Below are 70,866 nucleotides of genomic sequence, written 5' to 3'. Positions count from 1 at the left end.
CGTGGACAGGAGCATGGATTTGAGCAGCACAGTACAATTTCAAGGTGGGGGTGTTGGTGGCGCAGTTCATCTACGGACTGTGATTTCCCAGGCAAAACCAAGTGGAAGCCCCCAGCTTCACGATGTCTCCATTCAGTACCCAATCCAGCTAACAAAAATTGGTAGGAAAAAAACCACCTCCTCGTCGGGCTTCCCAACTTGCAAAGATTGGAGCTGGCGTCTCAGTAGGCTCTTTGATTAGCAGCTTATTTAGGTGTCATTGCATAGTCCAAAGCTGCGCTGCTTTATTACTTCAAAAGATAGTTTGACCTGATGTGATTTTCATGTGTGGGCAGAGGTGACCCCACTTCCACAGGGAGTGAAGGAGAGGAGAAAAGGCTGATGCAAATGCAGAAAACAAACTTTGCTAAATAACTCTGGATTTCTGCAAGGCTGTGGGACAGTGGGGGTTTTCCACTAAAACGAGCCATAAATCCTTGTGACCTAGGATGTCAGCAGTCTGGAGAGGACTAAAAATCCAAACAAATGCTTGTTAATACTGGCAGCAGCTCAGGAAAAAGAAGTCAAGAAAAAGATCAGCAAAAAATTTCAGAATAGGGGTAATCAGTAAATCTCTTCCCCTGAGTGCTTGCTGGCACACCATGAGCTGCCCCTTGCAACTGAGTTCATTCCTAAGTGTGCGTCATGAAGGCTGTTTCCTTTGAGGAGGAAAATGAGAAAATGGGAAGCCACTGTGCCCAGAGTCCAGGTTGTGTCCTTCTGTGTCGTGGCTCTGCTCCAGGTGTTTCCCTCGCCCTTGCTGCCCACCCCGGAAAGGCTCCAGCCTGGGGGTTCGTGCCACGATCAGCACCATACCGAGAGCTCGCTGGGTCCCTCTCCGGCCACGCCGGCAGTCAACAGCAACTCTGTTCTAATGGTACAGGGCCTCTGTGTAGGGTAGCAGAGGGTGCTATGTGAGCTGCGCTGTTCTTCTGGTTGGAAACCGTAAGCTGAATATACTGCGTAAAAAATAATTGGAGCTAAAGACTCCCCCGGCACAAACTGTAGTGCCACATAATAATAATGAGGATGATGGTGATAGCAGTAAATTAACAGTAAATTACTAATAATAATGAGTTGGGATCTATGTCAAGCCTTGACCTTAAATCATTGAATTTCCCAAGACTTGAATTTGAGCTCTGTGCCTGGGAAATGATTCAGCATTTCCCAAAGTGTTAACTGCTAAAGTAATTTGGACCCTGATGGAGTTTTAACAAGCTTTGATTTGTGAGCAGAACATAGATGTACAGGAGCAGCCAGCAGCCATCTGAGCCAGAGCGGAGCTCCTGGCGTGTCCCATCTGCCGCAGCAGGCAGGGGTGGGTGCTGGGGGGGGCACACGGAGCAGCGCCTGCACAGCATCTCCTGCCCGTGGCCTCCAGCAGTAACTGGTGCCACCTCCTTTTAGCTCAGTGTTTCTTGTAGAAAGTGGTGGGTTTTTCTACAAGAAAGTTTCTGACAGGAAGTTTTTTAATAGGTGTTTCTTACAGAAAGTGCTTGGTCATTTAGTGATAAAAAGAAGAGATGGAGGGGGAGGTTTTGGTACCACTTGCCATAAGTGACTGAGGCTGCATTTCAAGGCAGAACTGGGAGCTGGGGTTTGCTGGTATTTCCTGCTGCAGATACAAACATATGCAAACCAGCAGTGGCAAACTGATAAACGCTGGCCAAGCATTCAAGCTGGCCAAATGTGAGTGAGTGTGGCAGCTATTGCATTGACAGCCTTACTCCGATGCTTAACTCCTTCAATGTTTATTAGTTCAAGATGAAAAAGCACACCCTGACATGCCAATATTGCCAACAGTTCTCACGCTGCTGATATGCAGCCCCTGGGTGAAAACACTGGAGCTGATTTTATCTTTCTTCTAATTTGGCTGTGAGACCTTTTTAGGTGGATGAGGGCATAGGGACGCGCTGCAGATGATGGCTCAGTGCGCTCCGCAGAGGGACCACAGGGGCTCGCCCAGGCTGCAGCCCCCAGCAGCACATGCCCAGCTACCTGCTTCCCTCCCGGGCATCGCCAGCCCCCCGCGCCCAGCTTTCAGAGCATTACCGGGGCAAAGTTCTACCAGCCATTAAAAGCTAAACTTTTAACCAGCTTAATCTTTCTCTCATTAATAATTCTTTTATGTATAGTGTCATTTCAACGGTTTTCAAAGATAAATGACATTCATCATAGTTTTGAGGAAGAAGCAAAACCTTTCTGATTGTCATTCATCAAAATAAAAGACCATGAAAGTCACCTTTGGTTATAGGAAAGGGAGAGGTACTTTCTTTGTTTAGAAACAACCAAAAAAAAGAACAGTCAATGCTTTGTTTAGAATAATAGGAGAGAGGGCTGAGTCTGTGCTTGAACAAACAGGAAGGAAGGGATTTGGCAGAATTAATCTAAACACAGTGTCGTATTGGGAAATGCAGGCTAGGAAAATAGTCCTGCAAAAATTACGAAAGTCCCAAACGCTTACAGAGAATCCTGGTTGCTATGATATTCTTTTTTAACGGAAATGTAAGAAAAAGGAGCTATTTTCAACCTTTTTTAGGATTTGAATGGGGCATCTTGACTAGAGTAGCCAGAGTGAACCGCAGGGATTTTTCCTCCCTGTCTCCCCAGTAAGAGTGCTAGGGGAAGAGGTAGGTGTGTAGCTGCAGCAGTGACTCACTGCCGCTGGGCAGCTCTGGTGCTTGGGCCCCCTTTGCTCACCCCCACGACTGGCCCGAGCCCTGGGGCACGAGGACTCCGACCTGATGCCTCTTGGCAGCCACTGCCATCCCACTCAGCTGTAGCAGCACCTTAGGTTTAGCTTCACACTTTGCCCTGGGTCACAGACCACCAGTTTAGCTGAAAGCCAGCCAGATCATGCACACCCACACCCCCTTCTCTGCTTCCCAAATGAATTTTCATCTTCATTGTGTTTTAAAAGCAATAGCATTACTAATCCTGGTCATGACCTGGCAGCCAACGCATGGAGAAGGAAAGCTTTCAGTGATGTCAGACTATAACTGCTCTCTGTACCACCCGGCTGCTACCACTAACATGATGCATCAAAGCTCTCCAAGCTGCCGGGAGCCAGCAGGAAGAATCACAATTAAAACAAAAAACCACAGTCTTCCAACCAGTTTGCCTAGAAATAAGTATCACAGTTTGTATCAGCATGATACATATCAATAGTATAAACTTAACAAGGGTATTTGAAGATCCCCACATTGTGGCCTTATAACTGAAGCCAAATTCTTCCTTTATTTAAAGCCTAATTCCTCTGCCCTTATGCAGTGCAAGCCAGCCAAAACTTGCCTGAGAGTTCTTCATACACAAGTGTACTGGTCTCCCAGAAAGTCACTTAAAAAAAGTGTTGTTAGAACAAGGATTGGAAACTATGAGTCACTTTATTTATTTACAATAACTATGTAATTATAATCATTATATAAATGAATATAATTATGCAAATAAATCTATAGCGATATATTAAATGATACATGTACATAAACAATTCTAAATATAAATTCTAAAAAGATGTTGTTACAATAACAAATTTCTATCGTTAATTATTTGGTGGTGGTAGAGCAGGACTCTGGCATGATAATGTCTGTTTAAACAAGGCTAGACCACCCCGATCCTCGTGCCTTGTTCATATTTCCTTCTCCGCCAGGCAAGGACTGCTCTGGACATGCAGCAGCCCTGGTCACTAGCACCAGTTTCATTTAGCAGCTCTGCGAAAAGTCCAGTCTGGTTAGTCCCTGCTATCAGAACCTTCCCCCCTCCACCATGCCATTTCACTAGCATTTCTTTCTGCACAAGCCACAGCCCGCACTACAGCCCCACATTTCAACATAAACAGATGGGACAATAATTGCTCCCAGGTATTTGAAAACACCCAACAAGTTACACTGAAGTTGCAACAAGCTGAGCTGAAGTTGCATTGTCTTGGGATGCTGTAGTCACCCTGGGACCATTTTGAAAAAGAGATTACGTAGACTGTGAGTGGGTTTGAAGGGTCTGAATGCCTCCCTGAGCTTGTGTCTGCCACTGTAGGGATGCAGACAGCACGTAGAGCGTTGAAGCTGTGCTTCTGACTGGGTTTTTTGGGCCTAAAGTGATAAGCTTCATGATGTTTATATCAGGAGATACTGCTGTGTTTCCCACACTCCCATCCTTTCGACCATGTTTTTCACACCCCTGATGTTTCTGAACTCTCAGCCACCTTCTCTGGGAGCTCCCCTCAATAAAGCTAAGAATTTTATTACCTACTAAAATGAGTACACAGTTAAACCAGCAGGACTTTTGCTCAGCAAAGACTGACGCATACCTGGCTTGGTGGGCTCATCTCATTTTCATGCTGTACTTACAAACTCAGTGTGCAAGTAGCTACATGGGTGCTTCCACAAACAGATCTGTAGCCCGATGAGCAGAGATCAGCAAAAACAGGCCCTGAGGAAGGTGGGAATTGATTCCAATGCCTTATAAAAGTATGGGAGTTTCAGAGTTGCTTTGAATAGGCACGGGACGCTTGTCCCAGCCAGCCGCCCACATCATTTGTGTGCAGCATCCATGCTCACGTCTGTACTCCCACAGCATCCCATGGCAGAGCCCTGTATCCAGACAAGCTCGAGGTCTCAAATCAGGCCATCTGAATCACCCTTAAAATCATTCATTGATTTTTTCTAAGTTATTTATTAGACCAGAGAGCTGCTTCCATCTTCTCTGTTACCTCAGGTGATGTTGCTCAGGAGCTCTCCTGCAGAGCTGTGCTCATGCCAGATGTGTGTAGCACTCCCCACCTCACCCACACAGGGACTTAGCAGGAGTTCTGGGAGTGAGCAAGAGTTAATTCACTTCTAACTCATTCCAGAATTATTATTTTTTTAATGGGAGTACACTTTGCCACATTGTGCCATGGTAGTTTTTATGCAAACTGTTATAATCTGACCAGTTCTTTCTGAAATTTACAGGCTAGAAGGAAAATGATGAAAATGTTGCCTTTTTTCCAAAGTGGTCCTATTGGAATACGCAATGAATCAGAGAGTTGCATTGGTGCAAACAGACAGCTTGAAAACCCTTCGACATCAGTAGCTCAGCAAGTCCCTGCCTGTCCTGAACCTTCTGGAGACGAGATCTCCTGGTCCAGGGACCAGGAGAAGATGAGTGAAAGGCCAGAGGCAGCCTGCAGACCCTCACGTGCATCTTCCATCACGAGCAACGGGAGCTGCACCTCTGCTGGAGACAGCCCTGAAAAGGGGAAGAAAGGAATAAAGGGAATCCTTACGACTGCTCTTAAGAAGATGAAAAAGGTCAAGCCACCCAGTGGTAAGTGTTCCTCCATCCTCCTTGCACCACCTCATAGGCCATAGTTATCTCTAGAGGGGCTGCACAAGGTGGAGAATTGTCCCCTTGAGAAACAAGGGCACCAACAGATTCAAGTGACTTGCCCAAAGAGCCTGGGGAAACATGGACTGAGGGGGACATGACCTCAGGTCCTAGTCCTTTGGTACTAAGGGCACACTCCGTGAGGAACTGACAGTTTGCAGGTTTTCTGTCCAAAATGAAACTTATTTCTACCTCCCATGGGAACACAGAGATCTGTGGGTGGCAATAAACCAAGGCATACCTCTCTGCTCTGTTGCTCCATGAAACAACTCCCCTGTGAAATCTCCTTTTTCCCCAGGGACAGCAGTGAGCAGCACATGTAGGTCTTTCCCGGGGCTGATATATGAACGTATAGCTCCTCCAGACGCGGGCACCATCCCTGCAGGGTGCTTAGAGAGGTAGAAAAATACCTGCTCAGAGAAACCCTGAACCAGAGAGGAAAGTGCCCCTTGGCACTTCCAAGGCTCACCTGCCACCTCAGATGATGTATCTCATTACCTGGTTCATAAACTTAGCAAGCTGTACTTTAAAGTAAGTTAATTTTTTAGTCCTACCTCCTTTACTGGGAGGCTCTTCCAAATTCTCACTGTTTTAGTACAAATTATCTCATTTCCAGGCAAGCCTTTACCTGTCTAATTGGCTTCTCTTTCTCCATGTGTCAGATGTTTTCTCTAACTGGTGGTTTTCCTTCTCAGCCTTGAATTTGCTCAGCTAAATGAACCGAGCCTTTGTTCTTACTGCTGCATTGCCCCATTCCCAGTGTCTTTTTTTCTTAAATAAAGCAACCAGAATTGCAGCAAATATTCCAGATGAGATACCACCAATGCCTGGTACAGTATATTGCCATTTTCCTATCTCACTTGGGCATTCCTCACTGGATACATCCTGGGGTCATATCTGACTTTTTCGCCATCATCTCACAGTAATGATTTACTAATTCTCCAGGCAACTCTCTTCCTCCTCCATCTCAAGCTGGTTCACATCCATCTTGCAGCAGAAAATCCTATTTGTTGCTAAGTAACTTTTGTTCTATTGAATTTGTATTTTATACTTTGTGCGATTAAATTTCAGCCCATTTACTATACAAGTTATCCCATTGTTCCTGCATAATACACCAAGCCCTCAGTTTCGATAATGTCTCTGAACTTTGTGTAATTAGCAGATGCCAATAGGGCACTCCCAACTTTTGTGCTGCAGTCTCTAAGGAGAATATGAAGTAAGATGAGTTTCGTGAGCAATGCAAGCTTTCTCCACACAGGGCTTTCCATACAAACCTTACACACCTAACAAAACTTATTTTCAGATATAACTTCTCTAATTTAACTAATAATTTCCCAGATTGGACCATATCGAGTAGCTGACTGTAGTTCAGAAAAGATAGTTCAATCGTATTTATCTTCCCCGCTAAATGCGTCCTCCAAAAAATTTTGCTGATCAGATTGTGCCAGCTTATTTCTGGAAAACCCATGTGGTATTGCCTCTAGGACATCTTATTTAGCTGCATCTTTCCGTCTACATTTTTTTCTAAAGCCATGCTTCTTACTTGAGGTCATACTAATGGGAGGGGGGATAATAAATAAATAAATTAATAACCCCCCAGAAATCTAAATTTTGGAAAAAATTACGGGTAGCTCATGAATACCTGTCCATATGTAATACACTGGTGATGGGTATTCAAATTTCCATTGCCCCAGTTAGAGGTAGGCTAGGAATAATCTTAATTTTAAATAAACAGAAAGATTTTCTATATGATGAAGGAGCCTAAGATCTAGCATTATAGAAATATAAACATTTTTTAAAAGTTTTCCAGAGCCATCATTTTATATAAAATAGAAATTTAAATCTTTGCTATTGGGTAAAGAAAGGCCGTTCTTTTTTCACCAGTCAAACAAGTCATGGATCTCCTTGAAGAGCACAAGCTTTGCGATGCTGTTCAGCATCTGATTGTCCTGGAGAAGAGCCTGTCTAGCAAAAGTGAGGAGGGACTGAACACCAGTCAGCAAGACGTTGAGTCTGTCTATGAAGTTCTGAAGCATAAAGTCTTCAGTGTCTTGAAAGACTCTGTCCTTCTAGCGAAAACAAACCCAGAACTGCTGCAGCAGGCAGTGGAAGCACTGAAAGAGCAGGAGAAAGAAGATCAGAACTACATGTCAGAGAATTCACCTGACCAAAACATGCAATTTAGACCTAGAAAATGGAAAGAGCTTTGGATGACTACGGTAAAGGAGTCGGTAGAGACTCGAATGAAAGACACAAGTCATACTCCTAGAACTGAGAACCTCTCTACAGTTGGCCAGAACCTCCTGCACATGGGAAAGACAATGAAAGAAGATTTGACAGTAGTTGTAAAGTACATTAAACAGCTTTATCCTCCTGAGTTTAACGTGTTCAGTGCATATGCAGAACTCTACCACAATTATTTTGCCTCCCAGGCAAAGAAAAATGCTGAGTCTCATCTGGAAGACAAGGATATTTACCTTCTCCTCTCATGGGTGCACAACATTTATCCAAAGTAAGTGAGGCTTTTACATATGTTTATCCCTGGTGATCAACACACGTTCACTGGCTGCAAAACCGGACATTTGCTTGATTTATGAATTAATATCACTGCGATGCAGTCTGGTCTGTGGCTAGGTCTTGGTGTCACTGGCATCGTGCTCATGTACACCAGCTGGCCAGGAGTGTTGGAAGGGACACGCTCAAGGCTGCTAGTCTGTAAACCAAGGGCTGACCCCACTATTCAGGCTTCTGGGCAACAGACATGCACACAGATGTTTAGGGCTTCACTTGTGGGGTAAATTGGGCAGGTTCATTGCCCTGATCTCTAATCCAGTTGCAGAGCTGAATTCATTCTTGGAAAATTTGGAACTTTCAGCCCTCTGGACTCTGGGCAGCCAATAAATAGAACAACCTGAGATGCAGTTATCCTGGGCACGGAGGATATTGCTTAGGTATCACCCACAGTCTGTGCTCTCCTCCACATTAGAAGACCAAAGGGTGAGCCCCTGTGAGAGGACATCATCAGCCAAGGGTCACCCTTCATCCTCTCAAGACCTGTATGTTATAGAACTGAAAATATTCCTTGTTGTGGCTTATAGAACTGGACGGAGAATTGAGGCCTCTCGTTTCTTAGGTAAAAACCAGTAAATGCACCAGCAGTGTTTCTTCCACTGTTCTAAAGCCATTCAACCTTCACCTCCACTTTTTCCTTCTCTTGTTTCACTGAGTGTAGTGAGTTAGTGTTGATTCTGGAAGTTTTCCAGAGCCGGTGCTGTGCTCTAGGTCAGAATATTCAGGCCTGAACCAGCATGTGTTTGGAAATCAGTAGCTGTGAGGAGCAGGGCTCAGCCAGAGCAGCGTAGCCCAGCGCTGGGGACGGTGTTGGCCAGGGCAGTGGCTGCTGTGCGGGGTGTTTCCAGAGGCCAGGTCCAGGTGTCTGCTCAGGGACCACCTCTCTCCACGGCCAGCAGTGAAGGGAGCAGTGAGGAGGAGGAGGGTTGCACAACAGCCTGGCCCCAGCTTCCAGCATCATATCAAAAATAGACCGTGTGCAGGAAGCATGGCAGGGTACCCCCGTGGAGCTGGGTCATGTGCAAACATGGGAATCAGGCAATGCTCAGGGTTATTCTCTGCAGCTCCAGAGGGAGAGGCTGCTTTCAAATCAGCCCCCCGACAAGTGCTGGCCTGAGCCCCCCACAGCTGACCCTTCCCTCGAAGCTGCTCAGGGGCAATCGGCTCAGCCGGCACGCAGTGGGGACATGACAGTGGGGTACAAAACTGCCCGCTCCGTTCCCAACTAGCCACAAAATGCCAGCTTTTCATCTGATCATCTTGCTATATTGATGGAGAGAGGCTGTGTCCTGGGACTAGTCCCTCCTGCTGCTCTGTGTCTCCTGTCCCCACCAGAGCACAGTGGCTGGTGCCCAGGAGCTTGGCAGAACACGACTCCATTCCCTGGGGTTGCTTGGCATCCCACCCTCACAGGTCCCACCCCTGGCACAGATTCAGCTCCTCCAAGTCCTGCCTGGACTAAGAACAATGTACATTTCCATCTGTTTTTTCACGGATAGCCTCAAAAAGTGTTAGTGATTTGCATCAACAGCTGTCTTGAATTACACTGCCCTTGGAAAATGTGGTTGTTTGGCTTTTTCATTCCAGAGATATGCGAAAAGATCATGTTTTAGCTGAGGAGTTGGAAAAAGTTAAGCTTGGAAGCCTTTTGCCATCAAGTCTGAGCAAAGAGCTTGAAAAGAAATACCTTGACAGTGAAGAGGTGAGAATCTGTTCAGTCCCTCCTCTGCCCTGTCCTTCCTTCTGTCCCTCCTGCTCCCGTATGACTCCTCAGAGGAGCTCTGACTTGCCCTGCATGCACACTTCTCGTCTGTGAGTCACGACCCTTCCAGAGAGAAGCAAAAGCAAGAATGGGTTTGTTTCTTTTTGGGGGACAGATCAGCTTTCTGCTAGATGGGACTTGCAGAGCAAAATTCTGGTTAACTCAGCCTTCTGCCCTGGGAGCCATCAGAAAAGAACTGCTCCGTTCTTGCAAACCTTGGGGCAGGCAAGTGGGAAAATATCCAACTACAAATCTTTATGGGTAACTTTCCAGTTGTCTGTTAAATCTGCAGAGGGATTTACGCTCCCTCTCGCAGATGATGGATTCAGAATTACTTCTTGTCTCTGCAGCAGTGCCAGACCTTGGATGACTGCAAAGCATGCAGGACTGGTCTTGAAAAATCTCTCTCTTTGATGGAGAGTCGCTTGGTCCACAGAAAATAACAGTTGCTCTGGTTTTTGGATCACTCTTGCCTTAATGGAAACAAGAAGCAACTTTTACAGTACTCCCATAACTTAGTGCTTTTGGCATTTTGGGCTGGAATTCCCAGAAAATGAGAAGACAAGTTCCAGGTTTAGCTGTAGTCCATGATGATTTGCAGATGGGAGAGGTGGCTGTGAGGGCTACAAAGTGCACGAACAAGGCACTTGGTGATCAGAAATGGATGCCAGCCACTGTACAGATCATTTCCAAAGCCTTGCTGCACAGTGTGCATGCAAGAGGGGTCGGAGCAGAGAAAACCTGAGAACATTTTGTTTCACTCTCCCGTGTTTTTAAGACGTCAGAAGTGCTCATGAAAAAGGATTGCAAAACCAGGCCCAGAGGGTAGCACTGAGTGTGACACACACAGGCGATGCGTGGTTGGGGGAATTTGGGCTCTGGCACACATAGCTGCCTGCAACCTTCCTACCCACCGCTCCCCTCCTCTGCCCTCGAGATCAGCACTGACGTGGTGGGGTGGCGAGCAAGGACGTAGATCTTGATCTTCATTCCTACCCTGATACACTCAACTCGCTGTTGCATAGGTGGATATTGTGAGGGCGTTGTCCTTGCTGCTGTGAAGCTGTGGACAAGGCGTCTCGTAACAAAGAGCCTTTATTTCTCAGCCAGAGATGAGGAAAAGGTCTGCTCAGCCAGACAAATGGTGGGTGGGCGAGTAAAACCTGGATAAGGCAGGAGCTGCTACCCCCACTTTGTGGTAAATGCTGTTGTTCTTTCCTTAAAGGCTACTATCAAAAATTCACTGAGCAAATGTTTAGATAAAGAAATCCAAAGATGGAAAGAAGACGAAGAACCAGAGAAACTAAATGGACATTTTCAGAGTGAATTACTAGCAATATTCGTTATCCAGGTAATACAGATATATATTAAAAATAAACAATTGCATCCTGCCTGTATTTAGGGTATGAGACTAACTATAGCCAATTCAGGAAAACGAAAGGCCAAGTCGCCTGTGTAGGGTGTGGTGGGTGGTACAGGGGAGCCCTAACGCATAGTCTGGCATGGTCCTGGTCTACCATGTGCTGGAGAAAAACTCCTCTGTAAGCAAGACAAGCAGGAAGGCTGCCTTCACAAGAGACCCTGTGAGGTCTCTTCTGCACCCCTAGCTGAAGCCAAGCCATTAGGTGCTGGGTCATGTAACAGCAGAGAGACAAGAGGCAGGTTTAGCTGAGCGCAGAAGCAGTGCGGTGCTGTTGCCCTGCTTTGCTCCTGGGGAGACTGTCATGGGCAGAGCTGCTCTGAGTGCTCACACGCTTTCCCCACGCTCAATGCTCTCCCTCCTCTGGCTGCAGAGGATTAGTAGAGTTTATTTTTAAAAAATAAACCTTTCATATATTGAGGTTGTTGTGCTTAAATTGTTTTTTTAATGCAATCATATGACATTCAGCAAAAAAAGCAAAAAACCCAAGTGTCACTTTCCCCACTTTCTCAGCTATTTTGTAGACTTTCTGTAATGCTTCTTGCTTCTTCACCTCTCTCCCTGTTTGAAAATGGAGTTCAAAATTGGCTTGAACCCAAATAACTATAGTTGCTCTGCACGGTCCCTGGCTCAGTCGCAGGGAGGGGTGCAGGAGAGCCGGGTGCAGTTACCGCAGTTAAGGATCTGTAGCCTTTTTAACCAGCAAACCTGGCCTTTTAGGAGCAAACTGCATTTTAAATCCATCTTGTTTGTTTGTTTGTTAGAGTATCTACAGTGGCCAGAAGCGAGCCAAGGACATCAGCACGGCAGTGGGCGAGGAGCTGTCGCATCGCCTGTCGAAGGAGCTGCTTGCCTTCCTGAAAAGGTGCGGTAAGGCAGCGTTGGGCCGCAGGGCTGTCAGAGCCCCCCGGGGCAGGCACTCACCCGCCTCTCCTCTTCCCATCTCCCCTCCAGCTACAAGGATGCTTTTGAAGACTTCAAGGAGAAAAGCAAGAAGCACAGATACTACAAGCCTATACTGATTGCAAATATTAACAACTGCTGGAATTTTAGGTAAGGACCCAAAAGAAAAGGCTTTGCTCCTTCCTCTGCAGGCAACAGGTAATAGTGTGATAGAGGGGAGATACTCAGGAGTGGGCAGAGGAAGGTCCATCTGCCTGCAGAGGAAGGTTTGGAGATGTCTGCGTTTCTCTCTATATATCTCTTTTGAGGACAGATTATTCTGACCTTGCTGATATTTCCTTGCAGAGACTACGCAGAGAAAAACATGGCAGAAAAGGACGACAATAAAGCCAGTATCCTCAGCACTCTCGGCGACATTGAAAACAGTGGCTTTGACGTGCTGCTTCAACAGCTGTTTGCCCAGCTGAAGGTACCGTATCCGCACCCCATACCCTCCTGCCCCATGGCTCAGCCTCTGCCGGTACATGTTCCCCTGCCGTGCTATCAGTTGCCCAAATCTCTGATTCAAATGCAGCAAAGTTCAGAAGGGCTGTGGGGCAGGTCACCTCTCGGCATCAGTCAGTAAACTCTGAATCACCTCTCCTTGAGCTGGTCCTCAAGCCTGTGCACAAAATGGGCACAGCTGCATAGGCATGACTGTGCAGAGGAACCTAAAACGTGCTGATCACATCTAAGATAACTGCTGCAGGAGGGAGAGCCTCAACCTGCAAGTGTTTATTCTCCAAACTGGAGGAAGTAACCGCAAATGACATGGACTGCAATTACACAGCTTTTGGCTTCTTCATAAAGGTGGCCTGTTTTGGTTTCTTTCTTTTTTTTTTTTCTTTTTTTTCCCCTTTTTTTTTATATATAACACAAGCTTTTTAAGTTAAGCAAGTGTGGTGGAGGGGAAGGTGTGGGAGTCAGGAATGTTCAGCCACAATCTCTCTTGCTTTTCTCTGTAGGATCTTTTGGAAGGCATCTGACAGAGCAGGGGTGCTTTTTTTATTTTCATATTTATTTACTGTGGCCAAGAAAAATTGCGATTGAAAATGTCTCGTAATGATTCATTTTTTTCCCCGATGGTTCCATAATTCTCTAATCAGACAGCATGGTGTGGACAAAACATTAAAAAAGTGGAAATAAAAAAAGTATCTCCAATATGTGGCTTTCAAGCCCTCAGTCTTCTTCATCATGAAGAACCAAGAAGGGGGCACAAACCCAATACAGCCCCCTCTTCCCCTGCACCTGTAAATCATTGTCACACATCCTGCACAGGACTGCACGCCACACTGTCGCTGTGTAGGATACTGTACATATAGCAATGCTAAATATACATGTGCATAGAATTTGTTTTGAGGGAACTAAGCAGTTTTTCCTTTTTTCAGCCAATTTATAAGAAATTTACAGAAAATAAGTGGGACTCCAGCAATGAAATTATGAACGAGATCATCAAAACCACCAGCAAACATATTTCAGACTTCCGGACCCTAAAGGACCCTTTCTACCATGTAAGTCCAAGAGAAGTATCGGAGGGATTCTGGGATGCCAAGCCTGCCTTTTCAGCTCTGATCCTCTGTGACTGAAGTTGCCTTGACCCGTGTTAAGCTGGCAAGCTGGCCTGGTGTCGGAGAGCCCTCCTGGGCAGGATTTCCATCAGCATGCAGTTGTTTACCGAGATTAGCCGTGTAAATCTTACTCTTCTCCAGCAGAAGCAGACTCACGTAGGTCTGTTGCAGTGTTTGCAGAGGAAAACACTCCGACTGTAGAGAAAGTGCTCTAGGGATCACTCAAAATATGGCTTTATTTATGTATGGGTTTGGTTTAGCAACTTTGAAACACTGATGCAATCACATGGTTCTATCTCATGGCTCCTGTGATTGCCCTAAGGACCAGAGGAGATGGATGCAACCGGGACAAATCCCAGATAACTGAGCCACGACCTCATTTTCAGTGGCACTGGAGTATATATGAAACATCACCATATAAAAAAACTTTTATTTCCTGCCTTTGTCTTTTTAGTAGCTGAAAAAAAATTACGCTGTATTGTGTATTAGAGAGGAACAGGAGGAGCAGCACGAATTCCTGTTTCTCTGGAGTACTGCTACTTCTTCTCTAACACATGTTAGATCTTTCCTATGCCTTCAACTCTTCCCAGAAGGAAACAACATTTGGAAATTCCCACACTTCATTAGTTTGAATACAAAGAAATTCTCGGCATCTAGGATGTCGCATAACCAGTCGCGGGGAGGTTGGCAACCAGCACTGTTCCTCACATGTGATCAGCAGCAGGCATTTGATGGGCCATGTCTTACAGCACCCAAGACATTTTCATCTTCCATCCACACACACGGTTTGTAAAAGGTAGATGGATGATCTCCCCTCTCCTTCCCAACAGGCTATTGTCGAGAAGATCCACACCCGTTTGGTTAAAGAGTACATCGAGAGACTGCTGAAGAGGAAAGTCAGCCTGAAAACTCCAGCGCAACAGCAAAACCTGGCCCAAAAAATCTCCAAGAACGCTGCCGACCTGGAAGCTTTCTGCACCAGCAATGTACGTGAGTGCTTGCCACATCCACAACAGCACGGGGCACGGGCACGCTGAAAAACAGGAAAATAAATTTTCCGGGGCCTCTCATTAACATGTCCAACTCACCTTAATTTCCTGGGATGAAGGACCTTAGGCAGAAAGAGGTCTCCAAGTGCCTGCGGGCAGGAAGGCTCCCCTGCCACCAGCCTACCCTCCCGCAGATGGATGGCCATGATTTCATCCTCCTTTGTCCCACAGGCAGTGGGACCTTCTTTTTGAAGGTTTATATTAATAAGGTTGGAAGATTTAGCTAAATGCTGCAGGTCTCCGGTTTCAGTACAACTTACGTGGAGTCTGGGTTTTGACTCTTCCCCCCCCGCCCTGGATTTCCCTCACTCTGCTGCTTTTAGGTCAGGCAGGGGCTGGAACGGGGAGTGTGGGGTCTCTGGTACACAAGGGTTTCCTCCACCAGAGACCCTTGCTTTTTCTGCATGGCTGAAACACCTTTCTCTGTCCTCTGAGATCACCTCCCTCCTTTCACACCTCTAAATTTGCCTGCAAAAAAGTGAAGTCAAGCCCTGTCCTCCACCACCCCATGCACATTTGACAGGAGAAAGAACAAGCCTGAGTATCACTCAGTGTGGGTGGGAGGTCAGGCAGCCGGTGCCTTGGGATATCCAACAGCCAGAAAACAGGTCCAGTTGGGGCTTTTACCTGAGTAGGCAAGGAACGGATTTTGGCAATACCTGGAGATGCTAAAGGCAGGGTTGTGTGCAGAGCTGAGAGAAAGCAGCATGTGCTAGTGTATTATCTTGTCCACCAGACCTTGTACACTTGCTGGGCAGCATAGAAACTCAAGGAAAGGAAAACATGATGGGAGGGAAGAGCAGAGAGAGTCTGTTGAGGTGGATATGGAAACCTCAGTCTTATGGCAAACCCTACACCACTTGTGTATGAGGATTAAAAACCACCACTGGCCCAGGCAAAATCTGGGCTAGAAACATCACTGAAAACAATGAGGCACCTAAAATCGCTGCCGTGTCCTTCCCCCTCACCTGGAAACAGCCTCAGGAGCTGGCTCGGTGGCACTCCTGGTGAAACACAGGTCCTGGGCTGGGCAGAGGTTTGCACCTCCACGATGCCCTGCTAACCGTTTTCTCTTCTGGCAGGGGTCTGAAGCCACGTGGCTGAATTCAGCACTCCCCAAACTGGCTGAAATAATCCGACTTCAGGATTTAGGTGCTATTAAAATCGAAGTTGCAACACTCGCCACGACATACCCAGACATCCGGTAAGAGACACTGAAACAGATTTGCAAATACTCATATGAAATTTTAATTGAGCCAGGAAAGTCAAATATGAGTACAGGTGAGATCCATATAGCCTGAGTCTATAAAAATGGGGGCTGGGGGGCTGCCTGCCAGGCTGTGGCAATCCCAGTGCCATTGGACAACAAAATAAACTATTAAAAAAAGCTTATTTATATATTCCAAATTCTGGCCTGATTTTCTCCTTTGCCTTGGACATTCCCTACCCTGTGCCAAGTCACCTGGGGCAGTGCTGGGTCCCATGTAGCATCGCCAGATGCCAAGCTGGCATCCTCTTGGGGACCTCAGCACCCGCCATGGGGTGGGAACCGCATCCTGGCGCAAGGGACCCGGCACGTGGAGATCTGCAGGAGGAGGTAACACCTGCCCATTTCTCTTCCACAGCAAAAGGCACCTGGAAGCATTCCTGTACATCAAAGCCAATTTGTCACGCAGCGAACTCAAAAGCATCCTGGGCTACTTGGCAGACAGCACAGCATCCACACTGCCCAGGGCCCCGCTCTTCTCCAACATAAACGTGTCCTAGGCCAAGCCCCCCCTTGGCACCCCCCTTGTGCCAAACTGTGGGCTAAGCTGGGGATGGAGACTGTCCCCTGGAGCGATGCACAGCACACACTGCCGCCTTTTCCTATGGAAAGTACTTTATGCTAATCCGGTTCTCAGCATCTCTGTGGGAATCACTGTCCTCCTGCACAGCCGGGAAAAGGGGGCACTCGTGGGAGGAGCAGAGCTTGCAAGTACCGGGGCTGCTTCTCGCAGCAGTCACAGACTCCCTCCAAGTTCTCCTTGGTGCCACCACGTTCTCTGCCTGGACACTGCCCTGGTGCTCTGACCTCCGTCTACCTCACAGGGTGCTGTGAAGGCCACGTCGCTGACTCCCCAGCTTGCCCAGACCAAGCAGGCACCTCCTATGTAGCTTTTTGTCTTCTAAGGATATGGAGGGAAACAAAAATTGAAGACAAAATTTAGAGATGTTGGAAAAGTCCCATGTGAGCATGCTTGCACCCCATCTGCCTTTCTCTGAGCTGGGCAGGGGTGGCTGCCTTACACTGGTGGGAGACACACCAATTTTCGGGTCAGGAGGACCTGTCGCTCAGCTGTGCTGGGACTCCTGCTGTCCCACTGTGCTGCACACCCCCAGATCTGGGGCTTGGAGTGGCCCTTACTGCATGCTCTGCCCCATGCGGCAGCGTTGCCCAGGGGCATCAGGGCTTCCGAAGGGCCCCGGAGAGCCCCAGCTGGCTCCGCAGCAACACTCCAGCCAGGTCAGCGTGTGCTTCCTTCACCTCCATGAGGTGGGAGTGCTCGGCCACCCCTGGCAGCTGCCAGCCCCTCTGCAGTCACCCCATCCAGTGACCTGCACCGGAGGGGCACCCTGCTGACAGAGGGGTAGGAGCAAACAGCCTGTTGCAGTGGATGGTGTGGGCTAAGCATCAGCATCTAGTAAAGAACTTTGGATATTGCTCAAGCCCTCCCTATCAAGGAGAGGACTTTTCCAGACCCCGTTAACATCATGGGCTTTGAATGGGTGGTGGAACTGGTCTGAAATGCTATTATAATGTATTGAGCATCCTGTATGCATCACCGTTTCCTTGCTTGCTCTTTCCCCTCTGGCTGTGAGGTAGATATGATGTGGAAATACAAATGGGTCTGTTGTGAAACTATGTTTTGATTTTACAGCCCAGTTTTTTAGGAAGAGAATCACCTGCCAAAACAGCAATGTGTTTAGTTGAAGACCTTTCCCTTCTGTTTTTCTCCATTTCAACTTTTGTATAAGCCTGTAGAAAGTCGGTCCAGAAGGAAAGGTGCATAATGACTGTGCAAACCACGTAATGTATTTATATGCATATGTAGTATACCATTGGTGTATTTTTGCATCCAATTTTATATTTTCTCAGTTAGAGATATTCATTTGCAATGTTTATATTTAAACACTATTCAAATATGCTAGAAAAGTGACTCATTTATTCTGTCTCTGGCTGTTGTTTGCTGTGTTGCCACATGTAGTCCTACGTACTCCTTCAAAGGGCCAATTCATCTACTACTCCCAGCCCGCTCCAGTCAATGTCACCCACTGGTTCCAGGTAGGGAGGGTCTTGCTGGACTACAGAGAAGCTGGAAAAGCAGAGGCACGCTCTGTTTGTGCTGTGTGTGGGTCTCTCTCTGGAGCAGGGACTGCCATATGTGCTGTGTTTATAACAAGGTCTAAAACATCAGCCTCTAAGCACTACCACAGTCTCAATGTTTAAAAATAAAAAGACACAAATTTGATATACATCTCATCCTTACCGCTCTGACATCCCCTTTCCTCCATCTCTGTTGTCTCCTCCTGTCCATAGGAGCCTTTAGGAGATGCAGCCCAGCAGAATTTGGCCCAGCTGGCCCCCTTTCACCCTCCTTGCAGTTGCTGTTAACCCTGTGGCTTTGCTGCTGCCCCAGTGAGACAGATGCTGAGCGCTCGGGGCTGCTCACTAGCAGTGGCCGGTGGCACACACTGGCAGGAGGAGTCCTCTGCCGACAGGTTACGTGACAAAATTGTACCCTGGGTGAAACAGTGCTTTGGTTTCAGTCTGCTGCCTGGCCGTGGGTGATGCAAACCGCCCTCTCCTTCCATAAGCACACTCACGCTTGCACAAAACTCATATATACACATAATTTAAAAACTTCTTATGCATTATTTAAGCACTTACCGCTGCTACAATTTAAAGCCAAATGTCAGAATTACTTCTGACAGTGCTGAGCACTCATGACAACTGTCACCTATTGTGCAACATTTTCTTTCCCAATTAGTGAAAGTTCATGTTATTGCTATAAATAATTGCATTTTGATTTAGAGATCTGTTAAGGGCCTACAGAAATTCATCATACAAGTGATTGTGCTGGTCTTTAAAAAAAACAAGATTCCAGCTAAGTAAATGCTTGAAGGAAAATAGTGAATCTATTTATATACCATAATTAGGATGGGTAGGAAAAAATGGTTTTCATACACATTTCATGAGCCATATGGAACTGTATTGTGCAATTCTCTTCATCCTGCTGTAAAACCCCAGCCTTCATCTCTAATGAGCCCAGGAAACTAATTTATCTTCCTGTATGACTCAACATTTACAATGGCATTTATTTATATGTGGCATATTACACATAGCCAGGTATTTTCAGAAGGTTGCACGAATGTCTTCTGGTAACAGAGTTAGATTAATACTGATAAATAGCACTCCTATAAACTAACTAAATAAAATTTTCTGAGGTCAGTGTGGCTGGATTTTCTTTACTGCACAACCTCTGCTGGTGTTGATGTCTGCCCCTCCTTGAAAGCAGACACTCTTGAAGGTGCTGCGGACCAAATGGGCAGGAGTCAGCATCACTGAGCGTTGGGGAGGAAGGATATTTTGGGAGCAGGCTAGAGGCTGGTAAGCCTGGGTCTGGCACTAGCAAAAACCTGCCTGCATAAAGCTTTGCTACACTGTAGATTGAAACCCATGGGAGTAATTGCTGCTTAAAAGAGGATGTGGTCACACCACCCACACTGATATCCTTGAAATATGAAATAGCTCTTCTGTAGCCACAATACTAGAGATGGCAGCTAATGTTGGGGGATTTCAGGAATTACTCATCAGTGCAGCAACCACAATTTTCCCCTTTAGCAAAGATGCAACACCACACTGCTGGGGAGGGAGGCGAATCTCACCTCCTTGGGGAAACCAGAGGAAATGCGCTGGAGCCGACGCACACATCAGGCTGTTCAGGTGCATGTTACTGAAGAAAGGTTAATTGCGTTTTTTAAAGCAATATGACGTTTTTAAGGCTACTGTGAAGTGAATATTCCTACTGCTGGACACCATTTCTCCTTGGCACCCAGGGCTTTCTCCTCCAGAAATCAGGTTTAAAAAAATCCTTTTGAACTGAGCAGCTTGGAGGCTTCCCCACAAAACCATTTTTCATCTCTTCTCTGGGTCTTGTCCCCTCGGAGGTTTTCAGTTGCTTCTTTCACCTCTCCACAAGTCTTAAATGTTCGCCCCAGCTCCCCTCCAAACACTCTCCTCCAAGTAGTGCCCTTGGACCATGTTATCCCTAATCTTCCCACCCTTTATTCAGAAGATGGGACACACCAGGGCACATCACGTACCAGCACCCAGGAAGGCCATCATTTGAGGAGGAGGAATTAATTGCTATTTATCTAAATAGTTTTCATCCAAATAGGACAGAGCACTTGAGCTGTAATAACTCTCCTAATGGACTAATAAAAGAGGGAAACTTACCGTTTAGCAGAAAAGCTGAGCTCTCAAAAGTACTCATTAATGTTGGAACGGCTGTGATGGGGAGAGATTAACTCTGAAAGGAAGGAGATAATAAAAAACTCTCGGGTAGAACATATTGGTCCTGGAGTCTTCAAGAGCTTTTGAGCCCTATCCTAAAGGCTGAAGCCCTATCCCAAAGGCTGGAGGCCAAACGCCGAGGCCCGCTGGCAAGAGCAGTGCAGCCTGAAAGCTAAACCAAGTGTACAGATTAGATAAAATGTCAGGATAAATTTAACAGTGCTATGTCCTAGTTAATGAAGGGTTGTTTCTGTTCTTTGGTACCGTTGCAGTCCTCTCTACCCTACACCATGGCCACAAGGAGTGGTGACAGCCATCTGAGCTGTGGGGCAGGGACTGTCATCTTCACGCTCCTGCACAGCAGACCGCTTGTCTTTGGCAAGGTCCCAACCCCAACTTCACACGTTGTGACACAGCCCCTCTGCAACCTGCATGGGTCTATGCAGACCCAAAAAAGGTTGGTTGAAGCTACCCCCTCCCTCTGTTTAACATGTGGAGAGTGACAGAGGTATTTCCAAAGCCCCAAGAGAGGCATTTGACCCAGCAGGTTCCTGGCAGCCACCCACTTGTGACAAGCTTGTCCAGACACTCCTGGACCACACCAGCCTTGAGGTCCCTTGGTCAGGAAGCAGATGTGAAGGGAACGTCATCTGCAGAGGCCGCACTTCATTCAGAGGTGTCATTGCTGTCCTGCCTGGGCAGAGGTGGCTTGCGGAAAGCTGCTGCGAGCAGCCCTGTGTCCCCCCCCAGGATGCTTGGGAAGGGGCATCCCATTCCACCTCTGAGGGATCACAGGGCTTGGGGTAACTCAAGAGAGGCAGGTAGGACCCACAGATCAGTCCTGTGATCTCACAGGGCAAAGAGACCCCTAAGAGTTACTGAAAAAGGGGGGTGAACTGAAGCAGGGTAACTCTTGCACAGGCTGGGCAGGCTAGACCTGCTCCTGGAGGAACCTTGGCAGCTTTCGAAGATCTCACAGGTAACACTGTTAATCCTGCAGCTGGCAAAACACAGCATGAGCAGTAATCCAGATAACCTTTGCTGTAGACCAGTAAGAGAAATATAGGAGGTGCCCTAGAGAAACAAGGCTGCAGAAGTAGAGGCTGAGAAGGTGGGAGAGCAGCCTTCAGGTACCTGCTGTACCTCTGGCTGGGCTCAAAAGTCTTTTGTCGGTCTTTGTTTAACTGTTCAGCTCAGCATCCTCTTCTGATCCATTAAAATATCACAAAGAATAAAGTATTACTGTGGAATGCATGAACTGCCCAAGCTCCCATTTTTGTTTGATTTGATTTCTCCGTGAAGCCTCTCTCAAGGAGCTCAGATTGCATTTACTTGGGGAACATTTTGTCAGATCAGCACGTACAGTATGAAATCAATAGCAGCTTTTGAAGAAAGACCAGATTCATTTGTCGTCCAGAACAACCTCTTACGCTAACTTTTCTTGGATAGAAACCACAGTTAAGAAAACAAATGGTTCCACCTTCCTTCCACCTACCTCAAAACCTCATCCTCCATGTCCCCTGTGGGCAAGAGGCAAAAGCCCATCTCTCCGTGTAACACTATTTCTGTACAAAATACTCTTTCTGTACAAAATAACACTATTTCTATCCAGGTATGATGTTCTTCTTTCCAGTGTAAGTTTCTACTGTCTCATATGAACAACTCAATACCACAAGCTTCAGTTTATTATTCAAAATTTTACTAAGTGCCCATTTTCATACATTTCAATATAGCTTGACTTGAAAAACAAATTTCTGATTTCAGTAGTACATGAGCAATGCTTCCATGTTAATGTGCAAATTATCATTAAGAGAATCAACACACAGCAGATTTCTGCAATCTGTTTACCTCTCTCTATGCACAGAAAAAATTCTTCATCGGGGTGCTTTCAAGACAGAAATGGAGGCAATAAAATCTATAGGTTTTTGAGAACTAATACCCAGAGCAGTAACGGATACTTAGATCATTTCTTAGTCTAAGACTCCTGCATCACACATGCACATGGTGCCCCCACACAGATGCTACTACCATAACAACTGTTTTTCTTACGGATGCTCTGCATCCAGCCTTTTGCCCAGTTTCAGCCCTTCAAAGAACACTGTCTTCTGGAAATTCAACATTTTTCTCCACGGAAAGTGGCCAAATCAGGGTGGGGTTTTTTGCAAACTCAAACCGTGAAGTCCGGGATCCGAAAGTTGGTTATGCCAATGTGTGAACCCCCTTCCTCTTCCCACGTCTGCCACAGCGTGTGCTTAGACGAGTCCCAGCATGGGTTTTGGTCATTATTCCTTCTGGTAACTTTCTCTTCAAGGCAAACTTCAGAAACTTCAGATCATGCAAGTTCACAATGTTGTAGGAGCTTTGACATATTATGAAAGAAATACAAGTAATGTACAGAGGTCTCCTCTGTCTTTTCCAGGTTTGTGAGCCACCAAGACCCTCAGTGCTTCAATCACACAATTCCCACCTAACGTACAAAAGAATTTAATAACCAGAAAACATGTTATGATCTTACAATCTTACTCAATTTCCAGTACTCAGGACTGACAAATTGAGAATCCTGAAATTCTGAATTCCCTGAATTCTGAAGCTTTTGGTAGACAAGGACAAATACATGCAGGTACACCCAAAAGGACAAGAGTGGGCATCAGCCCCCAGAAGCTGATGTGACTGGTCTCGGCAGCCTGTCACAAGCTACATGCAGTTGCTCTGTTTAGGTGCTTCACCTGTGTGCCACCAGCACCCACCTCAGGGCAGCCTGTGGGGTCTAGTGAAGGTGTTTCTCCCTGGGACAGGCTGAGAAGTCACCCAGGGGCCAGAGAAGCGTCACCTCTCCCGGCAGCAAAGAGCTGTTTGTCGGACACTCGCTGCAGGACGGGAATCCCTGCCTACATATGTAAGGATGGGAAACAGCTGCTGCTGTCATCAAGTGGTTGTCTGTCTCCTGGATAAGGAGGGAACAGGAAGAGTTCCCAGGAGGAAGATGGCACCTGCCTGGATGTTCTGGGATGATGTCAGAGAGGACGGTTGTGCCGTGGGAGGGGAGGGTGATCTGACACCAGCACCTGTAAGGGGGACCCAGAGCTGGTCTCTGAGCAAAGCTCTTTAAATACTGCAGCTGTCAGAGGCTCCCAATGGGCACAAGCCAGAGTGCAGGAGCAGGAAGAGGCAGGGAGCCTTGCTGGTGCAGCATTACTGCAAGCAGCAATGCTTACGCATCTTTCATGTCCTCATTTGTATCTCTCGTGAGCATTTGCAATGGTGTTCTCGGGTGGAAGAACAAATTATGAACAGCTGGCTGTGCTTGTGCTCTTACTTTAACCTGGCTTGGGTGACTGCAGCATGAGGTGACTGGGTAGCAATGGATTATCCCGACAGGCCATGGCATTCTTCCTCTAAAGACATGGAAAACCCACAACCAGGGGCTGAAGCACCATAACGCAGTGCCCCAGCTCCCCCAAATACTCCTACCCAGGGGCATGACATGTGAGGGCAGCAAAGGCATCTCCTGGGGGTCTCAAGGGCTCTCTGGTACACAGCACGAGCCAAAGGCAAGTGCCTGGACACGGGCAGAGACACGGGAGGGACGTCACAGCTGCGACTGAAAGCCAGAGAGACGCAGCCTTCAAGGTCAGACGATGACCAGCTTCGGACGTGTAGCTCTATATTTGGCAGTGATGCAATTAGCTAGAACCAAATACTCGTTTTCCACTGATCTGTAGGCAGGGCAACTGTCACCAAAGGTAACATAAGTACCCTGAGTGACAGATGATACGTTGTCGAGGTTCAGACCATCTGACTCTCCCGTGTTTCTGTGTGGTCAACAGTTATTAATGCAGTTTCGCTTCTCTTGGAAAAAAACAAGCAGAGAATGGATTATTTCCCTCCTGCTATATAGTACCAAGCATGCCAAGAAATGGTGTGGTATTTCCACAACCTGAGGCAGAGGTTTCCTTTCCCAGCCAGGTTTTCTTTGTCAATCTGCAAAGCTTCGGTGCTGTCAGCCACAGCTGTGCTGCACACAGAAGCCAATCTGAGGCCAAAATGCTTTCAAGGGTGAAGTTTCAGGCAGCAGTGTGTGCTGAGCCAAAATTTAGCTAAACAGCAGTAGGCACCTGGAGGAGGGAGTACCCTACCCTGTCCTCTGCTGCCCCTCAGCCGCAGGAACCACAGCCCTGCAGATACACCTTCACCAGTCTGTAAGCGACCGCTCCCACAAACAACAGCATTTTGTCCTAAACTCAACCCTGCCTTCAGCCACAGCTTCCAGAAAACAGAGGCCCTTCTTGAGCTGCTTGGCCAGGGCTTTCCCCTAGCCCCGATTTCAGCTGCCATCTGCCCAGATCAAGGCATTTTCTTTATGGCAGAGGAGTGTTTTGCTCAGCATGTGTCTGCTGTCCCGTCGTTGTCTGTTCTTCATCCAGCTGAATTCAAGTAATGTCATTAATGAAGGCCATCAAGCATCACTTATCATCTCTTATAGCCAGACCAAAATGTCTAAATGCTGCACATTATGCAGATCAGTTGATGGGGGAGCAGGGAAGAGGGAGATGACCACAGAGTAAGAGAGCATTCACATGCATTGCACAACGCTGGAGCCATGGGACAGAAGGGCCCCTGACTTACATCAAGGCAGAAATATGCTGAGCTGTGTCTGCTGGGGCTCCAAGGGTGCCGCTCCGGGCGGGCATTGATCCCGCTCCAGCAGCTCTGCCGGCCACTGGGCACGTGCAGCACCCGCTGATGGAGTGATCAGCCACCTCCATCCGCACCCAGCCCTGACGGATGCTGTTATCCTACTTGCCTCTGACAACAACCCGCCTAAGCCGGGAGGGAAATGAAACCTAGGGATGAGCTGTGTTTGCGCAGCGTGGGGAGCTGGCCGTGGGGAGCTCAGAGTGCATCCTGCTGAAGTCTGGGGCGACGATCCTGGCCTCGCTGCAAGATGACGACGTGTGCTTGACCTGAAGCCAGGTGTCAGGGACACACGGCATCGGTCTCAGAGGGGACCTGGTAGCTCTGGAAAGCAGATTGGTCTTTCTCGCTTATCACATGGAGGAGACAGGTAATGCATCAGCAGTGTGCAACCTTTTGAAGTCCCTGGTGTGGCTGCTCAGCTGTGAAGAGGAGGAAACCTCTGTGGCCTTAGCCCGGGTAGCAGTTGCACCTTTGGCTAAAAATTGCTCCTCCCAAGAACTACCTAGAGAGATCATCGTGGGCAAACAGAGCCCAGAGGCGCGCAGGGAGCTCACAGCGGCTGAGCATCCATCAGACAGGCAGCTGGGCAAGCGCTGGCCTCAGCCTCCCTCCGGCCTCCACCATGGGACCATAGGCACTGTGTTCGCCCTGCGCAGAAGCAAGACAGATGGCAATTTCATCAGCTCAGGAATGCACATGCCCTACGAGTCCTCGGTCGTATGTTTCCTCTGCCCTCTGCTCTCTCACTTTTCTCTCCTATCCAACATGCGCTTTAGCCTGTAGCTCTCTGGGGAGGAGGCTATCGTGTGTGAGGCTGGCTTGGTGCCTCCCCAAACCTGCTTTTCAAATATAAGTGGAGCTGTCAAGCATCTCCAGCAGCACAGCAGAGCAGCGCGCACAGATTTCACCGTGCCCCAGTCCCGCTGACACAGCCACAATGCGCGTCCACCAGGTCAGCCCACATCAAGCAAAAAATGAGGACATCAGGCATTATTTTTATTGGCTTTCCTCCACGAATTTGAATTGTGTTTGCTTTGCTTTGGGTTTGTTTGCTTTAATTTATTCCTCATTACAGGGAAGCATTGGCAAAAGGACTGAGCAATCTCAGGTCTCATTAAGTTAACAATGGCTGGGAGAAATCAAACCGAAACAGCCTGTGCAGTTCAGTCAAAAACCTGTAAGTTGAGTTAATATAATGCAGCCCATATTGCTACACCTATACTCAGTTTTAACCACACAAATGATTTTGAGTCATTTGTTTCTGCACAGATTTAAGCATGTAGATAAACTGGACAGGACTGGGCTTAATAGCCTTTCCTGCAGCATGCTGCCTGCTTTATATCTCCAGTGCAAAGCACTTGCCTGCTACCACTGAAACACGCTTCAGTTCGCAACATCAATGGAATTGAGCCAAGCCAAAAAATTCTTGAAGAAGTGGACTGTACTTTTTTTCAGACCAGATGCATAGCAATAACCCTGCAGAAATCACATTATGCTCTGACCGATTCAACCCACACTGCTGTTTCACTGGGGGAAGAAGTATTTGGCCTTGTTCCTCCTTGGAACAGCCATCTATTTAGATGGCCCCTTGTGCCCAGGATCACAGCCCAGTGCTGAGTATTTAATCTCCCTGTGTGCCAGGGAAAAGAGCTGTGCTGCATTTTACAGACCAGGAGATGAAACACAGATGTGACCAGCCCTTGGACGCGTGTGGTGAGCTTGCAGCAGGACACAGACTTGAGCCCAGACCCAAGTTCCCCCATGCACCCTTCGACCACCAGACCAGCTTAGATTTTCAATCAGGCTAAGGCAGCGAGTTTGGAAATGGAGGAGTCTCCTGCCATCCTCCCTTCTGACATCTATTATACAATACTTATGGCACTGCGATGCAAAAAGCACCAGCAAGAAGATGCAAGCTGCGGCTCGGGAGGTCCCTGTGTTGAATGCTGCTGGGGGCTGGACATGGCAGAGAGCATCGCTGCGCGCATGCCCAGGTCTCACATTCCTTCCCTGGCCACAACTAATGGCTGTTTTTTGTTTGCAGTGGTGGTTTCCTTTTTTCTTTAACCATTAGAAAACTTATGTGGCAAGAATAACAGTGTGCATGAGGAATGGACACCTTGTGAATAATATAAACCAGTTTAATCACACACTACATGGATGGTTTCAGTTGTATTGGACCATAGTCATTCCAGGACTTCTATCCGATGATGCTGTTACCATATATTGCCACCATCCCTGTTATCTCCTGTCCTCCCAGCACCTCTATCGTCATCTGTGACCAGATGCACGATGGGTCTGTGTGCAAAATAAGAGAGTCAACCTGAAAGAGCTGTCCCTGCTCCAGCATGGTCAACAACACCCCACTGCCCTTGCAGAAGGACCTAGATATATATTTTCCTTCTGCACTTTCTGCCCTACACCCCCCTGCTGCATGCCTGAGGCCTCCCAAAGAGCCAGTCTTCACCCTTTAAAACAGTCATATCCAGGGAATAACAGAAATGGTGGACACGGGAATCAGAAAGCTTGTAAAAGTCTTGCAATCTCTTGTCATTGCAATGAGTCCATAGCTCTGCCACAACAGCTTACTTCCCCTGTACTTCCCCTGTGTCTGTCACTGACTGCTTGGTGGATAATTCTGAGTTTCCCTGTTTGTTGCTCGACCCATTTCACTTTTTTCACTTCTTTATCTGAAAGTCTCTGACCTCAAGCAAAGCCAGCGAACTATTATCACAGGATTTAACAGCAAGTTTTCCATTTTCCCTGACCGTGTTTTTTCACGCTGAGCCGGGATGGCTGCGGTACCCCCATGCTGCCGGGCACAAGCTGAACCTGCAACGCCATCAACACGGGTGAATCGGCCACATGGGCCAAGTAACACTCCAGCTGTCTGCACCCGGAAAGGATGAAGGAGAGGAAGGCTGCTAGGTCTTGAAACACTGTCTTTTTCCTCAAAAGGTTAGCTCCAGCCAGCTAGTATGTTTTGGGGAGAATTTTCTTCCTGGAGCACTTTGGTGCAAGGGGTCAGTTTGGCTGACGGATGGGTATCACAGCCTGACAGGTTTTACTTCATTCGTAAAGAATGTCATTTTGCAGACTGGAACATGCAAGTTTTTAACTACCCCACGGAAAGGAAGGGACAGAGAAAAGACACTATGTCCTTGGCCAAGGAGAACGCACCAGCCAAGCCAGGCTGCGCAACACGCAGAGGGAATAACCCCAACTGCACCCCATGCACCAGGGCAGCTGCCCACCTCCACATCTGTCCAGACGCCCGGGACCCACCTGAAGAAACTCTACAGCTTTGGGATAATTTTGCTTCTGGGGGCTTCCGGAAATCTGATGTTTTAAATCGCTTTCCTGTATCCAAAGCTGACTGCATCTTGTTTCAGAGGGCCTCCCTTGAACCCGTGGGCTTTGCACTGCTGTAAACCAGCGGCCATCAGAAGCCAGTCCCACATGGGACACACCAGGAGAGGATGACTGTCACATGAACGGCATCCCCAAACATGCACGCTCCCTCCCACTCACAACTGGGAATAGAATGACTGTTTTTACCATTAAGTAACCCCAGAAAAGTACTTCAGTTTTTTCCTTAGTCACCATGTCTGTGTTTCTTCCACAGACATCCTTCCTGCCTGCTACAACATGTCCCTCCACCTTCCAATTGAAAAAAAAAGCATCTCCCAAGAGGGTCTGCAAGCTGGGGCCCCCTCTCTGTGCTTCCAGCTTTAGCTTCAAATCCTGTTTGTTTGGAACTGAGTGAACAACCTCCAGGGATATCAGGAGGAAGGAGGAAGGCCATCGTCATGGGTGCAGTGGACTCCCCCCATGGGCTGTCCTCCAGACCGTGGCTGAGACATCTCTGTTGTAAGACAGCAGCCTCACCAGCATGTCCCTAACTGCCTCTCCGTTTTTCTTATGAAACAAAACTCAAACCCTTGGGGACAAAAAGGAGGGACCCCTGCACCCTGAGATACACAGCTCAAATGTAATGTGGGGATGGAGAAAGGAGGGGTGTGACACACTCAGACGGACACATGTAAATGCCTTAGGAAACCTGGCAGATCCGTCTCTGTTTGCAGCAATGGGAAGGCTGCTCTGCATCAACCGATGCAAAACTGTTGGGTGGGCCTTGGAGAAGCACGAAGCAGCTGTAGCCCCTCTGCACCGTGGCCCCGTGCCCAAGAAGGGCTCCTCAGTGGGGCAGGGGCGGGCAGGCTCTCCCCAGCACAGGGTCTGTCTGGTGGCAGGCATGGACCCTGCGGCAAGGGCAGCTCTTGGATGTTTCCAAATAACCTGGAAGACAACCACAGAGCCTGGCCCCCTCCCGACGGGTGGCACCAGCACCTGGCAGAAGCCTTTGTCACCTTTCTCGTGGTGATGCACCCGGGAAGAGCCAGCCCTGCTCGGCAAGGAGAAATGGGACCTCACACACCAAGAACCACTGGTGTTCTTGGAGGGGCTGAGCAAGGGAGCACAGAGGAGATGCGGTTGCTGTAACCTACTGAGGTTTCCAAAAGGCATTTGACAAGCTGTTGCCAAAGGCTCTGAGAAAAAATGGGAAGCAACAGGATGAGCGAGAAGGTCCTCACAGGGACGAGTAACAGAGCAGAGACGGGAAATAAGGATCAATTCTCATATTGGAGGGGTGTCCTTCCATGCAGAGTTGTGCTGGGGGCTCTGCAGGAACCCGGGCAGGGCTGGACAGGCAGGTGACCCTATCATTTGCGAATGTTACCAAATTACTTATGGCAGTAAAAGTGACCTTATGAGGCTGAGCAAGCAGGTGTTCAAGTGGCAGAGGAGATCTGTGCAGAGGGATGCAAAATCCATGTTTTACATAGAAAACAGGGGAGCCAAATGAGACCCTGGGCAGACAGCGCTATGGAAATGTTACCTAATGCAAGGAAGTGAGCAGAAATCTCAAACTGAATGCCAGGAGTTACTAAGAGAGGAAAAAGTGAACAGATCAGGAACGAGAAGTTGTGCCATAACACAAACTCATGGCAGCCCCAGCTCAAGGACTGTGCACAGCTTGGGTCCCTCCATCTCAAAGATGTGTCAGCAGAAGTGCAGAAGGTCCAGAGCAGAGGCGTGGGGTTAGCAGAGTCACAGCAGAGCTTCTGGGTGAGCAGGACAGCATTCTCCAGGCTGGAAATGGGACAACTGAGGATGGAGGTCTGCGAAATAATGGAGGACTAGAGAGGGTGGAAAGAGGAAAACTGTCTCTTCCTACACAAGAGGTATCAGATGAAGGTAGTATAGTACGTGCGAGACCTAAAACCAGAAAACGGAAGCTTTTTTCATGCAGTGTGTAATTAGGCTGCAGCAGCTCCTACTGCAGGGTGCTGTTGTTGCTAAAAGTTAAGCAGTATGCAGAAAGCAGCTAGACAGGGATGGAGAGGGCAAGAGGAACAAAATAACATTGAAGGCTCTTAAACACGGACACCGCTCTGGCTTGGAAAATGTGTAAGCCACAAATTGCTGGTGTCTGGGAGAGTATATGGGGGTGGGTCATACTTCTCCCATCCCTTCTGCTTTCCCTGGGCATCTATTCTGGCCACTGTCAGGAGTGGACACTGCGCTGGAGAGATATTTGGCTTGACCCATGCAGCTATCCTGCACCCGCTCCCAGACTCCCCAGCTGTTTGAGGCTCGTGGATTGTGTCATTTGGCTCCATACTATCTGAATTTTGCGTTTATTTTAATAATTTTGATGTAGTGCCCAGAGCTTCAGGAGAAGCAGTGAGTGCCTCTATGAAAGGTCACCCTCAGACTCTGCCAAACCTCAGTCGCACTCATTTTCAAGCTCAAAACCAGTTTGGGAAGTCAGATTGCTAAATCAGTTCTTCCCCAAAAATACCTTCTGTGCGCTTTCTTCTTGTCACCCAGCAGAAAACAAAACAAGGCTGATACTATGTTAAATATAGAAAATGTCTTTACAAGAAAGGAACTGCACTTATAAATTCAAGTCACCTTTAGGTCACCAAAAACTCCCAAATCTTTTCACTGTGGAGTTTTGGTTTCATTGGAGCCTGGAGCCCTGCCTCCCATCCCTGTGTGCAGCTAGGACATGTGTTTATGCTCCAGTCATGTCAACAAGAACAAACATCCTGAGCAAGCGTTGCTTCTTGGTTCGATGCCTTGAGAAAGCAGAGCCTTGTGGGAAATTCCACCCTCGCCACAGGCTCTTGGGAGGCCTCGCTTCCCAGGAAGCAGTACAAAAATGTAGGTCCTCGATGCCAACAAGCTTCAGGGAAGGACCATCCAGTGGCACAAGGAAATTCCCATCCTCTCACTCTGTTCTTATCTGGTCCCTGACAGGGACTTTGGCTGTCCCATCTGGTCCCATCCCGGCATGGTGTGTGGTGAAGAAAACAGACTCCTGACTTTGAGGACATGCAAACCCCTGTAGTCTACTCTTAACTATGTTTTCCCTCTCTTCATTTGCTCTTTCTCTTAGTACAATAGGTCAATGTTTAAAAATTACAGAAGGATAAGAGTGTTCTTCACCCCGGCTCTCCACTCCATCAACCTGCCTGTTACACCATGCTTGGGAAAACAAATCTTCAAAGTCCACAGAGCCTTCACCTCCTATTTCTTTTCAGGCGGGTAAGAAGTGATGATTCATTACACATAAGCACTCAGACAAGCTATAAATAAGCTTGGCCTGGCCACAGGGCTCACAAGGTGATGGCACTGCTGGAAGGGGGCTCTGGGGACCTCCAGTCCACCTCCCCATTCAAAGCAGGACCATGGCAAATACTAGCTCAAATCAGCCCATGGTTTTGCCTAGCAAAGTCTTGAAAACCTCTAAGTGCAGAGTCCACCACCTCCCTGGGCTGCATCACCTCCTAGAGGAGAATTTTCTCCCTGATGTAGAACCTGAACTTTCCAAACCACAACCTGGGCCCATTTCCCATTGGTGTATCACCTGCTGCTACTGAGAAGAGTTTGACTCTGTCACCATTGTAATCACCCTTCTTGTAGGTTGTTATCCTCCTCTTCGCCAGGTTAAGCAAGCACAGCTTCTGCAACCTCTGTTCATCAGCCACATGGTCTAGACCCCTCAGCTGGACCTTCTCACTGACAACATGTCCATTACTGGGGCAGCTCTCTCCTGCATGTGTTTTCAGACGTGGAGGACTTCGGTGGAGACCCTTCTGGCCAACAACCGTGGTTTTCCAAAACAAGTGGCAGTCAGAGGACAGGCTGCTGCCCCTGTCTCCAAGCGCCCTGACATCGGCTCCCAGCACAGCCCTGGAGGCGATGGTGGAGGTGTCAGTCCAGGCTCAAGGACAGCCTTTGCTGTTGGTGTCTAGTTGTCAGCACGTCAGTGGCGCAGCCGTGCTGCCCTGCCTACGCTGGCAGCCTGGCAGCCCCGGGGGAACCTGGCCAGCAGAGAAACTTCTCCCCAGCCCTCACTTATGGCCAAGAGGGAGGTACCCAGCTGCATCCCATCTGAGGCGAAAGAGGAATTTCATCAATGCTGAAACCATAGCAGTCCAGCATTGTGCAAAACATTTGAGGCTAACATAAACATCTCTGCATTTATGAAAATGGAAATCAGATGGTGTCTAAGTGAAACAAGAGTGCTGTTCCTTTGGGGCAGCGCTCTGTCATTTCTCCACAGATGGAGGAGCTGCTCCTCTGGGAAGAGCACAGCTTTTCCAACCAAATGACTCAAGCCATGCTCCGCCTTCGTTGGTAGCTGCAGCCTTGCTTTGACGCAGTCCTTAAAGCATGCAGAAATATGAGCTTGTGGCATGCCTGGCAGCCTTGACCATTTCCAGAGGCTTAGGGAGACATGCGATTTCCCAGAATCACTGCTTTTCCCGTACTCTTCCAGCTGTGTCAGCCCTTGAATACAACCCCAGCACTGTACTGGGATATGAGAGGGAAAGGCCCTAAACACACACCTTAACCCCGGCAGGTTTGGCAGCTTAACCTCTGCTGAAGACCAGGACACGCGCGAGCTAGACACCAGCTTGGGTTTACCTGCACGGCCTTGCAGTGAGACAGGACAAACCCCCTACCCCTTTCTGCTGCTGGGACACTCATGACAAAACATGGCAGGACAGGCAGCAGTGCCGCAGCTTTAAAATGGAAACTGAGGCACAGTGTTGCTGACTGGCAGCTCTTCCCAGGGCCATGTGCCCACACGTTGAGGTCTCCCCGAGCATCCTGTAGCCTCTTCAGCCTGAAGCTCAGCTGCAGAAGTGATTTATCCAGAGTTCACCCACTCAGGGTAGTTCCCGTTTCCGAAATAGCCCTGTGCTGCCCCAGAGGCACCCATGTGCCCTCAGCCTCTGGGCTGTCCTCCTATTCAGACCTTTTATACCCCCAGCCTGCTATTTTGGAGAGAACCCTTTTCCCTTCCAGGTTCCTGGGGGGCTCTGCTGCCCTCCCCTCCCCTTCCAGAGAGGCTTGACCTAGCCGTACCTGTGGGCTGCCTTGGTTCGACCCCAGGGATGCCTCTCATGAGCCTGAGCCTCCACAGATGCCTTGGAAAGTGCTCCTCACCCCTGCACTGAGTATGCAGGGCTCAGCACCACTTTCCTGATCCCCTTCTTCATGGTGTGGGACAAGGGATCCGGCCCTGGGCAGAGGAAGGTAGGCAGCAGGGATGGGGAGACCAGAGAGATGCCAATTCCCAGGACAGGAGGAGCTGGAAAAATGAAGTCGGTGGGGGCAGGTTGCAGCAGACACAGAGGCGGCAGGAGAGACCCCGGGGCAGGTCAGTCTAAGGGGAAAGTGGAATTTAGAGGAGCAGGCAGCTCCTCAGGAAATAATATTTAAGGCATGAAGAAAACTCCCAGTGCAGAAGGAGGATGTGCAGCATGATGGGAATTCAGCTGAATCATAAATCCCCTGAAGTTTAAGAAGGAGCTACAGAAAGAAAACAAATTATTCAGATTCCAGGAGGTTCGTGTAAAACTGTGGCACAAGCATCTGGGGAGCAACTGGAAAGCCCAAGTGCATATGCCACTACCGAGGGATGAGAAGCACCAGGAGAACACAACTGTAAGTGCTGGGAGGTGAATCTGCTTTGGCTTAAGAAGCCTCTGCCACCCCCCATCACCGCTGCCCCCTCCCCAGCCCCCGAGCTGCACTAGCTCCAGGGGAGGGGACGTGCTGCGGGGGCTGCTTACACCAACAAAGCTGCCAAAAAAATAAATTAAATAAGACAATGCTAACAAACTGTGCGTCCAACTGCAGCCTAAATAAACTGGAGGCTTCCAGAGGTGGATTTCATCCACCTACCTTGTCCCAGCACAGCGTGTTTGGGAAATTGGTCAAAGCCATCGCGCAGCCATCCACCACGATGGCCAAGAGGGAGGTGGCTCCCTGAGCAAGGGCAAGCAGTGCTGACCTTAAAAGAGGGGGAGGAATAGGCCTTGGGGTTATTTCCTAGAAAAATATTGGTGGAATTAAAGAGCTTTAAGCATGAGAACGGTACCAAGACAATACACCAAGACTGTTATAATCAAATTTGTTCTGCATAAATCTACTTGCTTTCCCTCCATGGCAGGAGTTTCCCCTCCCTGAGAGCAGAGCAGCTGCAGATGTTGGGAAACTTGACTTTAGTAAGGATTTTAACACCGTCTCAAGTACCATTCGTGTAAATAAGCGAGGCAGAGACCGTGGTCCCTGCTGGTGCCAAGCGCTGCTCCTGACGGTGGCAGCAGGGATGGGGCAGCAGAGCAGGAGGGGTGTCACTGCTGGCCGTGGCTTGGTGCAGGTCTGGGAAGCACCGCACTTCTCTCCTTGCATATAGACCTCAGGCTGGGAGTCTGCTCTTGTAAAGCTCCTGGAAGGCAGACACAAAACTGGATGGAGATTCATGATCAGAGCAAAACTGCATGGGGTATTGAGTGTGAGTCCACAGGAGTCTGCTCTGAGCCAGGTTCATTAACGATTTGGATGCTGAAACGCAGAGGATGCTCATGAGAGGTTCAGAAACTGCAAGCATGGTGGCCAGGGATAGGGGACAGGATACGATCTTGCAGTTATCTAGAAAAAAAATAAAAATCAATAGGATGCGATTCAACCAGAACAAGAACAGCATACAGCAATGACACAGAAGTAAACAACTGCATGAATACAGGGAGGAAATTGCCCATTCAGTAATAACTCTGCAAAAACCCAAACACTCTGGAGTAATGACGGGTCATGAACGGGTTGTGTCAACACATTGCTGTGAAAAAGGAAACTTCTAGCTGGGACTTGCAAAAAGGAGTGACACCTGGACAACACGGAAAGAAACTCCCCTGCTCCAGCTGTCATTGTCAGAGCTCTGCTACTGTACAGTGTCCGCGCTTGGCACCCCAGAGACCAAAAGACAAGAGAGAGAATGACTGACAGTCCAGAAACATGACATCTGAGATAACATTGAAGGAACCAACATAACTTAATTTAGAAAAGACGGCGGGAGTAGACAAGACCTGCCCTCAAGCAGGTAAAAATGCTTCGAGAAAGCAGTGCAATAGAGGAAAGGCAAGGCAAGGCAAGGCAAGGCAAGGCAAGCCAAGGCAAGGTTGTCTTCAGAGAAATTCAACTCCATGCTGGCTTTGATCCCAAGCCCTGGTCGTGTGATGGCAGGTCCTCCCCAGTCACTCTCAAGAAACCGCTTACACAAGGCTTCCTTGTGTGTTGGGAATACACAAGGTTTGCTGTCAGCTCCTCCAGGGCCCTGGTTTTTGAGCACGGAAGAAAGAGCTGCTGACAGTGTTGGTTATCAATGACCATGCAGGACATAAAACAGAGCAAGAAGCTGCCTGTTACATACCCACTGGCCAGGGACAGCCTTTATAAAGAAACTGCCATAGGTTTGGTCTTCGACTTAGTGAACCCTGTTTCTCACAGCGTTTCTCCCCTTGCAGTGCAGACTCCTCCTACAGGAACCCCCCAGAACTGAAGCACTAGCAGCAAATGCCATGCACTGGGCACAGGGCTGAGCAGGGACCAAGGGACCCCCAGGACAGCCGCAGCCCCAGGAGCGGCTGAGGGAGCTGGGGTTCTTTAGCCTGGAGAAGAGGAGGCTGAGGGGAGACCTTATCGCTCTCTACAACTACCTGAAAGAAGGTTGTAAAGAGGTGGGTATTGGTCTCTTCTCCCAAGTGGCAAGTGATAGGACAAGGGGAAATGGCCACAAGTTGTGTCAAGGGAGGTTTAGATTGGATATTAGGAAAAAACTCTTCACTGAAAGGGTTGTCAGACACTGGAACAGGCTGCCCAGGGAGGTGGTTGAGTCACCATCCCTGGAGGTATTTAAAAGACATGTGGATGAGGCGCTTAGGGACATGGTTTAGTGGTGGACTTAGCAGGGTTAGGTTTACGGTTGGACTTGATGATCTTAAAGGCTTTTTCCAACCTAAATGATTCTATGATTCTATGAGCAAACCCCACTGTGGCAGGGGAGCTTGGCTGCAGGGCTTTCCCCAGGGCAGGGAAGGAACAGGCTCTAGCTGGGAGCCTCTTGGATCTGGTGACGTTTGGCCACAGGGCAGGGACAGGATGGGGACAGACCTGGCACAGTGCTTTTGCCATGGCTCAGGCCCCAGGGAGGAAAGACAAGCAAGCTGGTGGAGATTTTACAGGAGACGTACGTGTAAGCATGACGGGAGAAGGAAGCACATCCGCAGCGGCCCCTCTGCCGCAGCTCAGCGGTGCTCCCGGTGCTGAGCCCTGCTCTGCATCACCCTGGCAGGAGAGAGCGGGGTGAGCCTGCCATCGGGGGGCTCTGCAGGGGAGCCCGCCAAAGGGCCTGCACTGGGTGTTTGAGCAGGAAACAAGTATGTATCAGACTTGCGGTGCTCCAAACAGGAGGCAGATTTGCCCCTGCAAGTGAATCCAGCTCCGCTGTCCCCTGTTTTTAAGCTGGAAGGTGGTGGGACTGGGTTTAAGAATATCAGACACCCGTTGGCAATGGGGCAAGAGTCAGCCTGGCGCTGTCTTTGGAAGGAGAAATCCTCCACGTCGTACACCGCCGACCGTGCCTGGTGTCCCCTGCACGCGGGTGACTGCCTGGGGTAGAGCAGCAGCGGGGCAGGACGGTTCAGCCCCCGCTCACCCCCAGCAGCCAAGGGCAGGTTGGAAAGCGGCCGCAGGGCCTCCGCGGCCCCCAGCACCCCCCCGGGCTGACCGGCACCTCTCCCTCGCCGCCCTCGGCGGGGCACAGCCCCGCTCCTCCCCGCAGCCGGGCTCCCGCTCCCCGCAGCACCGCCGGCCCCACGCGTGGGCCGTGCCCCGCCGCAGCGCGCGGCTCCGGGTGTTCCCGCAGGTTTTACCCCCATCTAGTGGCGGGTCCCAACTTCACACGGGCGCCCCACCCGCAAAGAACAGGCACCAAGGGGGGAGCGCAGCTTGGCGTCAGGCTGGGGCAATCTGGGCTCCTCGCTTTTGGGGGGACGAGGTAACTGCACACGGGCTGTGTCTGGGGTCTGCCCTGAGAATCACAGAATCACTAAGGTTGGAAAAGACCTGTAAGATCATCAAGTCCAACCATAAAAAAAAATCAAACAAACAAACAAACAAAAAAACCAAAACCAAAAACAAACAAACAAACAAAAAAACCCCAACAAAAAAAAAACCCCCACACCACACACAGCGGAGAGAAGCCCCTCTGCCAGGGGACCTGCTGGCACAGGGTTAAGGCGTAAAACCAGACCTTATTACCAGCTGAAATGAATTACAGGGGAGGGGAGGTTGCAGCACCCCCAGCCCAGGGTCGCACTTTGGCAGGGGGAGGGCTCTGTCCCTGCAATTCCCTTCTGCTGCTGCTCCAAAGGAGAACCGGCAGAGCCCATCACCCCTGTGTCCTGGCAGCCAGCCCAGGGCCGCATCCCAGGCAGCTGGACAACCTGCAAGAGAGGGTTCATCGGGCCTGACAAGGGTTCAAGGGCCATGACACACAGTTACAATAAGGCCCCCAAGGCCACCACTACGTGGGTTATTGGCTGAGTCAGCCCCAACCGGGGGCTCTGCATCACCGATGCACGCTCAGGGGGTACAAACCGGCAGGGAGCTCAGGAGATGTCCAGCTACCCCAGCAGCAGATGCCCGAGTCGTCTCTCAAGACAGGCAGGTCACAGTACGGAGAAGAGGGGTCACAATCACCACAGCTGGGGATCGGCACTCTCCTGTCCCCCCACCCTGCACAGGACCGAGCTGCAGACAAGCGCTGCGGTTGTGGCTGTGTCCTGCCCGTTGCAGCAGTGCCTTGGCCTCGTGCCCAGGTACCATCATCATCTCCACAGCAGCACCCAGGGCGGGCAGCAGCCCCCAGCCTCCGCGGCTCCACTGACAGACCATCTCCAAACCAGCCCCTGGCTCCCCCAGCAAACAGCCCTGCCTGGAGCCGCAGCAGGGAGACCGCTGGGTGCAACGAGCGGCTCAGACCTGGGGGGACAAGGGTGCCCTGGCGTGGCCACAGCCCAGAGCTGCACGCACAGACGGGTGCTGCCACCCACACCAAGCCACTCCTGATATGTTGTCACCCGTGCAGCAAGGGTGAGGCCACTGACATATGTGTCAGGATTGCAAAATGCAGGCTTGTGCAATGCCAAAGCTTCATCCACGCTGATCGTTACATGGGTGCTTCACACCAGGCAGAGCACAGGCCTCAGCCTGGACACAGAAGTGCTCCTCCCTCCACAGAGCTTTAACAAAGAGCTCCTGTTTGGAAAAGCCAGAGGGTGCCGCAGCTCCTTTCTGGACTGCAACACCTCAGCATGGGCTCATCCTTGCCCTGGCCAGACCCAGCTCTCCCTCCCAGGTTTGTTCATGCTGGAGGAGACCCCAGATTACACTCACAGATCCCGGCCAGTGGCAAGTGAAATGGGCCACGGACCATGCAGCAGCAGCAGCAGGAGCCGCAGCTGGTGTCTGGAAATGGAGATTCAAATCTTTCTCAGCACTGGGCATAAATAAACGGGGAATAAAATGACATCATTTGGCATAGCACAAGCCCATTTTGTTAGGCACAAAAGACCAGTGTGGAGAAGTTCGGAGGGTATAATCCAGTGAAGGAAAAAAATCTGATACTCATCTGTGAACCAAGATTTGCTTTACATTTTTTCAAAAACCCTGCAAGGATATATGATATAACAAACTGCTCCAGACAGTCTGCTCTTGCAATAATCCTTGCAAATGCTTTGTCCCAGCACAGGGACACACAGGGGTTTTCCCAGCAGCTGTTTTAAACCCAGCCCATTTATTTTAACTGCTGGCAGACTGGCACCCATTTTAGAACGGCCCATCTGGGCAATACGCAATGGCCCCTGCACAGGCTGCATGAACCAGGGCGGGCAGGACAGGCAGGCACAGGCAGCACTGCAGCTCCACGCTCTCCGCGATGCTGTGGGCAGCAGCAACCAAACTGCCAGCGAGGGAATGGCTCCGTCCGGCATGGGCAAGGGGGCAGCTCCGGGAGGGCGGCTGAGGACAGGCTGAAAACCGCAAGCTTTGGGATGGCAATAGGAGACAGGAGACTTGGGTGTGGAGCTGGCAGCTGGAGGTCAGAGAGAGGTAACTGCCCCAGAGCCCCTGAGAAGGAAAGAGGAGAGGCAAACCCATGCAGAACTATTTATTTTGGCTGTTTATCTGCTGTCACAGAAGTGGAGCTGACCCCTAGAGCCAATGTGATGGAGGTGGGGGGAGGCAACCAGGGTCGAGGGCAGGAACCCGTCTTCTGGTGCCAATATGGCCTTAGGTCAGATCAAGCCAACTAAAACCTTATCTTAAAGCCTTTGACTGCTACAGGAACCCCAACTGCTGCGGAGAGGGAAGAAATAGTCCCTTTGGTCCTAGCTCTGCAGCGCTGTCTCTCAACCTCTCCTCTGTGCGCTCACAAGCTCCAGCTGCTTTTATAAAGCACGGGACACATCCTAACAATTCTGTTCATCACTCTCTTTTGCAGTCTTCCCCCCAAACTGCCGGTTATTTGGCAGGCCGAAATATCTATATGCTCTGTGCATCCCAATTTACACCAGGATTCCCAACTTTTTGTTTTCCTGCAAGTCTCACACCCCAGTAAGGGGCCACAAGTGAAACAGCATGCTGCTTACAGCCCATGCAAATGGTATGCCACGCAAGCATATACCCCTGGAATACCCCATAATAATAATAGAAATAATAAATACATAAAAAGTCACGGCCCTTTCCGTGTCCCAGTGCCACTAGATGGCACCAGGTGTGTACCCTTCCCACCCTGGGCTGTCCCCAGGGCCACTGGGGGAAACTGGGGGGGACCCAGCCCAGCCTTTGGTGCAGAACAAGAGACCTTAGCACATGCCAGTGCCTCCTCCTCCTTCCCGCACGGTCCATGGGGCACTGGGGTAAAGGCAGACATTTAAGCCTTAAAATCAAGGCAAGTGGTTTCAGCAATGTGCTGGGGTGTTTCTCCATGGGGGAATTCCCTGTGGTGGCTTTCGCCGTGCTGCCGACCCCACACGCGCACCCATCCTCACCCGTGGGTCAGGCATTGCTTCCCAGCCGGGTGCTGGCAGAGCCGGAGCCTTCAGAGGAAAGCCTCAAAGGTGCGTGCAAGTTATTCTGGTTAGTATTGGGATCAATGTATGAATTTCTCAGCATCAACAGGCTCCTCTTGGGAGGGAGGAGGAAAGGGAATAAACCACAATTTTCTATATCATTTTGCAATCAGATAGTGGCTTGCCCTCTCTGAGGTCTCATGGGTTTAAGGATTGATTCTCCTCGTACATATTTGCACGTCCCAAATCCTCAGTATTACCTGTTTTTTCACCATCAAGCCCTCCCTTCACTGTCACATATCCTTGGCAAAGCCACTAAGTAAACTGGGGAAGCACAGGTGGCACCTCAGCAAATGTCAGCTCTTTCCTCAGACCTTGCAGCATAATTAAGGAGCGTCTGTTTTCCACTGTCAGTGCATTGAGCACTGAAGGTGACCCTCTGAGACAGGAGCTCAAATGACTGGGGTGGCTGGTGACGCTCTGCTGCACGCAGCACTTCAAAGTGACCAGCCAAACCCTGGCCCCAAGCAATGTGGGGGACACAGGTGACAAATCGTTGCTCACCACACAACCTGTCAGCCCGGTGCAGAGACAGAGAGGAGATGGATGGAGAGCAGCTCCCAAAAAAGTCAGAGCGTCAAACCACCAGGAGCAGGGTGTCACTCCCTGCTGCCCATGTCCCCGGGGCTGGCATGTCCAGGTGATGGGTGAGCACGGCAGTGGCATGACCCTGGGGCATCAAGGCGATCCCCGTGAAATCTTGGGTGCAGGGGGAGCAGGAGAAGGTCTTTGTGTGGGGAGCCTCTGGGTGCTAAGCTCTGAGCGATCCTGTCCTGCTCACAGCAGTGGAGCCGCTGTGGGGGCTGCTGGGCACAAGGGCAAGTGGGAGATGCTCATTGCAGCTCCATGGCGGCCCTGGCAGGCTGATGGCAAGGGCAGTGCTGCCCCTGCCCACATCCTAAGGCCAGCAGATAATCCTGCAGAAGGATCCTGAGTGTGATCCTGCTTCCTGGCCCTCCCCAGAGCACAGCACAAATCCCACCCAAGCACTTTAACCACAGCCTAGGGTTAAGGCTAGAAAGGAGGAGGCTGGGTCACTTGTGAAGGTCAGGGCACATGGCAAAGTGGGCTACAATCCCCCCCAAACAAGGGGAATCCCTCACTCCCCTTCCCCACAGCCTTCCCTACCCTCCCTGACCACTCCAGATAGCCCCAGGTAGCGACCCAGTATCCCCCCTGCCACTGCCTCCCCTCCCCGGGAGCCACCGGCAGCCTCCCCACACACCATCTGCTCTCCCCAGGCAACTTGCGGGTGGCCAAGGACATCCCTCCCACACCATCTGCCTCCACGCCAGGCAGCCTCTCCCCATCACCGCCCCATCCCCATCCCAGCCAACATCCCTGTGCCTTCCAGCTCTGGAAAACCTCACACGTGCCACCAGCACTAAATCTCATGGACAAATTCAAGTCTTTATTTGCCCAGTTCATGAGTGGATGCTACACACGGGGTGGAGAAACTTGACATTAAGAAACCTCACTGAAAGCAGTGCTTCTCTACACACACACACACAGAGCAGAAGGTGCTGCCCAGCGAGGACGGGCACAGCGGCAGCCGTGATGGCATGGAGCTTGTCCTCAGCCATCTCAGCTGCAGGAGCAGTAGCAGCAAGCCCGGTGACCCCCACTGCTCCCCACCGCTGCCTGCAAGCAGAATACACCCTCGTCCAACTGCGAAAGTCAAATGGCAGAGATACATGTAGCCATCGACATGTACGTGGCCGGAGCCATCCACGTGCTGTGGGATTATTTTTAGCCTGATGGTGGTCGAAATGGCAGAGGGGTTTTTATTTATTTTCTCTGGAAGGCTCGTTGCTTGAAATCCCCATCAGCAGAGGCTGACTCTGACCGGGCTGTCGCAGTGGGGTCTGTCATCCCTTCCCACCCTTGAGAAAAACATGCAATTAGGTGGGAGGGGAGGGTGACTGGTCCAGCGTGCCCGGCTGGGCTGGCGCCCTTCAGAGGGCAGGCGTCCACCCAGAACCACAGCTGGACCAGCGCCCACCAGGCTGGGCTGCAGCTCTTCCAGCTCCCCAGCCTTCCCAAGTCCCAGGAAAGGTCTCGCCGAAGCTGCAACAGACAGCTGTAAAATGCAAGGGACACAGGAGCAGGGCCTTTGAAGCAGACCTGTGGTCAGGAAGGGCAGGCAGGCAGGGAACGCTCTCGCTGCCCTTTCATGATGTGAGGCATGGAGTGTAATGATGCTGAGGTCTCACGGTGCCCCAAAAGCCCACAGAGGACTCCCTGAAGATGAAGCAGCCTGTTCCTTCCCACTTCTCTGCCGCTCACTCCATGTTCAGCGCTGTGCCAGGAGCAAAGCTCATGACATTTGCAAACCTGCTCCAGTCCTGTCAAGCTCACAGGACCCTGCCTGCACAAAGGGCTCTGCGGCCCGTGAACCAGGACATCTGCATCCCCGGGGTGACGGCCCGGCACTGCAGAGCATGGCAGCACCCACCTGAGTCTGTGCTTTCCCAGGGTCCCAGGGCCTGACACGTCCCCCGCCTCACACATTGATGGGTTATGCACAAATTTGCCCCTTTTCTTGTTAGGGAAGAAGATTTGAGAGGGAATGGCTGCCAAGAAAAGCACTGGTGTTGTCTGAAGTAGCAGAACTTTTTTGCTTGTTTACACGGCCAGAGAGGAGCGGTAATGGCCTATATTAACACAATAGCAAAGAAGGGCCTTGAACCAAATCCAGCTTGGAGGTTGTGACCAGTCCATAGATAAACGGGAAGAAAAGTCAGTGTTTTCCAGGCGGAACTGCCTATTTACATCTGAAAACAGCACAGACCTTGCCCAGAGGCTGGGACAAACAGCTCCTTTCACTCTCCGCTTCCCATGAGGCTTTCCCCTCCCTCTCCAAAAGGAAATTTCCAGTAACTGAGGTATAAAAATGAATGCAAGACTCTGCTCCAGCACCAGCTGTAAAACTCATAGGGGAAGAGCTCCCCGTCTCACAGCCAGCGCCGCCGCCGCAGGCTGCCCCCAAAGCAGGTCACAGCCTTCATGTGTGCAGAGCAAGGGAAGAGGCAGCTCTGTCTGCACCCCTTCTGGTGCAGGTCAGGCTTCAGGGGATGGATCCAGATACCCAAACTTATACACACACCGGCACCATGGGCTAAGCAGGATTCCCTAACGGAGGGTCCTGGGTCCCTGGGTGAAACTGCAATGCATGTCATCTGCTAGGACACTGTGTGGTGCAGCAGTCCCTGGTTTCATGTGAGACTGTATGAAACAAGGGATGGAAACAGAGAGAAATTTGGCAAGGGGGAACCTTCCTTCTCCTCCACACACCACCATGCCACATCCTGGGAATAACCACCAGGACTCAGCTAAGCGGCAATCTCTAGGAAGTTTTGAAGGAATGTCTTTCTGCCATATCCAATTCATCGTCTGCCTGGACTTTGCATAGAAGATTAGGATTTGGGCCACGTGGTTTTCCTACAAAAGTGCAGGAATTATGTCTTCCATAGCTGTCAGGCTTCTCCGTGCGTCTGGCTGCACGGGTCCCTGAAGCTTTCAAGGAGCTGTGATTGCAGATGCTGCCACGTGGGAGCGAGACCTCATGTTTCTCACAGCAGGCCTGAGGGAAAGCAAGAAAAAAGCTGGGTAACTAAATAGCACTCATCAGAACACATGCAAGAGTCAAACAGCAAAAACATCCCTCCTATGCACAGATTCTTGCATAAAGCTGTATTGACATTTACCTGCTGAAAATCTCTAGTTTCTGGGCTACTCTGGCTAATGCAATCCATAGGCCCACAGCCATGGGCAGCATCTCTGCTGCTCCCTACCCACTCTAGCCAAACCTGCTCACTCCTCTTCTGGCAAGTCATTTCATGGTAACATAAAACAACCAAAGATAACACTTTTCTGAAGTCCTCCCACCTCTGCATACAGAAGACACAAATATGTGCAACTATTGCATTCCTGGCTGGAAGAAAGCAGATGATTCCCAATGTACCTGCAGGTCACACCCCAGTGCATGGCAGCAAAATCGCAGGGCTGGGATTGAAGGAAGAAGGTGACCTTTCCTTGAGCACATCCCATAACTGATTTCACCGTGACTGCTACCCCCTGAGCTCAGGTGAGGCTACCAACCTGTGCTGCACACGTACTTCCACCCCACTGCAGACTCAGCCAGGTCTTCTGGGATTTGGGAGCCTATTTAGCCAGGGGATTTCAGCAAATAGGAGATTAAGTGACTTACAGTGTTTTAAAAATATGTTCCTGAATATCTTTTCTAAAGCAAAGGTGGTGCCATGGGTAAATTCTTTAAAGGAGGGTATAAAAGTGGGTGGCTGAAAGCCAGTTCATTATATCAGAATCAGTTTTCATTAGGAAGGGAAAGCTTGTGTGCTATTAATTTTTTCTCTAATTGCTTTCTCTCCCTGCTACCAGGGTAGTCCGCTGTCTGCTTGTGCCTGGAGGCCCCAGGTCAGAGCCCTGCGTAACTTATCCCTGATCTGCTAACATGGGGAACTATAAATAAAAGGTGACACCGGAGAGCAGCGGAGGAGGTAGAAAGGGAGTGTGCTTCTCAATCTGAGAGACTCGGTCTGGTCAGCTTATCCAACAGAAGGTGATTGATGACAATCTGTAAATATTAATCCAGGGAGATGATTTCTGATAGCTGAGGGCTCTGGCCTGGCAAAGATAAAACAAAATTCTCTGGCTCTGAGCTGGAGCTGGACAAATTTGGACTAGAAAGAAGTTGCAGACTATTTGAAGTGAAGTAAACAGCTGCATGTTCTCCACTAAGAAGTATTTTTAAACCATGAGGATCTGCTTAGTTTCAAGATCTGCTGCAGCTTACCCCCCAAAATCCCCAATTTGTGACTGTGAAGGGATCACTTGGGAAACTGAAAGGAGATTGCAGGTGCTCCAGATGAGCCCTGGCAATTCACGCCAAGGGGATAAGACATCACAGTGACAGTCATCCCTCTGACTCTTATCCCCCCTCCCTTCTGCCGCCAGCTGCTGCTGCTGCCAGCACGGAGGGGGCACGCTCGCCTCTGGTGCCCACAGCATGGCACAGTCACCTGGACAGGACCGAGCCTGGTTTAATTAATACAGCTCTCATGGAGGGGGGCAGCAGTGGGGCTGACATACCCCTCCCCTCTGCAACAGGAAAGTGGGGGGACCACGGAGGAGAAAATCCCTCAGCGTGCCCTGCCAGGAGGCAGCAGCGCTTGCCTGGGAGACCCTGCCCATGCATACATGGTAAGAGCTGGGAGAGAGGGGATGCTGCGAAAGACCTTGCTGCAGGGACACACAGATGGGAGCAAAGGATGGGGAGGGAGAACCCTGTCTTCTCCTTTGTCCCTGCTGTAACCTGAATCACACATCTAAATATCCAGTGCCCTGCACTGCCTACAACACCACGCTTCATGACGTGGAAATTTGCAGGTGGAGAGAGGGAAGTATAATTGGCTTATACAGCAACAAGGAATTCGGGGAGGTGATGCTACAGCCATAGTCATTCCGCTTCCCTGAAAGAAGGAATGCCTATGCCTGTGCCCATACGCATGTTACACACAAGCACACTCACACACACCCCTACCTTTGCTAACAGCAGAAGCAGCCACAGAGTCCATATTTTCTAGGGTTTACTTCTATATCTGCAAAAAGCAAGTTTGCTTCTGGTTCTGATTCCCTGCAGTTCTCGTGAAATGCCTTCAAGACAGCAGCTCTGTCCTCTCGGCTGAGCGAGTCTTTGATGTCCAGCACTGCACTCAGATGTTCCTTCCTTCCCAAAAGGATAAGAGGGCAGGTCAGTGAACGGGACAAGGAAAAAGCTTGCTTCTTAGCACTCAGTTTTGCTGGGCCAGACCACAGCTTGGAAGCTGCTGAGCTGCTTTTTGACACCCTCTGGCCACCTAGCAAGGAGGAGGCCGTACCACAAGAGCTGTGTGGGATACGGCTGAGCTCATGGATCCCAAGCCCAGTGCACACAGCATCCCCGTGAAACTGTGGAAATCCTCATCGCATGTTTCTCCTAGAAAAAGATCTGTATCCGCCATAATAGGTTTGGGGTAACTCGGCATTTGACCATTTGGAAGTATTTTTGATATCTTTTCTCCCCTCAAACAGAACTACTTGTTGTTCATCTGGAAGGCTACAGGATTTTTGTTCTACATAGCATTGCTTTGCGGAGTGGGGCCATAACTTATTAGTCTGATTAACAAACAGAGCAAATGTATCCAAACCAAACAGTTTTAAATATACAGGAATCTGCTGAAATCAAGAACAGTGCATCTACTCACACCAGGATGACCTCCTCTGAGATCTGGATCAAAATAATAATCTTCTGAGTAATTCCTATGCCCACTTCCTATACTCTCTCTCTATAGCTATATAAATATATAATTATATATATTAATATTTATATATGTGTGCGTATATATAGTAAGAGAATAAGAATTGCTATGCTGTATCAGATAAGCAGCTTTTTAGCTCAACAGCATCTTCAAAAGTAGTAAATGCTTAGGTAAAGAATACAGAAACCAGATGAAGCATAACATGACCTCTCTTTGTCTGTCTTTTTTTTTTTTTTTTTTTTTGCCTCTGACAGTCTGCAGTTTAGGGACTTCCTTCACTGGGGGTTATATCATGGCTGTCACGTTGAATAGGCACTGAAATAATTATCTAACACATATCTCTGCTCCCCATTTGAAGCTATTCACACTTTTGGCCTTCACAGCATCCTGTGACAGAGCGCTCTACACTATAATCATGTTAACTTGGAAAAATAGTCACTAGCACAAGACATAAGAACAAAACATGGATGCAATAAACCACAGACTTTGGAACAAATGCAGTTAGCTAAGACCTCGCCTTCCTAATAAAAGCTGGGTTTCATTTCTGTTAACAGCTTCCTGTGAGAAATGGAAATTTATATTCTTGCTGAGCACACCAAGGATTCTGTGGAAACAGTTATACCTAGAAAAGGATTGGTGAAGTGTTAAAGCCAAAAGCCAAGTGCTTGGAAGTTATGAGACGCCTGAGTTAAGGATGTTCTTGAAACCTGCATTTGGCACACATGTGCCTGTAAATTGTCCATTCAGGTAGTATTTTTCCACAGCATTCCTGCTTTGTTGACAGCCATTTCATTCATCCTTCACCTTTACAGAAGGACGTCTCAACTCTACTGGTTAATGTCTGGCAAAGTTACAAACCGTATTAATCAGCACCTGCAAATAGGCAGCATCAAGTGCATTCAAAGGTAAGCGTTGTGCCCAGCCCAGCATGCTGCAAAGAGAAAGTATCGCAGGACTAATACTGCTATAGGTCTTCTGGTAGCAAGTAATCATGTAAGAAACTAAAGAAGTCAAACCAATAAAAGACCTTACCTTAGATCAGGAAATTCTTTGAGAATGGGCAGAAGGGCTATTTTCATCCCCTCAGCATCAGAAGTTTGAATAAGTTCTAAAATTGCTTTTATAGGATCCTTAAGGGGACCAGCTGCAGGACCCTGGGGAGAGAAGCAAAGGTGTGTTCAGGGCAAGGGAAGCCGCATACAACATTAAGAGCCAGATTCGTATCAGCCTGGGGATCCCACTGTGTGGCTCAGGGGCTTTGCAGGACTGTCTGTGCATGTAGAGAAGCCCGTTTTCCCTCCAGGGTAGGCGAAAAGAAACTGGGGTGTAACCACAGACTGCTTCCAGGGCGGCTGGCCGACTACTTCCAGCAGCGCAGAATCCCCTCCTACATTTCCTTTGGCAAAGCCGGCAAATGTACCTCGTTTTTCCCTACCTTGCCTGCCCTCTCAAGGCCGTTTTGCCCTTTGGGAAGTTGTTTCCTTCCACAGGTAAGCACAGCCCCGTACCTGTGTGAAAACAAGCTCTGTTGGCCCGACATGATGGCATTTCTGCTGCCCTGGAGGAAGCCCAGGGACAGCCAAGCGACCTTGGGGAGAGGGTGAGGAGACACAGATCCTCTAACAGAAAAACATGACATGGCTGGTAGGTGCTGCCTACGGTCAGCTCCCTCGGAACTAGAGCACACAGAAGAAGAAAGCCTCATCCAGAAACACACAGCATTTTTAGCAAAGCCGGAGGAAGCAGAATGCGGATGAACTTCCGAGAGAGAGCTTCAGGTCTTGCTCACATTTTTCATCAGTGCAGTAATGCGATTAAATTGCTTCCCTGAATTATTGATGCCATCACGTCAACAGAGAGCCTGTGACAAAGCAAACCTGGAGAACAGGCTGCCAAACTGGGGCAGGAGAAGCCCGGGCTCCCCTGATCTCCACAGGGCATTAGAAACAGCAGGCTGCATTCTCGGTGTGGCTCACCTCCGCATTGAACATAAATTAAAAATAATAGTAATATTTGAAGACAGCCTTCTCTCTCTTCCTCCGCACTGCAGCCACACAGCATGTCTAGCTCTGCACAGTGCACAAGCTGTACTCAGCTCCTAACGCACCAATACGGTAAGGCTTTGTACTTGGCAAGCTCACTATTACAAAATGCTAATTAATTTGCAGGTGTCAGATTTAGTTAAGCACTATATAGACAGGAAGGTCAGAGGTAAACAGGCTGCAATCTAAAAGGAGAAAAAAGAGGTGTCTTGTCAGCAGTGCTTAAGTGCCTTTGCCATGTACTGCTCTTAGGAGAGAAGTATGGTATTTCCTAATGTGTTTTGAGGATTGAGGGGAAGGAGAGAGCTCTGGCAGAGCAGGGCAGGGAGCAGGGGCAGCCTGTGCAGCAACTGCACAATAAAGTCAGTCTGCAGCAAAGTACATATTTTGCATGCATAACCATGTACCTCATTTCACTGAGAATCAGGCTGTCCCCTGCAAATCGCTTACACATTTCCTCTCCGAGGTTTGTGGTGCTCCCACATCAAGTAAGAAAGTGAACAGACTGGGGACGCAAGGGAAACTGTGCTAACTAGACAGACTTTTTTCACCCAAGCTGAATGTAGGGTTTTAGTAGATAATTAGATTTCCTGTATCTTCTTTACACTATAAAACCAACTTTCCTTGCACTTTACATCCAAAGCTGATGCTGAGCACAGCATTACTGGTAAACTTCAGAGTTAAGATTAGAGAATCCTCTTGCTATTCCCAAAGGCTCGACTGCTCAAAGCATTGACTCATCTGTGATCGATCACTTGAGGAGAGGTGGGTCTTCAGCTAAAAGCAGTAGCAGCTTCCAGCTTTCCACCATGGAACGAATGCATTAATTGTAATGGGTCTGAGAGCTTTTTAGAGGAGTCTACAGATGATCATTTTGATTTCTTTTTATTGTTTGGACAAAGTAAGAATTGCTGACAAATGACTTGCAGGTGGACTCATCTGGGAGAAAATAGATTTCCAGTCCCTATCACTCAAATTCACAAGTTGTGAGAATGACTCAGAATTTCTGAAACTATTAAAACCAATAAAGCTGAGGTTTTTTATCTGCTCTGTCACATCTGAGTCCTGCTACCAGACTGACTTTGCAACCATTAATGTGATGCTCAGTCCAGCCTCTTACAAAGTGCTATCCCTGGGCGCTCTCAGACTGTATTTGCAAGAGCTGTGCCAGGGTACATTGCACGGCAGTGATTCTCCGGCTGGAGCTGCCGCAGGATAGGCTGCTGCTGGCATTGCAGTCCTTGCCCTTGGGTAATCAAGGGACCCATGTGACAGCCTGGTGACATCCGCAGATGCCATGTGCGGCACTGTCAATTACACCGGATTATGAATTAAGTAAAGAGGCTTTTTTAAGCTTCCGGAGTTGCTTCTGCAAATCAGACCTAGCATTTTTCCACAAGTTTTCTTCAAAGGTGTGGCTCTGCTTTTACATCTAATCTATCCCTTCTGCAATGCATCTTTACCTCCTAATGGTGTGAGGTGTTCAGCTCCGCAGGAAGACTCGCTCCTCCCTGCAACCGTCACCAACCACAACAGCATCAGCATGTTTCCGCCTGTGAGGAAATGCTGCAGCACAGGGAAATGGCTCATGCAGCCATCAGCCCGGCTCTGAGGGGCTGGGAAAGGCCTGAGGGGAGGGAAGAGACCGGACAGGTAGCAATGCATACTCCATGTCTGGGAGGGTGCAGCCATACAGGGCAATCCAGAGAAGGTAAAGCCCTGGAAGATGTGGAGCAGCTGATTCAGTTCATCACCCCAGAGGCTCAAGGGAAAGCACTAGTGGGGAACACAGCTCTTCCTCTTCTGCACCCCCATGCCATGTACCAAAGGCTTGCCTGGGGGAGCTGACAGCTTTGGAGCTGTCTCACCAGCTTGGAGAAGCACACATCCTTCTTATTTCAGTGGCAGGAGTGTGAAACTTGCCTCCTCTAGTCACACATTTGAAAACTATAAACTAACAACTTCTGGCAGATCAGAAGGGCCATCAGCACATCTGATTGTCGTTTTTGTGAAGCTGGATACCACTGTGGTAAAACCTCTCAAGCTTTTCCGTTGCTTTCAGAGCTTTTTCCTCTGCTGGTACTGTTCTTGATGATGGAGAGCAAAACTGTAACCATATCAAAGACTTACTAAGCACTCTTTAAAGATGGTTTGCAGCATCCTATTATCTTCTTCTATCTTGCTGACAATCCTCCTCCTCTGCACAGAAGATGGTTTCCTGGAAGTGGTCAGGAGGGCCTGCACATATTCTGTAATAATGATGACGTTGACAGCCTTGACGAGGGCCTGTTCCAGAGCAAAGAAGCCCAAATTAACTTCCCCGTACTGAACAAGGACCAGACCATACCTGTAGGACTCTGACCAGTTATAGACAGGAGATACAGTCACTTGGGGACAGCTTGGACTACAGACAAAGCCAGATACAGCCTCCCTGGAGCGTCCCCACTAGACATGTCCCAGGGACATAGCCTTGGGCACACGGTTGTGGCTGGGCACAGAGAAGTCACCTGGGTATCTCTGAGCCACCCATACCTGCTGAGAAACCCTCGTGCTGAGAGCACGCAGTGCCGGAAGGGGGAGGGAGAGGGAGCGTTTCTAAGGGGAGATGGGCTGCTGCACAGAAACCACATTTTCATTAGCAATTGAAATCAGAGCAGTTTTAGGCTGCAGTCCAAAGGTACAGGAAATCCCCAGCCCTCTCCAAAAGAGACAAAGCAAGAGACAGACAGCCCTGGCACAGCACTCCACCACCGAGCTGCTGCTTGCCGCAGCACTAACGTGACATAATGTCCAGTGACAGGCTCTGAACCACAGCAGAATAGGTCCTAATTTTTTCTGTTCCATTACCTTTTTCCACATTTCAAAATGTTAATTAAAATCGGCACTGACAAAGAGCCTTCAGACTTGGGAGGGTAAGAGAAAGGGAGTCCAGTGCTTAGGGGGACATGTGTGGCACAGGTAGCAGCAGCAAATCCAATCTGCATGCAAAAGAGGACACCCCATGTACCAGTCTCGCTCCTGAAGTGCCAGACTTAAGGATGTCATGAGACTCTAAACAAGTTGTTTAGGCCACTGTAAAGGTGAAAAAGCTTAGGTACTCTTTGAGGTTGTTCTTCACCAACCCTGGCATATTTAACTCAGCCTGAGACACTATGTCCTTTGGGGACCTGGACCTTTCACCTCTCCATGTGTCCACTTTCCATCAAAGGGATGAATATTCCTTGCAACTAAGGTTGAAGCTCGGAAGCTTTCCAATATAATGGTATTGGGGCAATGGCAGGATCAGAGATGGCCCAATGCTCCCACTCTGTATTTGGGAAGTACATTCAGTTTCCACATTTCTTCACTTGTTGGTTTTTCTGCTGAGATTACAGAAAGATCCTACCTGCCACAGTGAAGAAGATATCCAACTCCGTTGGATAGAGAAACTGGACTGAGACCACCAGATCTTTAAAAGCCCTTTTATCAACAGACAAAATTGTAGTTCGGATTAATGTTCAAATACTGTGCCATCCAAAGGTTCAAGGACTAGTTTTAGTGATTTCCTAAGTAATACTTGTTCTTACTTACTTCTTACCTCATACGTGTCTGTTTTTTTCTTCCCAAATGCCAAAAAACTTTGCTTTAAGGATTCAAGGATGTGGTTGAAACCACTGTCACACTTTTTGAAGTGCTCCTTCAGTGTTCCCTGAGGAAAAGGGACAGACAGAGTCAAAGGGTGCACATGTAGAGACACCACACAGACAACAGACATGAATTATTGTGCTTTTGCTCTTTCTGCTCTCAGAAACAGACTCCTCCAGGAGCTGCAGCATCCTGTGCCTTCATTTCAAAGAAAAGCAAAACATGAAAGAAAGAAACAATTCAAACTCAGGAAGTATGTATTAAGTTCTTAAGCCCAAACCTGGAAGACCAAAAACTACGAAAAATGTGTGGCAATAGCTCTAATCTGGCGACTAAGTAAAATGAGCCCCTAGGGATGGGGAGTGCAGGAAGAGCCAGCCATTCAGCACCCTTTCGGCTCCAGCATCTTGCTCCCAGCATGGCCATTGCCTCTTCTTCACTGGGAAAGTATAAGGGTCATTTAGCAGGCAGGCAGGGGATAAACTCTGTCTTTCATGATTCAAAGCCTGTGTCGACACAGCCAGAGGAGGTCTGAAAACCTGAGCCCTAGGTCTCCCGTTCCTCCCCAGGGTTGTCTGTGCTCCCTGTCAGAACCACCCCCAGCTCCCATCTCGACACATGGGCCCATGGGACAGGTGGGCAATGAGCCCTGGACACCAAAACTGCACAGTGTGGCCAGGGTTTCTTTTGTCATTTTCCTTTTGCTGCCTTCAGCATGCTCGAAGGAGCCTGTGCAATGAGGCTGAAGATGCTCAGGGGAGCTTCACAAGGAAACGCACACCACCACACACTGTTAGGAGCCTGCATGTGTGTGTTATCTAGACATGGAGCCCAGGATATGAAGGTGGGTGTCTGGGCTAATAGTCTAATACTAGAAAGTGCGAAGGGATGGGAACTTATGGCAAGGTTGCAAGGGAGGGATATATTTCTGGTCAGCCTTCTCCACATCCTGACTACCCACCGCAGCCTTGGGCTCTGTGAGTTATCACTGCCCCAGGAAGATGCTCGGCTGCTGGGGATGAGTAGGTACCAGGTGAAGTTCAACCCTTGGCACCTGGGTGTCCAGTGGCAGCATGGGGTACCCATTTGTAGCACAACAGCAAATACTACAAACAGTGGAACTGGGATCCCAAAAACTGGAAAAGATGAAGCTTCAGACAAGGCAGAGGAGGGAACTGGGCCTGAAGATCAAACTACTGTTTAACCCTTTCCAAATCAGGACATGAGAGTGAAGTGCATGCCTGCAGTACAGTCTAAAAATATTCAGTGTTAACATGGGTCTCCCATACCTTGACTTTAGAAGTGACTGTCTGCAGAAAATGCTCCATAATCTCATCTTCCATCCTGTCTAGAAATCCATTTACCTTAACATCCTGACCAGTGCTGGCACTGCAAATGTATGTTAGCTTATGCCAGACAGTCCTGTTAAAAAAAAAAAAGGGGGGGGGGATATGGAAAGTATTGATCAGATCAAATTAGGCTATGCTTTCAGATCAAAACTCTTCCTACAGTAACCAACACGACTGCCTGCGTAATTGAATGGACGCATGCTCAGGTCCAGAGCTAGCTCAGTGACCCACATATGTGCACCCATCTTTTGGACAGCTCTCATTAAGATACTGCCACAAGGACACGAAAGCTCAATGCATGCAAATGCCACTTGTACCCATCACTAGTGAGATTAGATAAGTAAAAATTCTAATATTTTCAAAAATGAGTAGGCATGAAGCGGCCTTGACAAATGGAGGCTGGATGAACATCCTGTGTGCTTCTGGCACCCTACAAATACCAGACAAACAATTATCTTCTATCAGAACAGTCTTCAAGACAGCAAAACCTGGTTAAAATGATCACCAGCTTGAAACCAGACATTTTACTTTCTGGAAAAACTCAGTGTATAACTTCATTCTCAGTATCACTGAAAAGAATTACATAAAAGAGCCTCGTAAGTATTCAGTCTAGCATCCAGCATCAGCAACATGCAAATACAACAAACAAAACAGCTACCTAGGCTCAACGCAAGGCTCCGGTGTCAAGTAAGCACAGTGCATATGCTGGATTTGGGTGTTTTGCTGACTCCAGATATTCACAGATCATTTTACACAGGAAGAAGAGAAGCAACCTTGTTTTTTCCATTGCTGCAAGCACTTTGGAAATTAGCTTGTAGGTGCAAACAGCCTCCCTCACCCTACTGTGCTTTATTTCTTCCCTCCTTCCTGGCAACACCAGGGAAAGCCTGGCATGTTCAACAGGGTTTCATTCAGCAAAGCACTTAAGCTTGGGCTTACAGCGCGCAAGCACATGCATCTCAGTGCAACGTTTATGAGGCTTTCCTAATGAGGGAGAATCAGGCCACGGAGAGGAACCACATCGCAACACACGGCAGGGTTGGCTGGGATAATGTCCCCACATGCAACATGGTATTGCTGCCTGCCTCCTACTCAGGGTTGTGGGCACCAGGAAGAGCGAGATGGTGGTCCACAAGCTATGCCCCCTGCACCTGCAGGGCCTGGGAGCAGGCGAGAAGCAGCAGTACCAGGCTACCGACACAGCAGTCCTGGCCCCCTCTCTCTTGCAGGGCAGCTGGGACAGCTCTGAAGGGGTCTTGCTGACCACAGCTGGCTCCCTCCATGCTTAAGGGTTGGTGTGCATGGGGTTGGATGACCAGATCCAGCTGGAGGCAAGGCAGACCCCATAGCAGAGTCAGAAGAAGGTCAGAGAGCAGAAAAATATTTTTGCTCCACTTGCCACTAGGGTCTGCTTTCTAACCTGAGAATGCAGCAGTTCTCCAGGATTCGTAAGCTGCTGCAGATCCCAGGGCAACCACTGAGCTGGAGAAAGCTTCTTACTTCATTTTCATAGCTAAATTAAAACAGGAAGACATATCTTTAAGCTAGCGTGCTCCGTAACATATCTGACAGCATTAGCCCAGCAGCAAACAGGAGAAATATTCTGTGATTATTTGTCTTTTCAGCATGCAAAGTTTCACTCCCCAAGGAGGGATCTAAAGGAGGACAAAGACGGTCTCTGTCCTGCCCAGCAGGTGAGAAGGGAGACCACAGGAATGGCACAGGGAAAGCCCTTGAGCTGCCTGGGTGCCATTGCTGTGTATCAAGAGGCAGGACATTCATTTTACCATTGCTGTTGCTGCAACACTTCGTTCTGGGAAGCAACTCGGACTTTGCCGATAAAGCTGCAGAATAAAGCTTCTGTGTGTATGAATAACCCACAAAGTCTATCGGCTCCTTCGTCACAGCTTCAGTCACAGAAATGGCTCCTGGACATCTCCGTTTTATGGGAATTTCCTTCCTCTCATAATGTGAAGGGCCAAGGATCGTAAATCAAACCTCCTTCTGAAATATTCATCTACAACCAGCAGCACTGGCATTTTCTGCTGCAGGGGATGCACAGGGAGGGAGATGCCCAAGAGCAAAAAGCAGATAAAGGGATCCAGAAGACACGGTAAGAGGGCAGAAGATGGAAAGACGACATTCATCCTCCTCTGAGAAGCAGGACAGAGCAGAGCTCCTCACCCTCCCAGCGAGACAGCAGGAAGCACCGTGCCCAGGAATCACAGCCAGGGTAGGAAGGGCCAAGCCTGGGCACTGGCCACATGGCTGCCCCTCTTTCTGGTTGTTTTTAACGTCTGAGCCTCTCCAGAATAAACATCCTCCAAGGCTTTAACCTGGCCAGGCAAGTCCGGGTGCACCTTGTTCCCTCAGCTTTAGTCCGACAGCAAACGCTGAGCACATAAACAGCAGCAAAGCACTGTCCCTGCAAGTAACAGCTTGATGGGAAACAGCCATCAAACGCAAGAGGGGCAATGGCAGATCCGGGTGAATACCGCATCGCCAGTCGCTTCATCAGGATTTCTTTCTTTTGAGCACTGAGGACATGCCAAGGAGGAAAACAGCATCCCTCCTACCTCTCCAGGAACCTCAGGCACTCCTCCAGGCACACAGCTTCCACCTTCTCTCTCAGGCTCTCATTGACGCGCCAGGCAGCCTCCGTCTTCTCTGTTAGTATCTGTGGATTTTAAGGCATGAGAGGAGAATGGGCCAAAGTCATTTTTCCCTATGCAGTGAACAGGAACGGATCCCATCCCTCACTCCACTGCAAATCCCTCTGCCTTCTAGGCAACAATTTCTGTTTTGGTTTTGAGAGCCCTTGTGGAAATAAAAGTATTTTTTAGGAGCCTGATTTTAATGCCTGATCCTACACCTTTGCTACTGCTGCTTTCATTGCAGTCAACAGGCTGGAGCCAAGTCCTGCACTCAGGGGAAAGCCTGTCCCTACAGATGTTCTCTGCTAGCAATGTCCAGCCTGGCAGCTCAAAGATCTGCATCCGTGGGAGCACCTGCACTTCTGCATGAGTCACCCTCACAGATAAATTTGGGTGCAGACAGTAAAAAAAAGGTTAGGCAGCTCTGTGCGCCCTGCGCCTCTGCCAGGGTCTCTACCAGGGATGTCTGAAGAAGACAGGTGTCTTCCTCCCAGCCACCACCGCTCACGCCTGACACGGCAATGTGTGTTGAACCCCACAGCGCCTGTCTATCCCCACTGACCCCAGCTGGGTGGCCCAGGTGCCTGCAGGAGGTGGGCTGTGCCAGACAGCTAAAACTCCCCCCCAAACTGGGCAGGCTTGAGCAGGTGGCAACTTAATGCTGCCCATTAGTTGCTCTGTGGAAACAAAAGCTTTCAAGGGAAGGAGAGCCAGATGGATAAAAGGAGACAGATGGACTCATACGCTGTGCTCTCCCAGTGCTCTGGGAAGCATCAGCCAGAGACAAAGGGTGACTCACATCGTGAATGGGTTTTTCCACTGCTCGATTCAGATGTAAAAGTTCACCCAAAGGAACAGGATAAAATATGCCCCCCCAGAGTGTCAGGAAACGTGGCTGATGAGTTTCCATGACACCTTGTTCATTTTCTGTCTGATCTTTAAGTGTCAGCCTGAGGAAATTGAGGAGGCGTAATTTCATAAGGCTTGCCTATTTATCCAGGCTTTTCCATCACCTACCCCAGAGCATTGAAACCTGTCAGTTACATGCACAACAGAGCAAAACCACTCATGCTGAAGCATGGCCAGATGTTGCAGATATGAGCAGACCACAGCATTCAAACCAGGCTTTGGCCTGGTCCCCGTTAGAAACCTTTGCTCTGTCAGCCAGACGCAGGAAAAAACCTAGCACGGGTACATCACTGAGTACATCACCGCTCCACTGCTCCAGCGGGCACAGGGCAAGGCAAGGGGGGAGCAGTCCCCTCTGTGAGCTCTGCACTTGGTGCCTGGGACTGAGTTGGGTCCGAAAAGAGAGTTTTTGCCAGCTAAAGCTGTATCCTCCCAAGGAAGGCCAACTGCTGTTGATCTGCAATGCCTACCGCCAGCCTTCAACAGGGTGCCCAAGGTTGTCTGCCATCCCAAAGGACTGTGGGGCTACTTCCCTCTCTCATGACCTGAAACAGGACTGCCGCTGGGGTGGTGGCAGTGGAGAAGAAAGATACAGTCACGGCAGCCCACAACCTGCCCCTGATCTCTAGCATCGCTTGAGTCCACAGGTAAACTCCAGGACTTATTTTAAGCCTTCTGCGGTTCTTGATCCAAACACCCTCTGGCCATGGTATGTACTGCTCATAAATCAGCAGAGCATGCTTCTGCGATGCCCTTCGAGCGCTCAGCTTCACTGTGCTCTGAAGTAGTCCCTTGTGCTGCCTAACCCATCGGGGCAGGAGTCGCAGCTGTACCCAGCACATAAGCAGGGAGCAAGCTGCCTACATTTGCACTGCCAGATATGGGGACCTGCCATGGCTTGGCAACTCTCATTGCTTCTATAAAAGTGCTGTGCAGAACTCATATAGAGCAGACGAGTTAACATACACCATGACTTTCCAAAAGGTTATATGAAAATCCGGGTGCATATATAAAAAATGCAACTTCAGCTTGAATCAGCTTATCTCAGGCTCATCCTTTTTTAGTTTAGTTTTCTTTACATATGCACGAGAGAAAAACAGGTTTGGGAGCAAACAGATGCAGTTTAAGTATGGCAGCTAACTTGCAAGCTTTTAACACGCTGAGCTTAGCCCAAGACATGCAAAACTGGGTCTTGCCAAATACCTATGTACTTATGCGCAAAAACACAACTGCCCCAAAATATGAGAGCTTTTCAGTTCCCCCCAGTTTACCTGAATGACTGCAGCATCTGCACAAGGGGGTTTCCCGATATCAAAGGCTTCTTTCAGGGCTTTCCCTACTTCCTTCTAAATATTAAAAGAAAAGAAAAAAGAACAGTTAAGATACAATGGCTTTCGTAATGAGTTAGGTTTCCCAGCCTCTCATTATGCATTTGGACTAGATGAATTTCTGCCTCTATTTTTTTGGCCATCTCATTTAACCCAAAGCCTGGCTATTTTCCAGCTGACCTAATAACATTGTTCTGTTTTGTTCTACATTGTTTGTTTGAGTTTAAATGATTTGCAGCTTCCTTTCATGCCAGTGTCAGCTCGGGTTATCTACAGTCTTCCCTAGTTAGCTTGGCTCAAATGAAGGCGCCCATACAGCAAAACAACGCTTAGACACAACGCTGCACTGCCAGCTACTGTAGCTGAGATTTTCCACCCTTCCTAGCTCCAACTGGCACCCACATAAAGCAGCCAGTGCTAATTAAAAGCATTCCCTCACTTGAGCCAGGGACTTGTGAAGGCAAAGAGGAGTTGAGTTGGTGTTTAGAGCTACTGTCATGGTGAGATGAGCCCCATGAAGCTGCATGATGGGAAATTTCCCAAGACTTGGCTGGCTTGTGTTAGCTTGAATGGGCTGTAAAAACAAAACTAACACTGCAGAGAAACGGCTCATTGCTTAAAACATTATCTGACCTTTATAGAAGCTTTAAACTCAAAAGCATGGCTCACTTATTTATTCTTTCATTTCTGCATCTTTCCCTAAAGAAACAGAAAGAATGTAAAGTCTGATCTTCCATTTTTGTCTTTGTTCTTTTCTGGCTGATGAATTAGGAAATTTGTGGCTGTCACTGAAGAATTTCATCAAAAGTATATTCAGAACAACTGCTCTGCCATACTCATTGAAAAGTGTTAATCAAAGACAAATAAGCAGTTGTAAACAACCCAAGAAAATTTCCTTTCCTCCCAAGTGCCATCACCTGACTGTAAGCAATTGTGTGAACACAATGTGCTGAGATAACACATCCCAGCCAAGCTGCACAAACACTTCTAGCCTGTCCCAGTTGCACAGTAAAATTAAGCCAACACAAAGGTCTTCCTTCCCAATGGGACAAAGCATGCATTTAGCTAGTAACTGCAAGGCAATAACTTGCTAAGCCAGAGTACTTAGTTGCTTTGGATCAGATGATGTGCCTGAATTAGCATGAGCTTGCCCGTTTGTAGCTCTTGTGGTAACACCAGCACCTCAGGCACCAAAGCTCCAACGTGGAGAGGACCAGAATTTCTGCTGTAACAAACAGGCCCATAAATAACCTCCAGTTTCCTCCTTGTCCCCCCCACCCCATCCAACCAAGACGTGGTACCCCATGCTATAAAAGCTTCAGATCCGTGGATGGCCAGCCTGCTGGCGCTGACTGCCCAGCCAACCACTTCCTCTCACAAAATACAAGGGGCTGAGTTATAACTTGGGTCCCTCATCTGTCCAGCTGCTGCTTTAAAACATGGAAGAAGTTAACATCCTTGAGACCTCTACATCATTATCAAGTGCAGTCAAAATTGGCTAAGAGGCTTAACATGGGTGGGAGCGCACCGCTGACACACATTCAGGCAGGTGGGCAGAACAACTGCACAGCCTTATTTTTTTGGGCAGCAGCAGGTCCTTGGCCCAAATTCTCCAAAGCACACGAACTTCTCAGTCCTCCTTTTGACTACTTGAAAAAATGGAAGGAGGGAGGGAAGAAGGCACAGACCCAAGTGATCTTTGCAGGTCAGTCTAAACCCTCCTTGAGCTTTTGTCCAGGTGTGCATGTTTGGTCCTGCCATCTCCATTTGTGGACAAATAGCCAGTTTTCAGCTGAGGCTGCAGAAGCAGGGGACAGAAAGTTCATTTTTCACCTCTCAGTATCAGAATGAACCCTGGCATCATGCTGAAAGGTTTGCCTTGCACTCATGTCAAATTCCCCAGTACAGCAAGGGTGACACATCGACAACCCAATCAATGGCACCATCATTTCCAGTTCACCAACCTTGCAACCTCACAAGGTGCAAAGCACCCTTGCCCTAGACATGTCCGGGCTGAGGGAACGCCGCCTGCATGCAGAGCTGGCCGCAGTGGTGTTTGGAAGTGGTTTTGAACCCCACGTGGCATCTGAGCTCTCACCACCTTCAGATGCGGTCACCAGTTCTTATCGCTCATTCCTGTTTAAAGTGCTTTTAGTTCACACAGATATCAGGGTGGCACGCCCAGTGACAAGCCAGGCATTCATAAGCAAAGCAGACCATGGCTTATTCTGGTCAGTCTCTTTTCATTTAGAAAAATTTAGTCATCCATTGAAATGGCAAAACCTGCACCATGTGATTTACAGTCACAATTGTATATTACAATTGCTCAGAGATAACTGACAGAATATTTACTCAACAGCAGCTTCCTGTAGATTTGGAATAATGAAGGGCTGGAGAATCCTGGAAAAAGAAATAGAAGGATAAAGCAGGTTTTATAAGCTATGCCACTGAGGTGAGTGAAGAGACATCCACAATTTTTCCATATGGAGCCAGCACATGTCCACTTAAGCTCATTAGCTTGAATCTGGAGCTGGTCCTAAGCTGGCCAAGTTTGAAATGAGCTGGGACACTGCTATACTACACTCTCCAGCAATTCCAGCTCTGTTCTCCATGTACAATGTGGCACTGTGTAGAGCTGCGATACTTCCAGATCCAAGGCGGCATGAAAAAATGCAGCCAACTCAGGGCAGCATGGCACAAGCACTCGTAACCACTGCCAGGTCTAGGTGAGCCTGCTCAGTGCATGGTGTATCAGGAAAGCAGAAAGCCCATGGTTAAACAAAAGCTTTCTCTAGCTATTAGATTAGCGAGAACTAAAAAAAAAAGTTAAATTCTCCATCACTCTCAGTCAGCATCTTTGAGGGCTTGTCAATGACTCAGTGACATGCGCTAAGATAACCTCACTAGCACTACCCTGAGTAAAGTCATTTCCTTCACAGAAATACATGCTAAAAACAGACCTTAAGAGCATGTGGTCTTCCCCAGGGTAAGAATTAGAAACAGCCCATAAAGATGCTTAATGTCAAACACTGAAATCAGTAGGTTTTAAGCGTATTGTCACCAGCTGGCACCTCTACTCCCATGTTTGTGACTACCTTCGTGTTCTGCTTCAGGGAATAGGTCTTAAGGAAAATCTCTGCAATTTAGAGTACTTTCCCTGGGTGATTCAGCAGTTTGCCACGGAATTTCCCCTCCTCTGCTCCCTGGGCAAGTGAGAGAGATGAGTGTGGTAACTCCTGCTGCTGCATTTCAGCTTTAGCTGAATCTAAAAGGCCCTGCTGAGTTTTCCAAATACTATCGTTTCCTCTGGAGTTCCCTGTAGTTACAATGCATCTTCCCTGCTTCGTTTGTATTCCACACGCTTCAACAGCATTCTTCAAAGGGGGAGCTCCACTGAGAAAAGAAAGAGATCCTGCAGCCCTGGAGCTGAGGTCACCTGTGGGATCGCAAGGCAGGATGCCCTGCTGCAACCTTACAGCAGGGCTGTGCCAGGTGGGCACAACCTGCACCATTTCTTGTGCTGGGCTCTGGAAATAATCTTTGCTATAACCTCAGCAGTGTCAGTCCAGCAGGCTGGAGAGGGCTGTGAGGGGTCCACATACAGACAAACCCAGCAGCCTCAATATCCTGCACAGCGGAGGCAAAGGGGCTGTAAAAAAACCCAACTGTTGCACACTATGGGTTCATTAACAGCTGGAGAGAAGATGAAGAGCACCTTGAAATGGCCCTCAATAAGGAAGTGGATTTCACCCATAGCCTCCCTTTCCTCCAGATACACTGGCTTCTGAGCAGAGTGGATTGCAGCACTACGAAGGTGCGGCAACTGGATGAAGAGAGATTTGCAAATGTCCCAGCATCTCTTTGCTAAGGAGCGAGGGCAGGGCAGCATCCCTTTGGCAGAAGACAGTCATGGATCTTCACACCTGGGCTCTGCAATGAAACTCAGCCAAGATGGAGACCTTGGGGCTCATGCACACCTGAGCAGAGCTGGCTCAGCTAGCAAGGGAGCAGCTAATTTAACAAGGGCATTCCATATTTTAAAACCATGGGAATAAAACAAGCAGATCGGGTTAAAACTCCTGAGTTCTTACCCGGGCGACTAGAAGTAACTTTTCCTCAGTCTTCAAAATAATCCACATGAGACACTGTACACCAAGGGAAAGGCTGTGCTGGGGGGTCTGCCTGGGTCTCAGACATGTCTCGCTGCCTCTGCGTACAGAAACAAGAGCTCAACCAGAGGCCTTTCCCGCTGGTCCACAGCCCGTCACCCCCCTGGCACCCCCTGCTTGGCACCGCAGCCTCACTCTAAGCAAACGGGGTGCCAAGCACCCAGCAATGTTTGCAATGTCGGGGCAGCCACAGCATGGTAGGTGATCTTTATCATGCCCTTTTGCCATCTACTCTTTTGTGCCGTTTCTTTTCCTTCTTCCTATATTTGCTGACCAAATTACATGTTTTGCTCACCATTTTCCTCTGCCCTTCCCTCAGCCCTGCTGCTGAATTCTTTCTCGGGCTTGGGCAGAGTCACCCAAGCACAATTCCATGGATGCACAACTTTACAAGTGTCACATATTCTTTCTGAATGGAATAAAAAGCAGCTATATACCAGGACAACTGCATCTACACAGGAGCTTTCATTAAGGTTGTAACTGTATTCAGAGAGAAAAATCCAAATAGTTACATCTGGCATCTCTGCTCTTCTCATTTCCACTTTCTTCACTACCTTCTGACCCTAATACAGTCAGAGGCTGCTCTTGCTTTTTTTTCTTGAAGGAATTCAGCATTTGGATAACACATTTTTCCCTGTCTTTGAGCTTTTCATTATATATTTACATTACATAATTATTCACCTCCAATTTCATGTAAGTTTTCAATATTTCATCAATCCATTACTCTTATCCAAAACCAAAGTTTTACCATTTTAAACCCATAAAAGTAGCAGTACAAGGGATGCATCCTGGCCACGTCTCCCATGTGTCTGAGGACAGCATGCACCAGCGTGTACCCACTACCCTGCCTCCCTCCTTCAGGAGCTGGTGAGGGGAAGAGCCCACCTGACGAACTGTTTATGAGCTAATCAAGGGTTTATAAGTGCAATTAATACAAGGAACAGAGAAGCTCTAGGCTTGGATGGAAGCAATCAAATAACCCAAAAGGGCTGAAAACTATTAGGACATAAGTAGATTGGAGCTGTCTAGTAGCAAAGTAACTATGGACACAGAGGATCAAACACCTCATCTACTACTGTCACACAAAAAGAAATCAGAAGGAAGTGTCAGGCTTTGACAACACCCACAGGCTTTGAATTCACATTTGGCCAAAAGGTCCCAGATGTGCCGCTCTTCAGATCATGGGGAAAGCCACATCCGTTTTCCCAAACTCAGGCAGGAATTTAATGATCTGCTATATGTATTTCCTGTGATGTGAACACTAATGCAGGAAATATGGAAACAAGTGGTCAAAGTACAAGCCAGATAAAGCAGCAAGAGAACCAAGGAGACAAGAAGAGAAGTCTACAGAGCACCATGCTGACATAAAGGCAAGATAAAACGGTTCTGGAGTAATCGGAGTATTATGGACCTTGCTAAAAAAGGCTTAATGCGAGAAAAGAAATTGTTCAGGAAAGCAGGACACTGTGCATGTCACATGTCCAACAGGAGTCCAGCAGAGAAATACCTGCCTACCTCAGGGAAGCCCCTGAGCCCGATACTAAGGATTTAGAAAGAGGCAGTACTGCAATGAAAAAAGGCTCTGATTCTTAGAGCACAGAAGATAAAACAGGCAGTGGGCAACTCTAAACTCAGCAAGAGTCCTGAGCATCGCTGCGTTAACAGGTAGTAGAGATTGTGCTCAGAACCGAAGAATAAAAAAAATAGAAAAAATGCAGAGAAAAAGAAGTCCTTCAAACATACCTTTCGTACATTTTAAGGCCCCATTCATAAACTAAAAGACATTGACTGAAGCTGAAATGGTTACTGTCAGTAAGGGTGGAAAGGTGAGACGACAAAGAAGCATGACAGCAGCGGGCGTAGGTGACGAGCAGTCCTGCTTCCTTGAAGAAACCACTTCTGTGCTCCAGGCTGGGGAGAAACGTCGTTTCCAGCTGACTCAGATGCTGTTTTAGTGCAGTCTCATCTGTGTTACTAGAGGAACCAAAGGGGGGAATCTGGGCCATCATGTACTGTATTAGTTTTTCCTCCAGATCTTTCCTCCAGAAGTTTGGACTCCAGGTGGAAACAGACTCCGTCTCTTGGCTGCTGCCAAGCCACTCCACTTCCTTCTGCTTCTCCCACTTCAGCGATTCCCCCACTGACTGCAACAGCTCCAGGAACATCCTACCACTTCCACTGAGAGCTTCTCCCACCACAGACCACATTCGTTCAGCCAGTAGCATATAAAGTGATTCAGGCTTTCCCACACCATGGTTTCCAGAATGCTCCAGATCATAAATACGACCACAAGCTTCAAAAAACTTTCCTTGCTCAATGAATCCGCAGATGGTTTCCTCTGCAATAGAGAGAGTAACAACACAACTTGATGTTTGTTCACTCCTCTATAGGACCCATTACTTCTTTAACATCTGAGTACTGAAGTATGTACATTACATGTATTCCAAAAATCTTCAGGATCTACTCAAGATCACCTCACTTAAAGTCTAGCACTAGCACCTCTCAGCTTCCTCAGGGCAAGCACTTTCTCTCCTCTTTCTTTCTTTCTTTCATTCTTTCTCCTCCAGGCTACCTAAGCCTGCAGACTAGTCTTCTGCAGCTTTCTGTCATCATCCCAGTAGACCTCTTCTTATGGGCAATGCAGGTTCATTAATGACAATCTTTCCTTAAGGAAAGTGTCTTTTGTCCAGCACAAAAGCATTAGTGAAAGGACATCTTCTGAAAGAGCCAACAGCTGAAAGTCAAGCCTAGAAAGAATCCTCTGTCTCCTCTACAGAAACCCTGGCAGGACCAAAGTGCTGCAAACTCTCTTGTAAGGTCCCTCCCTCCTGTTCACAGTCTGGCATGGCTATACAACGGGTCTCACTCCTGCCAGCGAGCTCTCATCATAGACCGAGGCTGCTCAATGCAGTCCAGGGCCCTCTCTTTGCCATGGCTTTTTAACTAGGCCAAACGACTACACGTGCTATTTCGCACAAAGGTGAAAATCAGAAGGCGGGCTACCTATCTGCAGTGTCTCAGCAAAGGGGGTTCACATAACTCCCCATGACTTCAACTTCTGCAAGAAGCTGTGGTGACTGAGCCACTGCCCTAATCACTAGACACCCCGTCAAGGCCATGACGAAATCTTTAAAGTTCAGAAGCTGGAAGGAAAAGTTTTTCACCGCTGCTTCCTTCCAAAGTATCTTACCCATCACACTCAGCCCACCACCAAGAGTTAAAAATAATCTCACAACAGCTGCACAGAGCTGTGGTTTTTTTCTTGTGCATTTTACAGACTACAAAATTGAGCAACAAAGGGTTAACAAGATTTGCCCAAAGGTATCTGGAGCAGATCCCAGAGGAAAAATCAAACTTGATGAGAAGCCAGGGAAAGTCAAGCTAGGACAGAAGCGGTGGACTCTGAAATCAATTCAGGATACAGCTTCAGGTGTAGAATGAAGAATGAAAGAGTATGAGCTTCCATTATCTTCCACCTGTATCCTAACTTTCCTATGAAAACACCTCGTCTGTGTAGTAAGAATTAAATCAAACAGGACTGGAGGGAGGAATGTGACACAAAATGGAGAAGGGTTGATGCAAGGACCTCCAGCAAAGCAATGGGCAAGCTGCTCAGGAGGGATCTAGCAAGCCGCACTTGTCCTGCCTTGACACATGCAACACATCGGAAATGTTTACTTGGTACAATTAACCCAGGTACAGCCTACCTCCCCCTCCCCATCTGTGGAAGAAGAGCACAGTTAGACCCAACAGGGTGTCAGTCACACGTACATCATCTGTCTCACAAGACACATCAGGAGTCTTCGCAGGGATAAAAATAAGAACAGCAAAGATAAATACTTGTGAGGCAAAAGGAAAGTAAAATACAGAAGTTTCCAGAGGAGCAAGTGTACAATTCAGAAAGGACAAGAACTCAGGTGAAGGATGGGGAGGAGGAAAGCATGAAGCACCTACTCCAGAAGCTAAGGAAAACAAGAGCCTGCGGTGCTGGGAGAGGCAGAGAAGGTCCAGGGCTGGACCCAGAGGTAACGTCAAGGTTACCTGCAGGTGTCTCTCCCTCCGCTTCTTTCCTACTGGTTGCCATCTTCAGCAAATTCCCTGCCACATCCTCACCGCCCGCCTTCTCCTCTGCTGCCTCTTTCCCACTAGCCACAGCTTTTAGCAATTTGCCTGCCATGATTTTCAGTTTCCCTCTCCTCTTCGTTTCCTGATTCTTTCTCTCCCCATGCACGGCCTTGGGCAGCATCCTTGCGTTTTCCCCGGCCATATTCTCCCACTTGCTGCGTCTTCCCACGAAGGCTCCCCAGGAATATTTTGTCTTCCTCATGATCCCAGCAGATTCAGATGCTTTCTGTCCAACTGAAAGAAAAAACATTAGAAACACTTCTATGCAAGGTGATCTTAGTGGCTGTCTCCCAGAGAAGACATTTCTCCCCAGATTTATTTTTTGCCATGCAGCTACAGGCTTCAGCTGCCTTCGAAGAAGTCTAACCTGCCTGTGCTGACTGAGGACATTTTTATAGGCTGCCAGCCCTCCAAAAACCTCATACGCAATCTAACCACAAGCACTGGGGGAAAGCCAGCGGGGTTTTCAGCATTTTCTAAACGACTAAAACATCCCTGTGCGCTGCCAGTTATTTCAGTGACAATCCTATCAGTTTAAGGGAGTTGATTATTAATAGTTTCTATAAAGCACACATCACTTTCCACCCCCCCCACACGCCCTGGCTGCACCTGAGTTCTTCTTTGGCAAGGAGATCACGCCTGGCTTTGGAGCCAAATTTTTCCCCACCTCCCAGCAAGCCTAGTGTTAGCCAACAGGGAAGTAAAGCCTCGGAGAACAGGCATTGGTTTTCATGTTTTAGCAGCACCATTCAGAGGAGAAAAGAGCGATCTCAGCCTTCTGGATTGTGCAATTTTCCAGCAACTATATACACCATTATATATTATTTTATTGATTCAAAACCATATGCTATTCAAGAATGATTTTTGGGGGTATGAATTAAAGGGGCAATTCTTCCATACAACATCTAGATTAATGCAAACACATCCAGTCATCTTTCCAGGTTTAATGCCTGCAGTTTCTTCCAAGATTTTCTACATTTTCATGACAGTAAAATTCCACTATTTTCCTACTTGGAAACCAAGTAAATGTTATGTTGTTCTGGCTCTTTTACTCAGCACTTAATTCCACCAGCATGTTATCATGGAGCCATTTGATTCATTAGTAATGATAGGGAGGAGGAAATAAATACATTTCATTTGGAAGGACAAACAGAAATTCCAGCAGTGGTCATACATTTGAGCTGTTGCCAGTAGGAAATACTGAGGTAGCAAAATACAGTGTTTTCCCAGGTTGTGAAAAAAGTTGAAAATTGAGAGACTTTATGTATATTCCATTTTGACCTTAATTTTTAATCGGCTAAAGTTAAAATGTTTCCTTTGGAATATTATAGCTGCATTATATATGAATAGAAGACAAAGTGAGAGGGTTAGTATTGCAGAGACGTGCATTCCAGGCGTGCTGAAACCCTTCAGCAATATTTTCCCATGAAAATTCCAACGCAATGTGTTTATGTTTCACTTCATCAGCATTTTTCCTACAAGCCCAGCTCTAACAAAAACCATTTCCCCAGACCTCTCTGTGGAAGGAAATTGGGTGTCAAAGTGCCAGTCCTGCAGGCAAGATTCTCTGCAGTATACAGATGTTGAACACACTACAATTGCAGATCGTGCCCTAAACTGGGGCAACATGATGTATGGGAATTGCTGTATTTTCCCAGAAAACTTCTTTCAAGGGAATACAATACGAGCCTGTAGAAAGTGGGGAATGACTGAGCAGAGATGGATAGACTTCCTGAGGCTAGGACCATCTCTTAGTCCATGGTCCACTCAATCAAAGCCATGGTAGACACTCCTCAAGATGAGACTGCCCTGAGGGTAGACCCCATCTGAGCACTGCAGCACCAACAACCCAGATGGCTCATCTGTTCTACCTTCACCCTGTTCACAAACCAGGGGCAACGTGTGTGTATAGGCAAAGCAGGCAGTTGCCTAGGGGAGCAGGCAGCTATGAGCACCCTAAGAAGGGACAGCAAGTTGGGGATGGACTTTCTGACTGTGGCCGTTGAGCCCGTCACCAGCATGAGGTGATGCCCCATCCCTCCTGCTGCAGCAGGAGCAGCAACCCATCATCATCCACTCTGCATAGCTCTGCCCACAACTGCTTTCCAAAGGCAAGGGTTGAAGGATGGCATCACTGAGGGGGAATGCACTGTACCAGGAGAGGACATGCCACAAAGAAGCTGCCAAAAGACCACCAGCAGCCTGCTTTTCTGGGTCTGTGTGCCCTAACAGCACATGCAGGGTGCACAGGTCTCTCCCCTCTGTCTCTAATGCTATTTTACTGCTCAGACTAAAGTTCTGCAGCTAAAACATGGCGATGATTTGAATCTCTAGGAACATCTTCTACCGCAGTGCTTCCATGAATGGTTGTATCCCTTGACAAGCGAAGTCCTCAGGGAAGCTAGACCTTTACAGCAGAGGAGCTGAGAAGTGTCAAGATCAAACTAGAACAAAGGTCTTTGACCAAGTGAAAACATAATGCAAAGGGATTGTTTGCTTTCCAAAACCATAATTTTGGGCAGGGGAACTGGGGCACTGCTACATTTCACCTGACCATTCCATGGGCTCCTGAGCTGCCCAGCCAAGGGGAGTCCTTCCAAGCAGAAAGAAGGGCAGTAGGAAACCACAAGGACACAGCACCGTAACAAGCACAGTTCTGCTTCTGAACAATCTCCCTTGTCAGGTGTACCAAATGACTTTCTTCTTCCTCAAAAGCCACTTCTTGGAAGCCCACCCCTGCCCTCTCCTTCCTCCTGGTGTTTCAATGCCTCTATTTATCCACAGTGTGATATTCTCTATGGGGGTCCTTCTCCTTTCTGCCCTGACCCTTGCTATGCTCACTGCGAAAGAGGAGCAATTTGTCTTCTGGGAACATCCCCAGCGTTCAGGAGTTTCCCCCATTGCCTGAGCTTCTGGAAAAGCCCACAGCCTCCCCACATCACTGAGCCTCTGTCTTTCTGTCTTGGAAAAACTGTAACTCCTTTGTCTTTGGGATCTTTCACTAAACAAGCAAATAGTTTGGATAAATTTTTATATTGTTTCTCTGTTGACTTAACTCTTTATCTTGGAACTTCCCATTCCTTTTACCTATATAGATAAAATCTCTTCATAATAAGGGGATTGTGTGCCTGACTTGAACAATAGCAGTTTGGTCTGGATGCTAATCGGATGAAGTCAGACTATTAGCACTTCAAATGAAATGACTTTGGAAGAGTCCAATTACATTAATATTCCAATTCCAGCAATGCAGTGATGCCCCTGCTTGCTTTGCAGGGACTCCACATGAACACAGCCAGGCATATACAATGGAAACTTTGTGCTTGGTAGCATCTGTTGTATGAAACACACTTAAATCCCAACAGGCGGGCTGGATCTGCAGTATCTGGAGAGAGAGATCGGGGTTTTTTCTCCTCCTTCTTTGTTTCCAGAACATGCTGGTACTCTCCACCACTTGAAACCAAAGGCATGAAAGTTGGCAGAAAAGACTATTAATTATGATAATAAAACATGCAGAGTACGGCACAGAAACGTGGTAGTTCCCTAGGATATAAATCCATGCAAAAGCACTTTGTGAAGCTATGCTGTAGTCTGACAATGTGTTCCCCCACCCACACGTAGCATCTTTGACTTCATCAGCAATCAAAAACCAGCCAGTCTGTATTATAAGCAAGATAGGCTTTTCGGAGAGAAGAAGAACAAACAAACAAACAAACAAAACAAAAAACCCTCCCCCTCCAGTTTGACATTGCAGCTGGCATTGCCATAATGGTCATATGCAAGAGGTGACTTTGTCATTTGTGCAAAATTAGTTGTTTATCATTCTGT

General features: G+C 48.5%; 2 protein-coding genes across 2 annotated transcripts; one reads left to right on the top strand and one right to left on the bottom strand.

Annotated features, from left to right (window-relative positions):
* The first annotated feature begins 4,997 nt into the window (after positions 1-4,997).
* Positions 4,998-16,535, top strand: TNFAIP2 (TNF alpha induced protein 2). The gene is made up of 11 exons (XM_009809415.2): positions 4,998-5,340; positions 7,285-7,912; positions 9,559-9,673; positions 10,959-11,084; positions 11,918-12,018; positions 12,108-12,206; positions 12,402-12,525; positions 13,484-13,606; positions 14,494-14,649; positions 15,795-15,916; positions 16,338-16,535. Exons 1-11 carry the CDS (start codon positions 4,998-5,000, stop codon positions 16,477-16,479), a joined length of 2,079 nt encoding a protein of 692 aa, XP_009807717.1. The 3' UTR covers positions 16,480-16,535.
* A 29,554-nt stretch (positions 16,536-46,089) lies between these two features.
* LOC132317275 (exocyst complex component 3-like protein 2) lies at positions 46,090-67,243 on the bottom strand. The gene is made up of 11 exons (XM_059819240.1): positions 66,958-67,243; positions 64,660-65,254; positions 62,839-62,956; positions 58,691-58,765; positions 56,433-56,533; positions 55,277-55,369; positions 53,797-53,929; positions 52,461-52,571; positions 51,014-51,169; positions 47,874-47,995; positions 46,090-46,270 (listed from the first exon to the last, which is right to left on the bottom strand). Exons 1-11 carry the CDS (start codon positions 67,241-67,243, stop codon positions 46,090-46,092), a joined length of 1,971 nt encoding a protein of 656 aa, XP_059675223.1.
* Positions 67,244-70,866: the final 3,623 nt, after the last annotated feature.

The sequence above is a fragment of the Gavia stellata genome, chromosome 7 (assembly GCF_030936135.1).
Source record: "Gavia stellata isolate bGavSte3 chromosome 7, bGavSte3.hap2, whole genome shotgun sequence".
Lineage (NCBI taxonomy): Eukaryota > Metazoa > Chordata > Aves > Gaviiformes > Gaviidae > Gavia > Gavia stellata.
The sequence above is the reverse complement of the archived record's forward strand: the minus strand, read 5'-3'. Positions and strand labels throughout refer to the sequence as shown.

Bases quoted from the DNA above. Each gene is read 5' to 3' on its own strand.
- TNFAIP2 (XM_009809415.2), top strand. From the start codon at position 4,998: ATGATGAAAATGTTGCCTTTTTTCCAAAGTGGTCCTATTGGAATACGC. The intron at 7,913-9,558 runs GTAAGTGAGGCT...TTTTCATTCCAG, and splicing joins GTGCACAACATTTATCCAAA to AGATATGCGAAAAGATCATG. The intron at 15,917-16,337 runs GTAAGAGACACT...TCTCTTCCACAG, and splicing joins ACGACATACCCAGACATCCG to CAAAAGGCACCTGGAAGCAT.
- LOC132317275 (XM_059819240.1), bottom strand. From the start codon at position 67,243: ATGAGGAAGACAAAATATTCCTGGGGAGCCTTCGTGGGAAGACGCAGC. The intron at 52,572-53,796 runs GTATGGGAGACC...CCTTTTCCTCAG, and splicing joins CAGTCACTTCTAAAGTCAAG to GGAACACTGAAGGAGCACTT. The intron at 47,996-51,013 runs GTAAGTCTTTGA...TTCTCTCCCCAG, and splicing joins CCATCTTTAAAGAGTGCTTA to GGTCCTGCAGCTGGTCCCCT.